Consider the following 70,993-nt stretch of genomic DNA (forward strand, 5'->3'; position numbering starts at 1 on the left):
TTTGGTGTTCCTGCAGGCAAACTCTTGGGCTTCTTGGTTTCTGACAGAGGCATTGAGGCTAACCCGGAGAAGATCAAGGCCATCACCTCCCTGGCTAAGCCGGCGTGTATAAATGACGTTCAGCGTCTGGCGGGTCGCATCGCTGCTTTAAGCCGGTTTATAAGCCGTTTGGGTGAGAAGGCCATGCCCTTATATCAGTTGATGAAGAAAACTGATAACTTTGTCTGGAATGATGCAGCTAATACCGCCTTTGAGGATTTGAAGAAGCAGCTGGCAGAGCCTCCAGTCCTTGCTGCTCCGGTTGATAAGGAGCCCTTACTACTGTATGTGGCGGCAAACGCACGAGCCGTCAGTGTGGCTATTGTGGTGGAGCGCAAGGAGGAGGGTAAGGAGCATCCGGTTCAGCGGCCGGTTTATTATGTCAGCGAAGTGCTCATTGAGTCCAAGCAGCGGTACCCGCATTGGCAGAAGTTGGTATATGGTGTGTTCATGGCAAGCCGGAAACTTAAGCATTATTTTCAGGGTCATCCCATCACTGTGGTCAGTTCTGCCCCCCTTGGTGATATCATTCAAAACAGAGAGGCCACAGGGAGAATTGCTAAGTGGGCTATAGAACTTGGACCTCATGGTCTCAAATATGTGCCACGCACTGCTGTTAAATCTCAGGCCTTGGTGGATTTCATCAATGATTGGACAGAGTCACAAGTGCCTGAGCAAAAAGCCGGATAACACATATTGGACTATTCACTTCGATGGGTCCAGGCAGTTGGAGGGCTCGGGGGCTGGCGTTGTATTGGCTTCCCCTAAAGGTGACAAGTTCCATTATGTGCTACAGTTGATGTTTCCTTGCACTAACAATGCGGCTGAATACGAGGCCTTGCTCCACGGTCTTCGGATGGCTAAGGAGATGAGCTTGAGCCGGGTAAGGTGCTTCGGTGACTCAGACTTGGTGGCTCAACAAGTATCAGGCAAGTGGGACTCTAAGGATCCTCTCATGGCGGCTTATCGCCGTGAGGTTGATGCCATTGCTGGGCACTTTCAGGGCTACCAAGTAGAGCACATTGATCGCAGGAGGAACGAGGCGGCTGATGCTCTAAGCCGGCTAGGCTCTCAGCGAAAGCCGGTGCCGCCTAACACTTTCCTGGACGTCCTGTATAACCCTTCGGTCAAGTTGCCTACAGAGGAAGACTTGGCTGTCCCTGACCCGGAGGCACGACTGGTGGCGGCTCTTCATGTCATACCAGACTGGACAATGCCATATCTGGCTTATATGACCCGGGGCGAGTTGCCTGAGGATGAAACTTTGGCCAGGCAAATAACCCGGCGGGCTAAGTCAATGATCGTTATCGATGGCGAGTTGCATCATCGCAGTGTTACAGGGGCATTTCAGCGTTGTGTCTCCCCTGAGGAAGGTCAAGAGATCTTGCGTGAGATCCATGAAGGGGATTGTGGCCATCATGCCGGCTCAAAGTCCCTTGTGGCCAAGGCTTTCCGTCATGGTTTTTATTGGTTGACGGCTCATGCTGATGCAGAGGACTTGGTCAGTAAATGTGATGGTTGCCAGAGGTTTTCACGACGGGCTCACGTGCCGGCTCAGGAGTTGAGGATGATCCCAATCACTTGGCCCTTTGCGGTCTGGGGGCTTGATATGGTTGGACCTTTTAAAAGGTCCAAGGATAAGAAGACCCACCTCTTGGTGGCAGTTGACAAATTCACAAAGTGGGTGGAAGCTGAGCCAGTTAGCAAGTGTGATGCAGCCACGGCGGTTCAATTTATGAAAAAGGTGATCTTTCGCTTTGGTTTTCCACACAGCATTATAACTGACAATGGCACCAATCTCTCCAAAGGCGCCATGGAGGAGTTTTGTCAACGCGAGCATATCCGACTTGATGTTTCCTCAGTGGCTCATCCTCAATCCAATGGTCAAGCTGAGAGAGCTAATCAGGAGATTCTGAAGGGTGTCAAACCCCGGCTTTTGTTCCCTCTGCAACGGACGCCGGGTTGTTGGGTGGAGGAGTTGCCCTCCGTCTTATGGAGCATCAACACTAATCCTAACAGATCTACAGGTTTCACGCCTTTCTTCATGGTTTATGGAGCAGAAGCAGTCCTCCCCAGTGACATCCGTCACGACTCACCTCGCGTGGCGGCTTATGTTGAGACGGACAATGAACAGGCGCGCCAAGATGCTCTTGACTTGTTGGACGAACAGCGTGATGTGGCCGCAGCCCGTTCAGCGATTTACCAACAAGACCTGCGCCGTTATCATAGCCGCCGGGTCAAATCCCGGGTCTTCCAGGAAGGCGACCTTGTGCTCCGGCTCATCCAGGATTAAACAGATGCACACAAGTTATCCCCACCTTGGGAAGGGCCCTTTGTGGTTAGCAAGAACTTGCACAACGGGTCATATTACCTCATTGACATTCGGGAGCACAAAGATTCACGTAAGTCGGAGGAAGAGACCCGTCGGCCGTGGAACATAGCTCAGCTTCGGCCTTACTACACTTGAGCCACCGGCTCTCGTGGTGTATATATTTCTCTCAGCCATGTATATATTATGATAAGCAATAAAGCAGGACCTCTGTCCTTTTTTCTCCTCCAAATATGCACGTGTTGTTTTTATTACAAGATTACATGATGACTTAAAGGAGGATCCGGCTTATGATCGTATTCGAATCTAGCCGTAAGCAGTAAAGTCACTTGGGGGCTTCCTGTTCAAACATGGGTCGTATTCGAACCAAAGAGAACATAGCTGTCGATACCCATTTGATTGGCAAAGTGCCGAGCTCATTGGGAGGTTACCTTTGGTCATATTTGAATCATAGTTGAACCCCTCTGAGAACCGACGTGGATCGTATTCGAATCAGCGTCGTTAAACAATTCTAAAAATCACTTGGGGGCTTCCTGTTCAAACATGGGTCGTATTCGAACCAAAGAGAACATAGCTGTCGGTACCCTCTTGATTGGCATCGCCACACCCACTGGGGGCTATATGATCGTATCCGAATCTTGGCTTAACCCCTTTGGGCCGGGTCTCTGGTCGTATTCGAACCGGAAGCCCCTAAGTTCTTCTACTTTATCACAAGTTTACTCTGATTATGTCAAGGTGTGCACAGCCGGGTCTCACTTTGCCGGCTTAACTTTGGTTTACAGTGTTAGTTGAACATCATGGGTGTCAGCAAGGCAAGTAAATCGGATTTAAGGCACCAACCTTGTTACCCGGGTTGTCTAAACCGGAAGTATGCTTACAGGGCGATAAGTGTGTTATTACGGCTGTATTCAGGATACTGTTGAAGACAAGTCCTTTTTGATTCATATTCCGGGTTATCTAAAATTTATGATTCTCAGGACGGTAAGACGCCCCGAGACTTATGATTTGCCTTTCTATATTTGAGGTTAAGAAAAACGAAGGATTGATTATGACCCGGAGAAGTATCGAAGAGACAACTTCAAAAGACTTTCGCATTCAATACGTGCACGATGGCACGACAGAGATGAACTGTTGCACCTACTCTATTACAAAATTCATCAAGTCTAAAAAGGGTGGAACATTGTTTGCTAAACCGCCAGCCGAGTTATGATGCCCGCTGAGTTGAAGTCTCCGGCTCATTCCTATCCTCTCCTCCGGCTGATCCCAAGACCTGGAAGGTTGATGACTTCCAGTCGATGCCGCTGAGAGCTTCGAATTGGGCTTCCTCGTCAATTAACCCGGCCGGGTCAATCTCCGGGGCGAAGGTGTGCTGACGAGCCGGCGGGATCAAGTTGAGAGCTTCATTGCGAGGGGTTGGAATCCTCTGATTCTCCGCATCATAACCCGGCTGGTACTTGGTCAGATCGGTGTCGTTCCCGATAAGGGTGGCCACCGGGCGTACGGCCTTCACGCAAGCTGCGAAGTCCTTCTGATCGAAAGCTGAGCCGTCTTCCTTCAGGCTTGGATAGCCAAGGGCGATGTCCGCCGGGTCTAACTCCGGCAGGAATGCCTTGGCCCGGCTCAGCGCAGCGATCGCTCCGGCTCTCGCAGAGGCCCGCCGCAGCTCTTGGATCCGCTGAGGTAGAACGGCGAGCCGGCGCAGGACTTCGGCCAGGTGAGTCGGCACCTCGTTGGATAGGGCCACCACAGCTAAGGCACGCTGTGACCCGGTGTAGAGCTGCTCCACCAGGGTATACACGGCCTTTAGCTTGGTGACCATGCTCTGGTTGAGGTTGGTGTTGGGAATCGTATCATAATTTTAAAATTTTCCTACGCTCACCAAGATGCATCTATGGAGTCTACTAGCAACGAGGGGAAGGGAGTGCATCTACATACCGTTGTAGATCGCGAGCGGAAGAGTTCCAATGAACGTGGATGACGGAGTCGTACTCGCCGTGATCCAAATCACCGATGACCGAGTGCCGAACGTACAGCACCTCCGCGTTCAACACACGTACGGTGCAGCGACGTCTCCTCCTTTCTTGATCCAGCAAGGGGGGAGGAGAGGTTGATGGAGATCCAACAGCACGACGGCGTGGTGGTGGATGTAGCGGGTCTCCGGCAGGGCTTCGCCGAGCTTCTGCGAGAGAGAGAGAGGTGTTGCAGGGGAGGAGGGAGGCGCCAAAGGCTGTAGTATGCTGCCCTCCCTCCCCCCCTTTATATAGGCCCCCTGGGGGGGTGCGCAGCCCTAGGAGATGGGATCTCCAAGGGGGGGCGGCGGCCAAGGGGGGAAGGGGTTGCCTTGCCCCCCAAGGCAAGGGGGAACTCCCCCCCCTAGGGTTCCCAACCCTAGGCGCATGGGGGGAGGCCCAAGGAGGCGCCCCAGCCCACTAGGGGATGGTTCCCCTCCACTTTCAGCCCACGGGGCCCTCCGGGGCAGGTGGCCCCACCCGGTGGACCCCCGGGACCCTTCCGGTGGTCCCGGTACAATACCGATAACCCCCGAAACTTTCCCGGTGGCCGAAACAGGACTTCCTATATATAATTCTTCACCTCCGGACCATTCCGGAACCTCTCGTGACGTCCGGGATCTCATCCGGGACTCCGAACAACCTTCGGGTTTCCGCATACATATATCTCTACAACCCTAGCGTCACCGAACCTTAAGTGTGTAGACCCTACGGGTTCGGGAGACATGCAGACATGACCGAGACGCCTCTCCGGTCAATAACCTACAGCGGGATCTGGATACCCATGTTGGCTCCCACATGTTCCACGATGATATCATCGGGTAAACCACGGTGTCGAGGATTCAATCAATCCGTATGCAATTCCCTTTGTCAATCGGTATGTTACTTGCCCGAGATTCGATCGTCGGTATCCCAATACCTAGTTCAATCTCGTTACCGGCAAGTCTCTTTACTCGTACCGCAATGCATGATCCCGTGACTAACGCCTTAGTCACATTGAGCTCATTATGATGATGCATTACCGAGTGGGCCCAGAGATACCTCTCCGTTTACACGGAGTGACAAATCCCAGTCTCGATCCGTGCCAACCCAACAGACACTTTCGGAGATACCCGTAATGCACCTTTATAGTCACCCAGTTACGTTGTGACGTTTGGCACACCCAAAGCACTCCTACGGTATCCGGGAGTTGCACGATCTCATGGTCTAAGGAAAAGATACTTGACATTGGAAAAGCTCTAGCAAACGAAACTACACGATCTTTTATGCTATGCTTAAGTTGGGTCTTGTCCATCACATCATTCTCCCAATGATGTGATCCCGTTATCAATGACATCCTATGTCCATAGTCAGGAAACCATGACTATCTGTTGATCAACGAGCTAGTCAACTAGATGCTTACTAGGGACAGGTTGTGGTCTATGTATTCACACATGTATTACGATTTCCGGACAATACACTTATAGCATGAATAATAGACTATTATCATGAACACAGAAATACAAAAATAACCATTTATTATTGCCTCTAGGGCATATTTCCAACAGTTGGCACTTCTGGGACCTGTTTAACAGCATCAGATAAGCCGGCGGCAAAGGATGAGTCATGAGGTATAAACATTCTAAGCTTGATGAAAGCCGGTGAGGCGACTTACCGAAGATGGCGGCCACCATTTGGGAAACCTGGCGCTTTAGGCCGGAGAGCTCGGTGGTCTTCTTAGAGAGAGCCTTCTCCGCCTGTTCCGCCCGGGTCACCAGTGCGGCCTTCTCTTCGGCCCAGGCTTTTCGCTCAGCATCAAACTCGGTCTTCAACTTTTCTTGAGTAGCGATGCTGGATACAAACTTGGCGTTTGCCTTCCGGGTCTCCATCTCCTGCATCTTCAGCCGGGTCTTGAGATCCGCAAGGTCCGCCTCTAGCTTCTTGCCAACAGCCTGCATATATTTCCGGGTTATTAACAGTTACTATATAAGTCCCAAGCGTTTTCCAAGCAAATACACTTGGCACTTGGGGGCTAATGCATATTGAACGTATCTATCTGCATACTGCCAGCTCAATTGAGTAAGCCGGAACCTAAGTCTACAACATATTCAATCATAAGTCGTCGACTTGGGGGCTAGCATGGCAAAGGTAACTATGCAGTAAGTAAGAAGACAACAGAAGGATACCTTAGATTTTTGTTGGATCTGGTTTACCATGGTGACCTCCGCGTCCCGGCTCTTGTGCACCTGGCTGATGTAGCCAGAGACGAGCTCTCCAATGCTCAAGTTGGTGTAGTCGGAGAGGTCCAGGTTCACCCGGTGGGGCTGCAGCAACTCCCCCTTAGCGGAGCACTTGGCCAGCACGGTCGGTCTCCCCGGCTCAACAAACTCCGTCCGGATGATTACCACGTCCGGGTCGTCTGCTGGCGGAGCTGAGCCGGAGGCCTCCGGGTTAACTGAAGTTTCTGTAGTGGCCTTGGTAGTTGGGGCAGTGGCCTCAGGTGCCGTGTCCTTTGGAGTGGTGGCCTCGGGGGCGGAGGCAGCTGGCGGTTCTTGAGCCGTCACCTCCGGTTCAGGTAAATCCGGCACTCCGGCTGACCTGGTCTTCTTCGCTCTCTTGGTGAGCTTTGCCTGGGCGTTGAAAGGACAGAAACATTCAGCACAAAGAAAGTAAGTACAGACAAATATAATATGAGATGGTTGTCATTACCCGGGCGCGGTCTTGAAAGTCGGAAGACTCGACTGCATAGAGTCGCCCGAAGAAGGGGAGGTCTCCTGATAATTGGAGTCAGAAGAATTGAGTGGCTGACGGATAACACCCGCCAACGGATGAAAAGGGTACAAGTGGGAAAAAACCTCAGTTCGGCGCTTCCTTGTTGCGTCGGGTAACCCGGCGGAGAGGTCGGTGTCCTTGTTGGTCCGGGTGTGACGCCGGCTTTCATGAACCTGTCGCTTCAAAATAAATTGAGGTTCTTGGTAAGCTAAAGGATGTGAAAAGCTTACTTTCCGGGTTACCCTTCGGACTTTCAGCTGTGGCAAGGGCTCCGAGTCGGAGGAAAGTGACATTACCTCTTCAACCACTGGGTTACTGGCGCCGGTGTCATCCTGTCAATGACCAAGTGTTGATAAGGCGGACAGCAACAAACAGCAAATACAGCAAGAACTTAAACGTTTAGGGGTTACCTCTGACTCGGAGCTGTCGCTTAATTGCATCAGCTCCGAAGCAGTAGGCCTGCTTCCTTTTTTACGAGGGGCGGCTTTCTTGGCGGCTTTCTTCGCCTTCCTGGCCTTCTTGGCCGCCTCATGGTCATATTTTACCCGCCAGAACTTATCATCAGCCTGAAAAATACAATGATGAATTCTCAAAACGGTTCAGATGCAGGTTATATGCAGAAGAAGATAAAAAATTAAAGTCAGCGGCTTACCGCTGGGGCTAGGTTGGTCTTGCAGAAGGGGGCTAACCCGATCCTTCCGCAGTCTGCCAGGCTCTCGTTTAAAAGAGCCTTGGTCATCTCCTCTGCAACATCTTCTGGAAGATCATTGCGGCTGTGTCTCTGAGGGTCATCCTTTCGTCCGGTGTATTCACACATTAAGCCGGGGCGGCGGCTCAATGGGATCACCCGCCATGAGATCCAGACCCGGACCAGGTCGATTCCGTTCAGACCATTGCCCAGGAGAGCCTTGATCTTGTTGATAGTTGGGAGCAGAGGCTGGCGCTCCGCTTGAGTCAGCTTGTCCGACAGTGGGTGAGTCGGCTCCAGACGTGTTGGGCGAAAGCCGGGCAGCGGGCTTTCATCAGCCGGGGATGTATCTTGGCAGTAGAACCAAGTCATGTTCCAGTCCTTTGGGTGGCTCGGTGGCTCTGCGTAAGGGAAAAGGCAGTCCCTACGCCGCTGGATGGAGATACCACCTAACTCCAGACTTGGCCCATTGGCACACTCATTCTGACGGTTTAAGTAAAACAACTCTCTAAAGAGCAGCAGACTAGGCTCTTCTCCAAGGTAAACCTCGCAGAAGACTTGGAAATTGCAGATATTGGACACTGAGTTGGGTCCTATATCTTGAGGCCGCAAGTCGAAGAAGTTGAGCACGTCCCTAAAAAACTTTGAGCCGGGCGGTGCGAAGCCCCGGCTCATGTGATCCGCAAAAATCACTACCTCCCCATCCTTTGGCTGTGGCCTTTCTTCTGACGGGTCAGGGGCACGGTAGGACATGATGTCTTTCTTGGGCAGATATCCTGACTTAACAAAATCAGCTAGGGTCTCGTTGGTCACGTTGGACCTCATCCAGTTGCAGGTAATGGGAGCTTTGGGAGGCATGGTGAAAGTCGGCAGTCTATGACAGAAAGGAAAAAATGTCCGGGTTAATTATAAGCCGGAGATCTACAGTTCAAAACTAAGGTGGCGGCTTATGAAGGGGACTAATGGTATATACTCAAGTACAGTGGGTTATTTAAGCCGCAGGGACATTCAGAATAAATTGATTATCTACGGCCTTATCACAGTTAAGCCGGAGGATTCTACGAAGCATGGTTTCCTTTAAGCCGGAAGATTCTATGTCACGTGGTTTCTTTAAACCGGAATTGTAAGCCGCCAAGATTCAATGGTTGCAGTTTTTACTAAGTGTGGTAAAACAGGTTTCACATATTGCAGTAACTTTTTTGGATCAAAATGGTCAGGCAAAACAAAAAATTTCTAGCCCTAGAAACAGAAGTGAGGGAGTTCTTGGGCTCGAACAAAGTTCTTATGCAGTACAAGGAAGGCTACTTGCGTGTGAAATGGATCTTAAACAACTACCGCACTAGTTCTATGCAGGTCTAAGATCAAGCAGGGGCAGTAACTATGAGAACTACCGAAGCTTGCGGGCAATGGTGACGAACACGAAGAACGTGGATGAACCCTACTGCAGATCTGCTCTACGGGGTAGTGAGGACTTACCGGAGCTGAAAAGGTGCGGGGGTCGCCGCCGTTTGTCTGGTCCGAGTCAGGGTGATGCAGCGGCCAAGGTTGACGAAGACCGGAGGCGGAGTGCGAGCTCAGGCAGAGAGGCAGCGGCGTGAGGAGGAAGAAGAGTGGCAGAGAAGCCCGTCGGGCCGGCCTATTTATAAGGCGAGCTCATAAAGCGGGCGCGAGAATCAAGGAGACCGTGGCGTGGTTATCTCCCCCCCACGACGCCTCGATTTTCGGGATGACAGTAAAGGCAAAGATCCGTTGCGGATCTGGTGGAGTAAAAAACGGGCTTAATGGAAGATGACGTCACGGCGGATTATCCGGAGTCCAGAGGATGACGTCACGCCGGGTTATGGCCTTCACACGAATGGTAAGCCGGAGATTTTTTTCTGTCAAAAGGATTGAAGATTGACATGAGCCGGCTCAAATCAATCTGGGGCCTAATGTTGAGGATATAGACCTTAGAGTCACCCGCCATGAGGGGCCGGGTTACTCATATGGTCGTTGCCAGGAGCCCGGAGCCAAGCTTGAAGACGATGGGCCAGAGATGGGCTTAAGACCCGGATATGGCTTAAGGCCGTAGTTACAATCATTATTATGGTAGAACTTGTAGTGTAAGGCAAGTATAGTTGAGAGTCCGAGCCGGACACTCTTATGAGCCGACCGGGACTCTGAGGGCTACTGGGCGTCAGCCTCCCTATATAAAGGGACGATCCGGCAGCGATTTAGGGACAAGAACAATCTCATCGAGAGCCGGGATAGCAGTTTAGCTCCCTGGTGATCGTAACCCTAATCAATACCACCTCAAACTGGACGTAGGCTTTTACCTTCACCGTAAGGGGCCGAACCAGTATAAACCCTCGTGTTCCTTGTCCCGCATTAACCCCTTCAAGCTTCCTAGCTGTGATGGCTCCACGACTAAGTCCTAGCTCGAGGACATCTGCCGTGACAATTCCACGACAAGTTCCCACAATCTGGGAGTTTTCCCTTTTTCGTAGATCCGTTTATTCAAAATGTTTTATCTCTTAAACCGTGCGTCCAAATCTCGAACCGTTTTCACCATTGGATTCCATGTTGATAGGTTTTGACAAACTTTTTTTTACAAAAAACCGGACGAAAAAAACCGGGCGAAAAAACCAAACCGGGAGCACGGTTTTTTTCCCTTTTCGAAAGAGGCACGCCCGTGCCTCTCGCGAAATCACAACCGTGCCTCTCGTGGAAGCAAAACCGTGACTCTCGTGCAAGGAAAAAAAACAAAAAACGCGTTTTTTTTTCGTTTCCGAGAGGCACGGCCGTGACTCTCGCGAAAGCAAAAACCATGACTCTCGCGAAAAAAAAACAGAAAACGCATAACTTTTTCCCTTTCCGAGAGGCACGGCCGTGACTCTCGCGAAAACACAATCGTGCCTCTCGCGGAAGCAAAACCGTGACTCTCGGAAAAAAAACAGAAAACGCGTTTTGTTTTCCCCTTTCCGAGAGGCACGGCCGTGACTCTCGCGAAAGCACAACCGTGCCTCTCGCGGAAGCAAAACCGTGACTCTCGCGAAAGAAAAAAAACAGAAAACACGTTTTTTTCGTTTCCGAAAGGCACGGCCGTGACTCTCGCTAAAGCACAACCGTGCCTCTCGCGGAAGAAAAAAACCGTGACTTTCGCGAAAGAAAAAAATAGAAAACACGTTTTTTCGCGCAAAATTGTTTTTTCGAATTTTTTTATTGAAAAGCTAAGAAAGACCGCGGGAAAACCAAAACGTCGAAAAAAACGTTAAAAAAGCCAAAAACGCGTGCGAAAAAAAAATCCAGAGGGAGCATCCAGAGCGCGACACGTGGCGAATGGTTGAGAGCGCGCCAAGTGGCGCTGATCGTTGCGGGGCTCCTGAAGGAGCGCTCGTTAACTAGTTGCTCTCCAGGTGCCAGTTCCTCTAGCTGGCGCTCACAGGCGCCTGCTCGTGGGCCGACCCATGTGGCGAGCGCTCGATCGCCACGCCCTGGTCGCTCGCTCGAGAGTTCTTTCACCTGTTGGTAAAAAAATATTGCGTTGTTTCACCTCCGTTGAATTTCAAAAAACGATAAAATAAAATATGGAAAAATCGCAAAAACAAAAAAAATTCAAAAAAAAAGTGAAATACAATAAAGTTCACAAAAGTGAAAAGGGGTTCATAAATTTGGATAAAAAGTTCACAGTGATCTGAAAAAAATGTGCACACATTTGTAAAAAGTTGATGGATTTTGAAAAATAGTTCACAAACTTGAAAAGAGTTCATCGATTTGAAAACAAAATCATCAAATTTCGAAAAAATGTTCATCAAATTTGAAAAAATAGTTCATCAATTTGAAGAAAAAAACATCGAATTCAAAAAAATAGTTCATCGATTTTACAAAAAAAAAAGCGAAATTGAAAAAATTCGCACATTTATCATTTATCAAAAAGTGTAACGATAAAGAAATAAAGAAGAAGAAACGAACAATTCGAAACAACAGTAAGTAAATCAACTCAGAAGAAGGTAATCCGTCAATCAGAAGCAGGTGGCTGGTTGGTTATCGCGGTGTACTTGAAACCAGCAGGCTGGTTCGGCCGTTTGGCAATACTCCTTCTGTGCTTAGGGAGTTTTATCTTCTGTGCTTTCGTGTGGGAATCGATCAAAATCGGCAAAAAAAAAAAAAGAGGCAGGAGCTTAAAAAGGTTATTTCAGTTGAGAATGTCAATTGGGCAGTAGCGCTGAATCATTGATGCTCCTAGTCCTTGCTAGCTTCGGTTTGACAGGACAAAAAGGAGGCACATGTAATGCAGGCTATGTTCCATTGCTCTCATCTCGTTTCTGGTCACTGTAATGCACCCCGGAGTACACATGATGCATTGATGTTAGGCTGCCACTCCCTCCCTCCCTCCCTCCCTCCCTCCATGTGTAGCACGAGAGCAGAGCATTGAGCAGCTTCTATCTATGCTACTCCAGCATGCTTTGGGACAGGTACAAACATTTTATGATGGTCATCTCAACATCTGAATCTGTGATGTTGGCAAGTTTGACATGTCTAGTGAGTTTGTTTGTGCCCAAAACATGGCTGCCCTGCCCTGCCCATATACTACTTGCATGGAATCTTTATTTCATCAAACACTACTATTATTTTGTCACAAACATGTGCCAGCCTACAAAATGATCAACCACCAAGGTGTCACGCCGGCGACAAAGCTAGCGGTCGGCACATTAACCAGCCTTCAAAATGAACAACCACAAGTTCTCTCGCCGGCTACAAAGCCATCGCCCGGCAGACTTGCCAGCCTTCAAAAAGGCCCTAGTCCATGGCCGAGGCCTCCCCTAGTTCATGTCGCCTTAGTTGAACATCTCCATTGATCAGCTTCTATTATGCTGCTCCAGTATGGAGGTGATATCATCAGGAGTCATAGAACTTGCGCTTAATATTCAGTTTATTACTAGAATTTTGAAAATACGAACTTGCAGTCATTTAACTTGACTCAAGCGTGCACATACGGTCACAAAATGCATATGCGGGCGTATTCGTGTACGTGGCTCCACCTGTTAGTGACTAATGATGATCGGCTGAGGCAATTTTGCACAAAACACACTTGTATTTTTTTATTCACGAAAGAGAGCCGACCACCGTGTTACATTTTTTGCACAAAACCCCTTTGCATTTTTTAATTTGCAGAAAAGTTAACCACTGTACTGCAAAAATTAACGAAATTTAAGCCAAAATCAAATATTCCAGCAGTCGAACACATGACTAGCCACTCTAACCACTCTACCACTAGACTAGACGCGCGATCACTAGAGTAGCCACTCTAACCACTCTACCAATCACGTTTAGATCACAGCTATGAATACCAATCTCACATGTATTGAACGAGAATGCAGTGGAGCTTACATGGGCTGCAGACACTGCGGCCAATTTTGTACATGCTATTTTTTCTTAAGATATTTACAAAACGTAAATAAAAAAGTCATACTCAAATATTTGCATGTTAAAAATACTGTACATTCAGATGATAATTATTAAATAAAAAAAATATAAACCTATGTATTATGTAAGAAAAATTAGTAAGGAATATTCAAGATTATTTTAAGATATTTGTAAAACATAAGAAATAAAATTATGTTCAAATATTTGTTTGTTATTAATATTATACATACAAAAAATAATTAGTAAATAAAAATATTTAACTAAATTTGTCTAATATATAAAACTATTTATTTAAATACGAACATTGAAAATATTTATTAAATACGAACATTGAAAATGTTTATTAAATAAATATGTTTACTGAATCCATACAAAACATACACTCAAGGCTTATTTAAAATACACAAAATGACGAATAAAAACACTTACTAAATATTTATGAATATTCACTTGTGTATAATTTTTACTCATGACTTATATAAAAAAATTATATAATTTAAATATTATATATGATTGAATATTCATATCAACAATTTATATTTTAAAGTATTTTTATTTAAGTATACAAACATTTTATATAATTCATAAATGTTATTTTAAATATATGAATATTTTTAAAATAATTCATGAACAATTTTAAATGTAGTTTATTTCGTCTGTATGTACAATAATTAGAACACACGAATATTTAAATATTATTTTTACTACTTTTTTGACAAGGATTATTTTTACTACTGAAATTATAATTTACATAATATCTACAATTTTCTATAAAAATGGCACTGGCCATAGCTCATTTCAGCTCCACGAGCCGACGAGCGCCTTGGTTATAGTACATTTTTTTTGCGGGGTCTTTGTTATAGTACATTAAGTCTAGTTATCCATGCTAATCTTGTACAGGTGCATGTTGTAGTTGCTAGGGCGGCTTTTGTGCTAACCTTTGGTCGTGAGTTTGGAGACTTGGTGGCTGCATTTTTTTTAGAAAACTTTTGATCTATTCATCTTTAATCATAACAATACAACAAACACCAGAAATAATAAAAATTACATTTAGGTTCATAGACCACCTAGCGACGACTACAGGCACTGAAGTAAGCCGAAGGCGCACCGCCGTCATCGGCACTCCCTCGCCGGAGTCAGGCAAAACTTGTTGTAATAGACAGTCGGGAATTCGTCGTGCTAAGGCTCCATAGGACCAGCGCAGCAGAATAGCAACCGCCGCCGATAAAGAGTAGCATAGATCGAAAGGATCCAACCTGAAGAAACGCAAATGTGGACGAACTACGATCAGATATGAGCAAATCCACCAAGGACGGATCCGCCGGAGACACACCTCCACATGCCCACCGACGATGCTAGACACACCACCGGAACGGGGTCTAGGCAGGAAGAATCTTATTCCATCTTCAGGGAGCCGCCGCCGTCTCGTCTTCCTGAGTAGAACACAAACCCTAACAAAACTTGAAGAAACATCTAAAAACAGAGTACATATCAATTTGCTATCCATGACAGACATGTGAATGTTATTGGTGTGGTGGTTAGACTAGTTAGTGTGTGTCGCGAGTTCGAGAGTGGCGCGCCTCTTTTTTCTTTGAGGGGGGGCGTGCCCCATTTTATGGTGTTAATTTTTTCAATAGAGTGGTTGATTTTTTGGCAAATAAAACAACAAAGGGGGTTTTGTGTAAAAATATGTCAGCCGAGCGCCTTCAATCACTGACAAGTGGGACCACACACATGGATACGCTCGTATACGCATTTTGTGATAGTATATGTACGCTTGAGTCAAAATAAATGACCACAATTATGTATTTTCAAAGTTCTAACACCAAACTAAACATCAAGCGTAAGTTCTATAACTCCATGTGATATTACCTCCCAGTATGCTTTAGGACAGGTACAAAATATTTATGATGGTCATCTCAACATCTGAATCTGTGATGTTAGAGCATCTACAACCGGGCGCCCCAAACCCGCCTCATACATCCGGGCGGGCCGCCCGGTCACGAAATTTCGATGCAGACGAGCGCCTTAAACATACCACAAATGCCCGGGCTGGCCGGCACCCCTCATATTCAGCCCAAATATGGGGCGGATATGGGGGCGTCCGGGCACGCCCGCCACATCGGACCCGACAGCCCGACCTCACTGCAAATTGCACCAAATCCACCAAACCCTTTCTCCTCCACCCGTCGCCCTACAACCTTTCCCGCGCCCGCGAGCCCTCGCCGTCCGTCACCCTTGCTCCTCATCCTCACCGCAGGTCCTGATCCACCGCCATAGATGTCGTCCAGCCTGTCCCCGACCGTCGCGACGGAGACGCAGTCCGCCTCGTCCATCGGCGTCCCTTCCTCGGCTCCGTCTTGCAAGGCAGAGAACGTTGCCCGTAAGATGCAGCGACGCCGGCAGCGAGAGAGGGAGGCGGCGGCGGCATCGCAGGGAGGTTCAGACATGGTCGAGCAGTTGTCTCCCCCGCCGCGCCCGGAACCACGCACCCCTTCCATCCGTGCGCCGACGCAGATTACACCGTCCGACCCCGCTGGGATAGAGGAAGATTCGACGGCCGGTTGGGCCATTCGGGAGAGCTTTCCGCCCACGCAGATGCCGGCGGTCGACGTGTGTGACTCACCGCAACTCGTTCGGACGCGGATGAGCACGGGCACCAGCGGCCCCCGGGCGTCCCTCGACATGTTCGATGGAATGACCGAACAAGAGTCGGTACGTTTTCTTTGCTCCTGCCCGATCAAAGTTTATACGGCATGTTCAATGTTTTGCATAGACCACTAGTTCATTTCACACATGATGAATGCTTGCAAACCATGATCATCTAGGAGGCGTTCTTGTCGAAAATGATCAATGACAATGAAGATCCAACTGAAATGAAATATGAATTGGAGGGCACCACCGCATTTAAAGTCGGGACAACATCCGATCCCAATGCAAGCAAGAAGAAGAAGAAGAAGAGCAAGACGGCGAAGACAAGAGGTCCAGCATTTTCAAGATTTGAGGACATCTAGTTGGTCAAAGCTTGGTTAGCCACAAGAATGGATCCAATATGCAGCACGGAGCAAAAGGGGAACAAGTATTGTGAGAAGATTTGGAACGAGTATCACGAACAAAAGGAGTATGTGGAGCCGCATCCTATCGTGACCACCCGTAATGTGGCATCTCTCCAACATCGATGGGGGATCATTCAAGGGAATGTGAACAAGTACGTCAACTACTACTCACAAGTGACCAAACGCCCTCAAAGTGGGATGGGAGTGGCAACTCGCGTAAGCTCAATTGCTTCATCCCGTCGTCATTTGCATATGCTTGTTGTGTTTGCATTCTCGTGCTCATACATATGTTGTTTGCTAGAAGGAGGTGGCGGCCACTTTGTATCGCAAGGTGGAGAAGAAGTTGTTTGCTTTTACCATTGTTGGATCATATTGAATGGCAAGCCGAAGTGGACGCAACTTGTGGCCGATCTCAAGTCCGACAAGAAGAGGAATGATGGCTCAAGCTCCCACCAATCAATTGGGTTGGACGATGAAGAGGACGATGTTATCATCACAAATGGAAGAGCCATCGTGCCAAAGAATAACCGACAAGTCATGGGAAACAAGTGGCAGAAGGCACAGGCCTCCCGTGACGCCGCGGCTACAAAAATGTCGTCCACATGGACGGGCATTTTTTCGATAAGGGAGAACAAGAAAGAGGAGAGGTACAAGGTCATGTTGGATGCACAAAGGAGAGGATGGAGTGGGACTGGAAGAGGGCGGAGAAGAAGCTAGAAATTGAGAGGGAGAAGCGAAAGGCGGCGATCAAATGGGAACTCGAGAAGGCCAAGACATTTGGAGAGATTGAGCCTGAGAAGGAGAGGTTGCAACTCGCACGGGACGCGGAGGATGCGAAGATCATGTTGGTAGACGAAACCCTCTTGGATGAGCATCAAAGAAGTGGCTTGCAGACAAGAAGGAGATCAACGACCGTAGGGAGTACGAGGCGGCGAGGGCGGCAGCGACAGCGGATCATGTGGCCAGAATGCAGGCGGAGCAGGACACAGTTCACCTGGGCTCGGAGCAGGCGCCATGGATGGCGCCCGCCCAGTGATCCTACAAGCGCGCCACGCTCAGACATTGATTTCATTTGGCATGTCCGATTTGTTGAACTATGTTTCGAACCGTTGAATTCAAACAATTTGTATCATATGATCGATGTGCGTGAATTACATGGATTTGAGGATCGGTATTTGAGGTATGTGGATGTGCGGCGCAACATATGAGAGGTCGGCAGGCGCTGTCCACGAACGCGCCCGCAGGTGTATAGAGGGGGCGGATTTGCCAAGTCCGGTGTAGACGCTCTTAAGGCAAGTTTGACATGTCTGGTGAGTTTGTTTCTGCACAATACATGGCTGCCCTGCCCACATACTACATGCATGGAATCTTCATTTCATCAGACACTAGTTTTATTCTGTTACAAACATGTTAATGGCAATCAGGTAAACCTGTTATGTGGTTCAAGGAGAAAGAGGGGGTGAGTGACAGAATGTCAATTAGGCTGTAGTGCTGAATCATTGATGCTCCTAGCCCTTGCTTGCAGCTGGCTGCTAGGTTTTACAGGACAGAAAGGGTGCACATGTAATGCAGCTCGGCTAGCTGCTAGGTTCAATTGCTCTCAGCTTCTTTCTGATCACTGTACTGGAGTACACATGATGCATTGATTTTTGGGTACCACGAGAGGCTTGACCAGCTTCTCTATGCTGGGAGACAGCTATGAAAAATATTGATGGTCATCTGAATCTGTGATGTTCAGTGCAACTGCAACTGGTTTGGTTGACAAGTTTGACATGTCTGGTGGTGAGTTTGTTTGTGCACATGGCTCTGCCCTGCCCATGCAGCACATGGAATTTATTTCATCAAACAAACAGTAGTACAGTACTTCTTTATTTTGTTACAGGTACAAACTAGGGCAATCCTCCTGGATCAGCACAAAATCCATCCATGGCTTTTTCACTAGTTACTAGTACTAACTGCTGCAGCAGGGAAGGCCAAAGAAGGAAGAAAAAAAAAACTTTGCATGAGAGGAAGAATGGTGGACTGTGAGCTTGTACTACTGCAACTGCAAGCACACAAATGGGGAGGGGGGGAATTGGGGCCTCAACACAAGAGAGAAAGGCCCCCATGAGCTGAGCATGAATGATGATGCAAGAGGAAAGGTGGTCAAGACCTTTCCTTTCCTTTCCTTCACTTGTGGAGTGAGTGAGGAGGAAACAAGAAAGGACCTGCTGCATGCACCACTGACCTGCATCATGCTCTATCATCACCAGTGAGCATGAGTGAGTGAGTGATACAAAAGGTGTCTATGAATTATATGAGAGAAGGAGAGAGAGAGAGGCCCTTGCTGTCTGTGTCTGAACCTGCCTGCCTGATGCTTGCAGCAGGATTGTTTGTTACTTGGAGCCAGTCCGTACATCCGATGGAGTACTATTTGACTACCCCAGGAAGCTCAAGAACTGAATCTGTTGTGGCATTGTTGCCAGCAGTGCCTAGATTTGCTGCCACAACTCTTATCAGTGGTTTGGAAGTTCAGAGTCTGCATATGCATGGTGCAGGAAAGAGATGGCCCTGAGAGATTGCAGGGAACATCTACTAATCTGCAAATAGATGTTGGAACTATGTGGGACTTGAAGATTGCAGAAACAAGAAGAAAATATCTATCTCATTTGCACACCAGCAAAAGCACACCCCCAGCCCTCACAGGAAAATTTGATAAATCCAATGTAAACAACTGTGAGCATCAGCATACACAACACATGGACTCCAGTAACCTGTTGCAGCCTAGAAAATCCAACAACTAAACTAAACTAAACTCTGTTGCAGCCTAGAAAAAAGTCAGCAATGCCAGGATCACATGATGCAAAACAGCAATGCAGCAGGGCTGCTCAACTCCAGCCCTGCAAACAAAACCTGATCCAGTGTTTTTAGATGCATGTCAATGCTGTGTGTGAGCATGCATGCTGGGTAGAGAGCACTTCTCTTGCAAATCCAACAACTAAACTAAACTAAACTCTGTTCCAGCCTAGGAAAAAGTCAGCAGTGCCAAGATCACATGATGCAAAACAACAATGCAACAGGGCTGTGTTCAACTTCAGCCCTGCAAACAAAACTCGGAAAGGGGACAGGAAAACATAGCATAACATCGCGATATAATGGAGGGCATAATATTGTATCAACCAACCACAAGTGACGACGAATCCAGGACAAGAGAAATGGTTCTCTCAAGCGAAAGACTGACTACTAGAGCTAACAAGGAGTTTCAACTGAGACCTAATCGGATTTTCGCGTTCGATTCTTTCCTCCTGACTGATGATCTACATGACTACGGCCCAATGGCCTCTAAGACCCGATGCGACAGACTCAGGAGATGCTCCTGACCACCGGCAGAAGCTCACATATCCGAGTGTGAGTACTCGTGCTCGTGCTCGTTCTCGACACTCTTCCTCATCTGCATCACCTTCTTGTGGGAATTGGAGTGCATGAAGCTCACGAAGGTTGGGCTGTTGGCGGGCCTGTACTCCGGCAGCAGCCTGCCGGACTTGTACCTCACGCCGCACGCGTTGCATAGGGTCTTGGGCCCTAGAGGGCCGCTCCTCCACTGTGGCGTCGTGTGGGACAGGCAATGGGTGCACCGCTTCACTGGCTCCTCCAGTGGGACCTCCTCGTTCACATACGTCTTCTTAGTCCTCCTCTTGCCCTGCTCATCTACAAATGAAGTCTTCTTGATCCTCCTCTTCTCCTGCGGAGGCTCCTCATCATCTCCATAATATGTGGTCTTCTTGATCTTCCTCTTATCCTGCCCCCTTCCATGATCTTGTTCTTCGTCAACTTGTTGGCCGCAGCGCTCCAGTTTGATGAACCCGTTCCCTGCCTTGAGCCTCAGGCTACACGTGTTGCACAATAATGCCCCTGATGGACCGCCCTGCCACTGCTGTGGTGTTTGGTTGGAGTTGGACAAACAAACGCTACACCTCATCACCGCCTGCTCTTGCTTGAACTGCACAGTGTAGGGCTTATATTCTTCCTCGTGTTCCTGCTCCAGTTTTTGGACAAGTTCTTGGTCCTTGTCTTTCTTGGGGAGGATGAGCTCACTCTCTGCTAGCCAATGCTTCTGATCAAGTAGTAGTGGTGGCTCAACAATCAGGAAATATTCTTCATCACTATCTCTTATAACAGAGGCCAGGCTTCTCTTCTTTCTTCTGGGATTGGAAGATGAAGGATGTGGCAGGTTTGGGTTTACAGATGCTTGTTCCTCGGAGACAGGGTAGGATGCAGGGTTAGTCAAGCAGTCCTCTAAATAGATGGAGAGCCACTCTGTGCTGCTGTCTTCACTTTCCTGCAGATCAAAAAAGAGTAGCATGGCACGTTTAGACAAAATGGCCAAACTGATTGTCTAAGAATATATCACTAAATGGAATTACACAACTGCAAGGAAATCTACTTTTCATAGAGGTCCTGTTCTATGTTTTTGCCAAGAAACAAGCATGTGAGGATGAATAAAATGAATGGAATGCATAGGGAAGCCTTAATCGACTAGGGACTGCATTGGCAATATGGTTCCCAAGCAAAGAGTAGAAGTATGGAGTAACAAAATTTCCAAACAGATTACTGAATAAAACTACTATCGAAGAACAAACAGTCCTACAGTCAGCACCCTTTACTTTTTGAACTAATTCAAGTCCACACCATCAATCAATAGAAAAATTGCTTTGGGGGCATTCGCATTGGCAAGTGATACTTGAGTTCAGATTCCAATGGAAAATTAAGTTACTGGAACGAAACTAGAAGTCATGCTTTTACAATGCAATTAAACACCGTGGAGCAGAAACCACCATGGCAGTTTCTCACAACAGGATGCAATTAAACAGTTCAGTAGTCCACGAACTTCAGTCAAAGCTAAATATGAGGAACATAACTGATGCATTTCATAATAAGTGATGAGATGGAAATATGTTTCCTTGAATCCTTCAAGGAGTTACAGACCAAAACTGAAGAACCCTTCAGGCAAAATTGAGATGCCGACTGCCATTGTCACCGTTTCTAGTCCTAAAGTTTTCCACCCAAATTGATAGTACAAAAAAACCACAATATCTCTGTCACAATCTTGCATACGCATCCTCTCACAGCGGCCAAAAGGATATTAACAGTGGATGCGCCTATGCAATGACAATGACAGGAGGGAAGGAACATATGCACATCGACATTGATTCAAGACACGCATTGCTTTTCCTCTTTCTTCCGTGACATCACAACGAAAGGGAAACATAAATACTTTTCCCCAATGGATAATTGAAAGAACGTGATGAACCTGACATGAACCCTAGTAAGGGGATAAAACAATTATTGCACGGTGGCTGAAAAAAAATCCCCCCTCGCCGGGCGGCAGTTACCATTGAATTGCTGAAGAAATTGAAAACCTCTTCCCTCCAACCAAAGCAATATTCTCCTAATAATAGACACAAACGTGAACAGAAGGATTCCTCCACGGGAGAGGACCAAAACAGTAAAAGCAACACAGGAACAGAGCCGCCATTTCTTTTTTCCTCTGTGTTCCAAACATTCAAGAGGAATTTCATCCTAAAGGGAGCAAGAAACCGGCGAAACCACCTAGGGTTCAAGGAATTGCACATGAACCAACCTAAACCCCCATAATTCTTGAACAGGCGGCGGCGGCGCCTAAACCCCGCAAAATATTCCTCTGCAGAAGCGCAACCCAGAAGACATCCAAGAAAGCATTCAAAAACCAAGAACCCCTGGTCCGCCGACGCCTTCCCTCGCAACGAAGCAACCAAAACCCCCGGTTCTTGGCCGGGGGGAACCTGGGGGAACAAGTCCTATTCGCAGGGGAACAAACAATCAACCGGAACAAGCGGGGAAGAGGGGGGTGGTGGGAAAAGAAACCGACCATGGCGGGCTCCTGGGGGAACATGTCGCCGAGGGCGGCGGCCGCCGCCGCCGCCGCCGCATTCGGCGGGTGGTGCACGTCCATGCCCCGCCGCCCCCAAACCGGAGGAGTGGAAAGAGGAGATAGAGAGGGGAAGAGAGCGGAGGGGAGGGAGGCCGGGTAGGGATTCCGCAAGAGCTTTCTTTTGTTTCCCAGCGGAGGTTTTTATGGGGAAGAGGAAGGAAAAGAGAGCGCGTTGGGGTTACGATTGAGGGGGGAAAAGGGCCGGTTTTTACCGTGTTGGGAGGACAAGGCCCAGCAAAAAGTTGCCCTCTTTGCCCCTTTTTGCTTAGCCCTGAGGTTTTAGGGTTTGTTGTTTACAATGGACTCAATGCTTTCGTCGGTTGCCCACAACAGGGTTCAAAAAGGAAAGTTTTTTTGTTTGGGTTTATGTGTGTATGTGTGTGCTTCACATGACAATTGTGTTTGGGTTGTTGTGGGGTTTATCCATCCACATGAGAAGATAGGATGATGATACTGTGAGGTTTATCTTGAGGGAGAAAAGATTTCATGGCAGGTTAAGCAAAGAGAATTTGTTGATTATGCAAATGCATCTAATGGTTATGTTTGGGTAAATTTGACATGATTAAATACTCCAATTGGTTATTGTGCGGTTTTGTATCTCATACGACAAGATAACAACATTGCGAGGTTTAACTCGGGGAAAATCCATGGGAGGTTAGGGCACCTCCAACGTTGTGCATCGAAGCGCCGCTAAACGCCCGTACACTGTGTGTCATCCAACGTCATGCATGGAACGCTTCGCCGACCAGTCGCGCGTGTTTCAAAATTCTACTAACCAGAAGCAAATCTGGGGAAGGTCTGCAAACGTCCGGACAACCGCCACGTAGGCGTCCCGACACTCGCAACCCCCATAAAAACCCCATCCGGAGCGCCTTTTTTCTCACTGCGTCCCTCCGCCCTTGCTTTCTATCCGCGTAGTCCGAGGCTGGCGTCGTCGCTATACCACCCACTCCGCCACCCAGGCCTCGCTGGACCTCCACCGCTCCATACCGGGTGTCAGTCCCGACTTGCTGACGCCTCCCTTCCACCCCTGGTCCGGCCGCCGCCCAGCTACCCTCCGCCCCCTGCACATTGCGGTCCATGGTGGACACCACGCCCGAACAAGTGTTCGGCCAAATGTCGTGGCCCACTTTTATTGACGTTTTTGTTGTTTACTTTCAAGCAAGCAAGATGAACACGGGAACGCTTGAAGAATTTATCAAAATGCATCAACAGATTCGGCATTCAACCAGTGGGCGCTTCGGGATGGGGGGGGTGGGGGTCAACTAAAAACTTTGTTCGAATAAGTTGAATTCATATTTGAAATATTTTATTGGAAAACTTCATGTTTGGGTTGTAATATCAATATTTGAATTATTGTTGCATTGTAATATTTGCACATGATGATCATGGACGAAGGATGATATTTACCTTTAATAATTTTGAGTGCTTCGCATATAAGACATTTGGTGTACCAGGTTAGGTGGGCTACCGCTGTCCGTGGACGTTTGGGGTGTCCGATTTGACGGACGACATTTGAGATGCCCTTTAGCAAAAGGATTTTGCTAGATATGGTTGTGCATCCAATGATCTCTGAATAAATGTGCATGATAAATGCATTTTTAATTAGCAGCAAAATTGTTTAGTAGTACTATCAAAATTCCTTTTTTTATTTCAGATAAATCAGCACGATATAGCAATTTTTTCGATTATTACTTCGCCGAAAAGTTTCTTCTATAACGAGTAGACCATTATTTTTATTTTTACTATTATTAATGAATACCGGATTGGGATTCGAATTAAAATCCTGCAAGAATATATATATATATACAGTGGTATCTTGTCATGAATGAATTGAGGTTAATGGAGAAATCTGCAGCGCATCTTTGGTTCGATCTGTTGCTCCTTTGCCCTGTTTTGCATTACATTTATTCTTGTGTCGGCCGTATGAGCTAGGACAGAAACAGACCCCGCGAGACCTTTCAATTTTTTGTACTGGTTTCCCTCCCTCCCTTTCATGACACGCAACGCAACGCAAGCAGAGAGAGAGAGAGAGAGAGAGAGAGAGAGGGGCCACGCTTGTGTGAATTGCTCTTCATGCTGTCATGCATTTTTGTGAGCATGTGCAGCTCTTCTTGCTTTTGTGGGTTTTATAGCTTTACCATTGTTTTCAATTCTGATGATTCTGGTTGAAAGGGAGAAAAAGGCAAACATTACAGAATTTTTCAACAAATGTTAAATGGCCGATTTAAGACGTTATGTCCTTACAGGAATGCGACGACCAAGACGACACAAAGGGAAAGAAATAACACAAATTTTCCTCTTGCTATTTGGCTCAACATAAAGCCCTCCTTTTAACAGGGCGCAAACGCGTCTACAAGTACATATACATCAGCTGCCCTTTTCATCATCGGGAGAAAAAGGCTCTAGAATCCAGGAGCAAAATTTGCTTGGGTTTTACTCAACTTCCACAAGAGTGTTTCGAGTGAGGAACGATGACAGAATAGGCCTGCGACGATCAACCATGATCCATCACAAAAAGAAGACCCTAGTCGATTACGACAACAGGTACACTAAATCTGATGGACAGTATATGTATATAGGTTTTTCCACCAGAAGACAGGCTATGCCTAGACTTTGTGAGGTTGGAGCTGGCAGCAAGCAACAATATCTCCAATTCTGCTTACTTCCAAAGTCACCTGCACGCATAATACACGGCGTCCGCACTATTAGTTTCTGAAAGTAGCCACTCATCGCAGTCCAGCAAACACCGCAAACAAAATTAGAACAAGCACCAGAGGCACTGAGCAGCAAAAAGGGACAAAAACACCTTTAGTGGCCCAACTTGTCAATGGAACATGGCATTTCCTATCCTATTCCCAACATAGCAATGTCCATTAAACATGCACTCTCAGGAATTATACCATCATTGCTGCACTTTTCTGAACTCTGTCAGGACAGGATATATGTTCTCGAAGGCAGTGTATGTCTCTTCTCTCACCTACAAAGCAAATAGTTTAGACATACCATCATTACCGGGTAATAGAGAAACCCACAGGGCCACAGGAAAGGACTACCAACCTTTGCTCCAGTCAGAACAATCTTGCCAGAAACAAAAATTAGGAGAACAATCTTCGGCTGCCTCATCCGGTAAATCAGACCAGGAAATAGCTCTGGCTCATACTGTCAAGCAACCGTGTAAAATATCAGTTACAAAACAAGGAGATAGAGAAGTTCCAGGAAAGAAAGAAAAATACTTCACATGATAAAATAGTGCTAACAGAAACCACAGAATTCAACTTGGCAACTTACACTTGAGAAAGCGCCATGGGAATATGCGAGGCCCTCAAGCCTGATAGGGAATTTGACATCACAAGAGGCAACGATATTCTGGATCTTGAAGTCCTGACATTACAGAATTAACAAACGTTCAGCAAACAAACAATTATCAAGGGATGTGCATGAAAACTTTACACAAGAATGGGATAGGTACCTTGAATTTTGCAGGAAAGCCAAGCTTCTGGATTATACGAGCATACTGAAAACAGGAAAACATTTACAATTTGAGAACCTTTTCCCTCTGATATGTATGGAAGGAAAGAAAGCTAGACAATACCTTTCTAGCTGCGAGTTTAGATTGCTGTTCACTTTTTGCTCCAGTGCAAACCTGATAACACAGCAACAGTGTACTTTGCATCAGTGCGTAATTAGGAGGATAAGACCACTACCATATCTCCCTGGTATAACTATCAAATTCACTTTCCAAGAAAATGTTAACAGAGGCCACTGAATCAAAACAATTTTGCAGGTTTCCATTTAAGTGAATGTGATCAACTAGTGCCCAAGGAATTTTAATTGAACTAAAGTATCAATCCAATCTCAACAAATCTTTGCTTTATCTCAATGGCTGAAGATGATATTCAGAGGGTCTTTACTGATAAAAAACATTTATTTCTGACATATAGCTAATGAGAAAAATATGTATCGAACCCTAACCGCTAGTGTCCATGAGAAATTTGCATTGAATTCAGCAGTCGGATGACTACTGCAGTCGTACAATACCAGCTCCAACGTCATTAAATAATCAAACTAAGAACATATTCTGCATCAGATGTACATGAACTTGGCCTTACCATTTTTCCTGAAGCAAATATCAATGCAGTAGTTTTTGGTTCTCTTATCCGCATGATAACTGCAGCAAAACGCTGTTCACAATAGAAAATCAGCAAAGAGAAGCATAACATATATGCTGCTGAAATGCACCAAATGTTCATGGTCAAATGATTTGTTTTTACCAAATAAATTTTACACAACAGAAGAGATCATACTAACCTAGAAATGCTATTGATTATCACATACAAGTGCATGTTTTAAACAGCATTAACTTTATTTAGTAAATCTCTCTCAAACAAAAAACTTTATTTAGTAAAACGCAGAATAGAGCAGAGCAGCCATGTATCATCAATTCATAACCTTACCCTCATGCTAAAGCCTAAAGGTAGTAAAGTAGACAGTCTCAACTCACCATCGGATCAAAACTTATTTAGTAAGTTATTGTTCTCTAGTTTATCAGCAAATGAGCACAAAATCAGAAAGGTCCACAAAAGAACCTATGTACAGAGTCTCAAATCTTTTACCAGGCTATCCACTGTCTACACAGCAGGAACCACAAAGACATTCCTGTTATCAGAGAAAACAAAAACATCATGAAGAATGTGTTAGGATAATGATTTCACCTTGGGGTTATACTCTGCATTGCGTGCCTGGAGAGCTATTGCTTTCAGGTCCAATTTACAGTCCAGGTTGACCGTCGACACGATATTCCTGTTATCAAATCAAAACACAGGAAAGCAGAGTACACCCATCAGCGTTAAAATTTGGTACTTGGTGTAGGAAAAAGAGCCACATCACAGGACCAAGTTGGCACAAAGTGGATGACTTGGCATGCTAGACTAACTGCAGAGCAAGTAAACGTGGTCATTTTAATTTTAAAAGCTGGCAATGAACAGCGCAGAAAGCTGCACATCATTCACATTCAACTATCCATATGCAGCACTTGGTTTCCTGTCCAAACTGTTATTCGCACATCTCAGTGGCCTTTAACCCCACTCAATCCTCTAAAGCTCCATGCATATCCATTCCAGAGCATTTAAGCCACACCGTGGCACGAATTTCAAACCCGGTGACCCCCGACACGAGTTATGAACCCGCTGTCGTTTAGCATTCAGAAGTTCCATGCATATGCATTCCAGAGCATTTAAACCGCACCGTGGCATGAATTTCAAATCCGGTGACAAATTATGACCCGGCTAACCTTTATATTGACTACTACTACTTTTTATCTGAACCCAACCTCTCTACATTGGTTTATTAATGTATAAGTTTCCGGCAACCAAGCATCAAATTTACGATTTTCATTTAATCGGTCTCTAAAAACTCCTATACCCGTCCCTCTTTGGAATCCAAAAGCCCCAAACCAGATCGAACCGAGCTGCGCTCGTCCACCAAATCGACCGCGCCCAATTCAGAAACAGCTCGCTCTACCAAAGTCAACCCTGTCAAAGGGAGGAGGGACCAAGGGGCAAGGGGCGGCGCCGACCGACGAACCCAGCCCCGGGCGGGAATCCTGAGAGACGGGGACGGGGGGCGGGACTTACTGGAGCGTGGGGATGATGCCGGAGGGGTGCTTGGTGAGATCCACTGGCTCGCTCCCCTCCAGCGCCGCCTCCGCCATCCACCGGCCCCCGGAACCGCCCTCGCCCCCGCCGCCGTCCCTGGTCCCAGCCCCGGCCCCGCGGGAGGAGCCCGGTCCGGGCGCGCCGAGGGAGGAGGCGCTGGCGCCGGTGGGATTCTCCCGCGGAGAAGACAGAATTCGAAATCCGCGGTGGTTTTATAGAGATCGGGGAGAGGGGATCGGAGGAGGCTGGATCGTCTAGGGTTTGGTCGTCGGCCTTCCGCGAGGTTCGTGCGGGTTGGGGTTGGGGGTGGGGGTATGCGTTGGGGCTACGGGGAACAGGCGGTTGTTGCGGGGGGTTGAGTATTTATAGGCCCAGCGAGGGTGACCGGCTGTGGCCCGTCCGGAGGGCGAGGTTGTGTTCGATTTCGACTCGTATATGCAGCTCTCACCCGGAGACACAATTCGCAAGCATAGTACTTCTAGGTCGACGATTTAACTATCTAAATATGTAAATATGTAAATATGTATCATACGTAATAAAAAACATATATTTAAAAACTGCATCGATGTAGGAATTTAGTGATATATTTTTCATGATATATAACACATATTTAATTCTTCAAATCAATGACCTAGAACTACGTGAATGACTTATTCACCTAGACGGAGGTAGTAGTAACATATTTTTCCTGCGGGGCAATTTGCAGGGCACTCTTTTGAACTCACTTTCATCGACAGACGAAAACATATTGTTAAAAGGAGAGCGAGAACTAACACTCTCACCCACGAATTTGCCACTAGGATGTCAGGATGAGAAACAAAAGACCCGGAGGTTACCTGGAAGGATTATTCTTGCCGAGGTAGCTCGTCTTTTTTCTCAAAAGGTTGAAGGTTTGGTTTTGCTTTTTACCGATGCTTGAGCAAGTTACCATCATTCATATTTTGATAGAGCATTGCAATTCTCTTTTACTCCGGCATGTGGTTCTCTAATGATGCCTCAGCAAGTAACCCTCGCTTGCCTTTTCATGCATGCACGCACGCGGCCGCCTCCATTTTCTAGCGCTTTTAATTTTAAGTGGATTAATGGGTTCTTTGCAAACATGTATATAGGCTTGCTAAAGTACGCCTGCGCGCATTGTGGTCTATTGTACGCTCCGGCCACTTCGAGCCAACCGGCGCGCTAAGTAGCTAGACACGCTAACCAGGTGCAAGGCACGGGCGCGCGCATGTGTTACTTTTTCTTCCATATGCCGTTACCCTTAAACAATCCGGCTTCTCCGCGCGGGGTGACGCGACCCGTGCCTAATTAGGATGTAGCTTAAGGGCCTGTTGTGAACTTCTCTAGCTTCTCAAAACTCCACAATTTCAGCTTCTCATCTTGGCTTCTAGCTTCACACAGCGACTTCCATCCGTTCGGGAGCAAAATTAACTTCTCCATCGCCACCTTGGGCTGGCAGCAGCTACTGGCCTGCCTAGCGCCATATTGGCCTAGGCTGGCCTGCCTACCTCCGGCTGGGCACCTAGCCCACATTCGCTACAGGTCATTTTCAACATTCAGCTCGCCCAAACAACAAACTGGACAGATAGAGCATCTCCAATAGCCGCCCAAAACGCCGCGCGAAAAAGCAGTTTGCAGCGCGCCCATCGCCTGGAAAAGCGCGGCGGGCAGCGCTGGCTCCAGCTGCCGCGCTAAAATTTAGCGCGCGCGTAGCTTCAGCAGCCGCGCGCTATCGCACGAACATTGCGTACATATTTTTAAATAAAAATGGTACTAATAAAATTCATAGATAAAAATGATACATAGATATTTTACATAGTTCCACAGCATAGATAGATAAAACTACGGTGCAACGTCATAAAAAAAACTACTAGATAGTGCAACTAGATAATGCAACTACAACCTACTCCCAGTCGTCATCATCATCATCATCGTCCTCCTCGCTGGTCTGGTCCGAGGTATCGAGCCACATGCCGTTCCAACGAGGATCATTAGCCGAAAAGATCGACTGCCCACCATTTTCAACGATATCGCACTGCGGTAACGCCAAGGCCTTCCGCCGACGCCTGTCCAACCGTTCCGCGCGGCGCTTTGCCGTCTGCTCCGCCCAGTAGGCTTGCTCGTGGGCGACGTCCTCTGGGTGGCGCCGGCGCCACTCCGCCATGGCCCGCTCGTCCTCCTCAGCGATGAGGAGGCCGCGCTGCCGCCGAGCGTGCTCCGCACGGTCTTGGTCCGTGATAAGACGAGGCGGAGGGGCGACGTCCTGCACCTGCTAGCGCGTGTAGACGTCCTGGAAGTTCATTTGCGGGCGTGGCCTGCCTAGGCGCCACGCAGCCGCGCCGTACGCGCGGGCGGCCTCGTGCGCAGTCTCGAAGGTGCCGAGGCCGAGCCGGACGTCGCCGGACCGGATCTCGGCGTAGTACCAGCCGTTGGGGCGCTGGCGGACGCCGTAGTAGCCCGACGCTCCTCGGCGGCGCGGCGGCATGGTGGCGCGTCGGTGGCGGGGTGCTGGAGCGGCGAGGAAGCAACGAGGAAGCGGGGGAGGCGCGCGTGGCAGCGGAAGAGGAAGAGAGAGTGTGAGAATAGCCGCGTGGCGAGCGCCGCAATTTATAGGCGCGCCGGAAGCGGTGCGCCAAAAGTAGCGCGCGAGCTGCCGCCTTTTCCCGCACGCGCGCAAACGATTCCCGCGGTGCGCTAGTTTCCCGCCACCGCTGGAGCGCGCGAAAACGTCCCGCGCGCGCTAAAAACTCAGTTTACCCCGCGCGCGCGCCTTTTGGCGCGGCTGTTGGAGATGCTCTAACTAATGCCAATTACCCATCAAATCTGGTGATTTATACCCCGAATCACATCAACTTGAACATCAAATTTGCCGCCCTATTGGTCGCGAATCCATTCCATCAAAGGGCATAACCTATTGTTCATTAATAAAGGAGATCGAAAATGCATATGCCATGGCCGAACCAGAGCCCTCTGCCTTGCGTTAGAGCATCAGGGGCTTGGGGCACGCTGCTGGGGTGGAACTCGGAGGAGAGGAGGCAGCGGGGATAGTTGCAGTGGCGCCGGCATCGCAGCTCCGTGCAGACACGGGGTGGCGGCGGCGCGTAACCCTAGCGCTCGGCCAGGAGGAAGGACGAGAGGAAGAAGTCGTGGGTGAGCGAAGTACCGAACCGTGCAGTTTTCACTTGGCGGTGGCAAGGGGTGTAATTTACACGAACTCCACGAAAATTGAGAAGTCGTGGAGCTGGGAATATCCAGCTTCTCCAACTCCGCGAAAAATGCACTGAGGCCCAATATAGCTTCTGGAATTTAACTTCACGGAGCTCACGCGTTCGGCCCAGCTTCACGTGCGGGGTTGGCGGAGCGTGGAGCTGGAGAGGTTCAGAACAGGCCCATATATACTTCTTCTAAGGGAGTTAGCATCCTTTTGAAGCAAAACTATTGATATGATGAAAGCATATGATAGGGTCGAGTGGGCATACCTACATGCGATCATGCTGAAGTTAGGTTTCTCTCCACCTTGGACTGATATTGTTATGGGAATGGTAAAATCAGTGTCCTTCTCCGTACTGTTCAATGGAGAAAAGTTGGAGCAATTTAAACTATTGTGGGAAAAATAGAGTGTGGGAAAAATAAAGAATGGCACATTCCGTTATCTGAGGGATAGAGTGTGGGAAAAAGTGAAGGGTTGGATGCAGAAACTATTGTCAACAGCTGGCAAGGAGGTGTTGATAAAATCAGTTGCACAGGCCATACTGGTTTTCTCTATGTCTTGCTTCCGACTCCCGAGGGGTCTATGTGATAGTGTAACTTCAATCATACGGCAATTTTGGTGGGGATCTAAACGTGGGAGGAGGAAACCTGCTTGGGTATCTTGGGACGTCACGACAAATCCCAAAAACTTGGGTGGTCTTGGCTTTAAGGATATGGAAGTTTTCAATCTGGCTCTACTCTCTAGACAGGCTTGGAGGCAGAGCCGCTTTTCTTGAGCTCACGCATCCTAAAGGCAGCTTATTATCCAACTTCGTCCATCTTCGAGGCAGAGTTGGGCTCAAACCCATCTCAGATATGGAGAGCAATTGTCGATGGGAGAGACATGTTGAAACTTGGTGCGATTATGCGAATAGGAGATGGGCGCTCGACCAACATCTGGCAACACAATTGGATACCCAGAGCGGGTATGATGAGGCCGATTTCCTCTTTGGTCCATGACCCTCCAGAACTAGTAGTAGACTTAATTGATGTTTCATCCGCTTCTTGGAGGGAAGAGCTGATTAGGCAAGTCTTTGTTCCAATGGATGCCGAGGCCATTCTGAGGATTCCTGTATGCACCCGTCAAGTTGATGATTTTTGGGCGTGGTCCGAGGATCCGAGAGGCCTTTTCTCTGTCAGGACAGCATACAACATGATATATCGTATAAAGAGTGGAAGAGAAGCATGGTTAGAGGAAGGAGAGCATACTTCCAATCTCCAGGGACTGATGAAGAGTTGGTCGGCCTTATGGAAGCTAAAGGTGCCGTCGAAGTTGAAAGTATTGACTTGGACACTTGCCCAGCACTCGCTACCAACAGGAGATCTATTGCAGCACCGAAACATGTCCACTACGGATGTCTGCGGAGTGTGTGGGGCGCAGGACAGTTGGCGTCATTCCCTACTGGACTGCGCCCTGTCCAGGAGCACATGGGCTCTGTCGAAGGAAGAAATGGTGCAACATATGGCGATGAACCGAAGTGACAATGCAAAGGAGTGGTTATTTTCCATGTTTGATTCGCTGCCCGGCGACGAGCTTGTAACCATGATCGTCACCCTTTGGGCGATTTGGTCTGCACGGAGGAAGGTAATACATGAGGGAATTTTCCAGACACCTTTTGCAACCCATTGCTTCATATCGAATTACCTGTCAGAGCTTCAGTTTTTGGAGAAGCCAGAGAAGGAGAAGAAGGCACCGGCTCCTAGATCGGCGGAGTGGATCCCTCCTCCAGAAAATCACATGAAAGACAATGTCGATGCGGCGGTTGCGAGACATGGTGGGTTTGGGACAGTAGCGGCCATTTGTAGAGATGGCAGCGGGGAGTACCAAGGAGCGTCAGTGATCCGGTTCAACAACATTGATGATCCAGAGACGTTGGAGACCTTGGCAATTGGTGAAGCTTTGGCCCTCGCTGATGACCTGCTCTTCCACAGTATTTCAGTGGTGTCGGATTGTAAGGTGGCCGTCGAAGCGATCAAGAGAAGGTACATGTGCACAATATGGGGCCGTGATACATGAAATCATAGACCGCTCTAGAGTTTTTTCTTCTTGTTTGATTAATCATGAATTTAGGACCTCGAATGTTGAGGCTCACAAACTTGCAAAGCATGCGTTATCCCTGGGTTTTGGCCGCCATGTCTGGTTAGGTCACCCAGGAAATTTGGATTTCGTCCCTGTAAACATTGTGACGGGTGAATAAAAGCTTTGCGAGTTTGTCTAAAAAAAAGCAAAAAAATTTCCTTCTGTTTTTCTTAGTGGTAGGCAATATGTCGTCATGTGTTTGTGGTGCCTTACCTAAGACCTTAGTTTCTTGGAGATGTTTATATGAATATGGTATGTATGCGCATGTTTCTAGTGCGCATCTGTTTTTTGAAAAATAAATAAAAAGAAAATATAATGTATTCGGCGGGTATCATCCTATGTGGATATCTTTTTTGTTGTTGCAAAATATCCTATGTGGGTATCGTGCTCCAACTTCATTGTGCATCTTATAACAACTTTGGGGAAACTTCTGTTTACAATAACAAACTTCTGTGAATATGTGGTGCCCTTCAACCAGATCCAATCATAGCTGTCTAGCGAGGTGCAGGAGAAAAACCATTGACTTCTCATGAATTTGGATGCATCGGGATAATAGGCTGCTCAAGCATCAGGAGACAAACTAACTCTCGTAAAATGGGTGGTTGTGGCCCCTCCACCTCGGTCCGCTTTTGCTACTCAAGCTATAGCAACGAACTATGTGGGAGCTTATTCAAAATCCGAACCACATATAATAACATGGTACAGAGCAGAGACCACCCAGACTTTCATATAAGCTGAACATCGATGCATCTTTTATTGAAAAATGGAACAGGTGGAGCAGGTGCAGTGCTATGTAATACAATTGGCGAAGCTATTGCAGGAGCTTGCTGGCCTCTAGATCGACTACTTGATGCAGCAATAGCGGAGGCAACAACGCTTCAGTAGGGCATGTACATGATGGAAAAGTTGGGCTGTGTTCCAGCAATATTCAAGATATTTCAGGACCAAGTGCTTCGGACCCTCAACTATGACACATTCCTTTATGATGATAGTGATACAGAGCAGAAGGTTTATACAGTAAAGTTTGAGACCTTTTTACGGTACATCAAATCATTCTGAGCCGTTTATTTTTGCGAATGAACGGTCCAGATGGGGCTATATACTACACCAAAATTAGTGGAGTATATTGAGGCATCAAGGGTATTTTAGGCAATTCAATTCCTTAGACTGAATTTAAGTTTCCCCGATGGAATTTGTATGCGTAAGCGTCCACCAGTCAAGCGCGAACTCCGACGTGTGTGCAGCGTTCCGTCCACCAGCTCTCCCGCACCAGGTTACAGGGGTCCGCCCGTCCAAGAATACTGGCAACGTCAGTGAGCTCCTTTTGCATGCATCGATCGTGAGTAGATGCAAGCGCTACAGGATAGTATGATTTTCCGTTGAATTCGTGCAGTACGTATAGAGTGGAGGCTAGCTACATGTGTGTATACCTTCAAACTCGATGAACACGACGATGTCGTGGCATGCTTAGCGGCCGCCGACGCGTACGGCAGCGCAGTACGGGTGAGCGAAGACCAATCGACGGCCGTTTATGCAGCAGGAGGAGGCAAGGTCGTGGGGCAGTCTAATAGGAAACTAGCTTCGCGGCAGGGTCGTGGCAATTATAGCAGTAGCGTGGCTTACAGCAGGCGCGCTACTGCTATACTTATTTCAAAAGCGCGTTTTATGGGCGCGCGCTACTGCTACGTAGCAGCAGCGCCGTATTTTAAAGCGCGTTGCTGGTAAGATTCTGTGTATAGGCTTTTCCTTAGTAGTGAGATGATGCAGAAATTGGGGTTCCCTCTGAGTGGGTGGAGCTGATCATGGAATATGTGTGTCCTCAGTAAGCTACAGAGTGAGATTCAACGATACAGAGACCGAAGATAAACTATATAATATGTGCCAAAATTTCATGATTTATATGAGTATTTTTGCATATTATGATAAAGTGCAATTTCGATGCAAAGTTGTGCACCGTTTTTTAGTTTTCTTTCTTCTTAAAGGAAAATACATTATTTGAGTTACACTATGTGTAGATTATAGTAGAATGCGAAAAATTACACTCTTATGTGCTTATTCTTTGCACATTTCAAAAAGTGCAATGTCAGTGCAAATTGTGTGCAAGTTTTGTCTTTTTCATTTTCTTTCTTCTTAAAGGGTTTCATTCTTTCTTAGAAAACCTCATTATTTTGATTTTGTTTGAGTGTTTTTTCTGAAAGTATAATACCAATGCCACAAATTCATTCTTTCATAACAAACATCATTTTTTAATTTTGTTTTAGTTTTTATTTCATTATAAATTTTGCATTAGTTTTCATTTCTTTTGTTTTGTAGGGGTAATACTGATGTCACTAATCTATTACTTTTTAAAAAAGACCTTTTGTTTCGGAAATCTCACTATAATATTCTCTGTTTTCCTTTATTTTTTTAATTTATGTTTTCTCTTTCTATGCATTTTTGTTTTTTCTTTTTCTTTGCTTTATTGGTTATTTTTTGTTTTATTTCTGGATTTTTGGCTGAGTGTAACTATAGACAAACAAATACTATATAATATGTGGCAAAATTTCATAATTTCATAATTATTTTTGCATATTACGATAAAGAGCAGTTTCAGCGGAAAGTTGTGTGCAAGTTGTTTTTAATCTTTGTTTATTTTAAGGGAAATACATTATTTCAGTTACACTATGTTTAAATTATAGTAGATTGCAAAAATTGCACTATTATATGCTTATTCTTTTCATATTTCAAAAAGTGCAACTTCCATTCAAATTGTGTGCAAGTTTTGGATATTTTTCTATTTCATTTTCTTCCTTCTGAAAGGGTTTCATTTCCTTTTAGAAAACTTCATTATTGTGATATAGTTTTATTTTCTTTGATCTGAAAAGGTAATACCAATGCCACGAATTCAATCTTCCATATTAAACTTCATTTTTTTAGTTTTTATTTCATATTTTGATTTTGTTTTAGTTTTCATTTTCTTTTCGTTTGTAAGGATAACACCGATGTCACTAATCCATTACCTTTTAGAAAACACTTTCTTTTTTGCAAATCTCACTATTATTTGCTAATTTTTGCATAGTAATAATACTAATGTAGAAAAAGAAAAAGAGACTGGCTTGGCAGTACTGGACTGCAGCTTGCACCTGTGCGCGATGCTGCGTTGGGTTTCTACTGTTGCAGCTACCGATCAGAACCACAAGCTTCGCGAGTTCATTGAGCTGCCGTAACTGGGCTGCCTAATTAGGCTTGACTGAAACAGAGTTTGGGGTCAATCGACTGATCCAAAAATTATTTTCAGTCGATTGACCAGTAGCCAGTCTCAACCTTGTTTGCTGAGTGGCTATCATAAGACGCTCGACATAGGTAGTCTTTGCCACGTACCTTGGCTTTGCCGAATGTTTTTTTCTTCACATCCAGTTTAAGTCGGCTTTGCCAAGTGTTTTTCGTTGACACCCGGTTTAGGGAGATATGCTAGACTCACGGGCCCTTTACGGGGGATTAACGGGGTGGTTAGGACTTGATTGGCTAGAATTGAATTAGGTGACCCATCAATATTCAGGGAGGCAATTAGATGAGGGCACGCAAGGGGGGTCCGGGGGGTCCGTAGAGTCCGTTGTTTGTTGTCCGTGAATGTTGTATTATCGCGGCTTAGGTGGCTGTTTCGGCAAAATGTGGACTTCTTCAAAATCAGTCTTCATCTTCTCGATATCCTGAATAATTGGACTGCACGTGCCTTTGTAACTTTCTGTCAGGTTTTTTTTAGAGGAAAGGCATACGCCCGACTTTATAGATAAAGCCATGAGGCAGGTAGCAAGAACAACACCGAAACGTATCAAACACACCCAAACCCCAACGTTGGGCAGGACAACGCGAATAAAGTCATGGTACATGGCTCCCACGCCAGTACACGGCACGCAGGCCGGAATAGAAGGAACCAACTAAGCTAAAGACTCAGGCCCAAAAGAATCCCTCAATCAACGTGCTCTTGTCTGCATAACTGAGACGCCGTGGTCCGGATTTTGTCGATCAGCATAGATAGCGCCTCTTGGTCGTCGGCTTTAGTCAATGATTTCCACTGCTGCAGGAAAGCACACGATTTAAATAAGCAGTCAGCCGGTTTAGCCGGAAACACGTGCTCGATAGTAAATTTGTTCCTAGTAGTCCACAGAGACCAGCATAAAGCCCCCAAGCCCACCCAAAAGATCCGTCTAGAAACACCGGAAAGGTTGGATGCCAGGCTGCGCAACTCAGCAAAGGAGGCAGGGGCCCAAGACACATGAAGCCAGTCCCGCACACAACTCCAAATAAGCTTAGCCAGGTGACAGTGAAAAAAGATATGATCCGAGTCCTCCACCTCACCACAAAGAGCACAAAACTGGGAACCCGGCCTGTTTCTCTTACGAATCTGGTCAGCCGAGGGCAGCCGGCCCCGAAAGGCTTGCCACAAGAAATTTTTTATCTTATGGGGAATACGGGCCTTCCAAACTTGGAAAAACGACTGGTAGGTGTGCCACCAACTAGCTTAGAATAAAGCGACTTAACAGAGAACCGCCCAGAGGCAGAAAGCGGCCAAAGCACCGAGTCCCTGACCGTCGAGAGCGTAGGGAAGAGGGCAGTAAGACGTTGCCAATCTTCAAACTCTACAGGCGACAGAGAACGGCGGAAGGCCAGGTTCCACCCCTGGGAAGCAAGCTTCGCAATAGAAATATTAGGGTCAGAGCAGTAAGAGAAAAGGGTAGGGAAGGTCACCGAGAGAGGTGAATCTCCACACCACCAATCAAGCCAAAACCGAATAGAGGAACCATCCCCAACAACAAACTTAGCAAAAGATTGAAAAACAGGTCTAACTTTGACCAGAGACTTCCAAAACTGAGAGCCACCACGCGGCAGAGCGAACATCGGGCTTGAGGATGGGAAATATTTAGCCTTAAGGATCAACAGCCAAAGGGGTTGATCCTCAGCGCTCATAATCTTCCACCACCATTTAATCATCAAGCATTGGTTCATGATGGAAGTATTGAGAATCCCTAACCCCCCAAGGTTTTTGGGCCTGCACATCAATTTCCATTTGACGAAGCGATATTTGCGACGGTTGTCCGCAGCATTCCAGTAAAACGCCCCACGGTGTTTGTCAAAACCAGCATGAATCCCAGCCGACAAGAGAAAGAAGCCCATAAGGAACATGGGGAGGGAGGAGAGACAAGCATTAATTAGGGCCACTTTACCAGCGTTCGTATTATATCTACCCCGCCAGGGAAGGACCCTGTTTCCCACCTTAGTGACTATCGGGGCAAAATCTTTGGCATGTAGCACATCCGGGGAAATAGGCAACCCCAAGTATTTGAACGGATAGGAGCCCTGCTTACAGTTAAGAAGGTGGGCCACTCGCGCGGCTTCCGACTCGTCCACACCAGTCACAACTACTTCGCTCTTGGCAAAGTTAATCTTAAGCCCCGACATAGCCTCGAAGCAAAGTAAAATAAATTTGAGGTGGGCAAGGCAGGCCTCATTCATCTCGACCAGAATAATAGTGTCGTCCGCATATTGGAGATGGGTGAGACCATGGGGAATGAGATTAGAGCAAACCGGAGTAATGTGCCCAGTGGCAGCCGCCCTAGAAAGGAGGCGAGATAAAGCATCTGCAACGAAATTGAATAGGATGGGAGAGGCAGGATCGCCTTGCCTCAGGCCCCTACCATTGGCAAAGAATTTGCTAACCTGACCATTAACATTGATGGCAGTGTGGCCTCCCGAGACCAACTGCATAATCCTATGGACGAGGGGCCCCTCGAACCCTTTGGCCAATAAAACTCTACGCAGAAAATGCCAACTCACCGAGTCATAGGCCTTCTCAAAGTCTAATTTTAGAATCACCGCTTTCGACTTACGAATCTTAAGATCATGAACGATTTCATGCAAACAGAGGACCCCGTCCAGAATGAAACGACCCTTGATGAAAGCCGACTGGAAAGGGCTAATGGTACGGTGGGCAATGGGGGAGAGACGAGTGGCTAACCCTTTAGCCGGAAACTTGGCGAAGTTATTAATAAGGGCGATCGGCCTAAATTGCGAGATCAAATCCGCGCCCTTGACTTTAGGAATAAGGGTAATGACAGCGTAGTTAAGGCGAGAAATGTCCACCGTACCCAACCAGAACCCTTGGATGATCGAACAAATGAGAGGCCGCAACTGCGGCCAGAATTTTTTGAAGAAGGGGATCGAGAAACCATCAGGGCCGGAAGCAGCCTGCGGGTTAGCCGAGCTAATCACCTGCCAAATCTCATCATCAGATAAGGGAACCATCAGGTCCGAATTTTCGTCCGGAGAGATCTTAGACCCCTCACCCCAAAAGTCAGGACAAAGGCCAAGCCCAGGGTCCGGCTTAGAACCGAGTAGAGTAGAATAGAAACTAACAATGTGATTCATAATGAGGGACTGGTCAGAAACTCTAACACCGTCAATCAACAGAGTGTCAATGAAACACCTGCGGCGTCTGCCATTCGCGATCGCAAAAAAATAGGCCGTCATAGCATCCCCTTTTAAGGTCCAGTTAAGGGCACCTCGTTGGCGCCAGTAAATCTCTGACTGTTGGTGGAGCAGCAGCAAAGCGTCTTCCAGGGAGTAGCGAGAGGCCCACTGAGAAGGTGAAAGCCCAGATGTGTCAGCAGATAATCCAAACTCCCGGATTTGAGATTCGAGGGACTCCTTGTCTCTACGCAACTCGGCCGCCCTATTCCGAGACCACCCCCTTAAGAATTTACGCAACTCATAAGATAGATTGTGCCAATCATCCAAGGGGCCAAAGGAGCGGTGAGTAGAGGAGAGAAAATTAGTGATCTTAGAAGCCACCATGTCACAAAAACCCTCCACAACAAGCCAGGAAGCATCAAACTGGAAACGGGAGGCAGAAACAAGAGAAAGGATACCCGCATCCAGGATCAGGGGAACATGATCAGAGCCCACCGCAGGCCTAGCCTTAAGCAGCGCGCGAGGAAATAGCGAGTCCCACTGAACAGAAACGAAAACCCTGTCCAGCACCGACCGGACAGGCGAGGATTGATGGTTAGACCAGGTGAAACGCGCCCCCACCCTAGGGAGCTCACGCAGCGCGCAATTACTGATGAAATCATTAAAAGCATTGGCGAGAGGCCAGGAGAAATTAGGATTGTTCTTGTCAGCCGGAGAACGTAACAAATTGAAATTGCCCCCAATTAGAAGAGGAATAGAACAAGTTTCAATCTTAGTCGATAGTTCGTCCAAAAAGAGAGGAGCAAGCGTGTGATCCGCAGGGCCATATACCACCATAAATTCCCACAGCGTGTTGAGCTGACGATGATGAACCACACAGCTAGCCCAAAAGATGCCATGATCAAAAGTAATGAAATAAAAAACGTCCCGCTTGGACCCAATCAAGATTCCCCCAGAGTGGCCCGAGGCGGGGAGAAGGTGCCAATCAAACCTATCCATCCCAGCTATCGCAGATAGTTCAGAAGGGGAAAAGGATTCCTTGAACGTTTTGACCAGCCCTAAAATGTCAATATGTTCACCACAAACCAAGTCATGAATCTGGTCACGGCGCCCCCTAGCACCGAAACCACGAATATTCCAGAATAGAGCTTTCATTTGTAGGAAAGGTTTTTAATACGGAGACTCGATCTGCACGGAGCCCCACAAGGCTTAGATCGCTTGGGACGCCCCACCTTAGAAAGGACCGGGGGGGGCCGACGACTGGCCACAACCATTTGTCGCCTCCAGCCCCCCGGCTTGGCCCTGAGCATCAACAGGACCAGCACCTTTCGCAGCCTCAACGGCCTTAGCAATGGTAGCCTGGGCTGCCTCATTGGCCCTAATGATAGAAAGCAGGTGAGAAGGGGAGCTCATCCCCGGTATCGCAGCCACCCCAATATCAGACATGATATGCAGCAAATGGTCATCTGACAGAGCTGGTAAAACAAGGCGAACAGGAGAGGCAGGGAGAGATGGTTGGGCAGCCGAACCTGAAAGAGGGAGGTCCTTGGCCGCGGCACGCCGCTCCGCCCGCACCGCCATCGAGACGCCAGAGTCGCGCACACGCCGGCCCTTCCGCGCCGTGGATGCCGGAGAGCGCAGCACAGGGGAGCACCGAATCGGCGACGTCGGCCCAGGGCCAGACCCCGAGACGGAGCCCAGGTCCTTGTCCAGACGCCGCGCCAGACCCGTCGCCGACAGCTTGGAGGTGGAGGAGGCCCGACTCTTAGCCGAAAACTTCCGGACCGAAGACTTCTTCTTCTGCTTAGATGAGGGCTCGGAGGTGCGCAAGGGGGAAGCTGGAAGGTCCTCGATCCCAGAGAAAGAAGGAGACTGCGGGCGAGTAGGCACATTGGAACAGACTCCAGAGATGGGGGTCCCCTTACCAGCACCAGTGGCACGAGAGGCCAGGTCCTCCTTCTGAGGGTTAGGGGCAGGGGCATTGTCCTTGAGCAGCTCGCGCTCATCCGAATCCAGCTTATCCCATTCAGACTGAGTGAAGCGCGGCTCAGTTCCTCCACTTGGGTTCTGCCCCCCAGCCGACCCATCCCCCTGCGTGTCATCCTTGTCCTGGTCCGAAGGCTTGGAAGGAGGAGGCGGGGGTGGAGGAGGAACACGATCTGCCCCCTCCACCCGAACCCGAAGGCGCACACCCTCAGGAGAAGGGAAGACATCCACAGAGCCATGAACACAAGCGGGATCGATGCACCAGACACTGAGAAGAACCGGGCCAACCTTGCCCAGGGATTCCGAATCCACCTCCACGGGCTTGCCAATGAGCTTACCAAACGCCATCATGAACTCCACAGATCGAAGCCCCACGGGCACGTCGTCAACTAGCACCCAGATCTTGCTAAGCGGGCCCACCGCCTTGGCACCACAAGTAGCTGCTTTGACAGAAACCACAAGCTGGTTGAGGGGTAGGGTAAAACTGGTGCACGAGGAGATCATCCGTAGATAGTCCTTAGAAGGAAAAACCACTGCAAACTCATACTCAGAAAGCTGGCGCACCTGCCAATCCCAACCACCATCGTCCCAAATTTTCAAGCCGTCCAAGAGGGTCTGCGGAGAGATCAGCTGCCCACACACCGTGACGATGGCCGCGTTAGAGAGGGACGGCGCAGCCATCACCACAGGAACCTCAGCATCGAGAGCGAAGAAAGAACACCCGGGAATACCCAAGCCAAACTGGATGAAAGAGGGAATCTGGGCACGGTTACGGCAGTCGACAGTGAGATGGCCGTCCGAGCGGCAGATGAGGCAGAAGGGTGGATTAGTACATCTAGACTGGAAGTGATTCGGGCGGTGGCATGCAAAGCAGGTCAGGGTCGGTGAAGGGCGCAAAGAGGCAGGATGCTGGCGAGGAGGGGGAGGCGGCGGCGGCGGCAGGATGCCATCGCCACGGAGCGCAGCAGGGGGACCCGAAGCAGGGGAGGGGGGCGCCGATCCCCGGCGAGCGAAGAGGAGGAGCCAGGCCCGAAGCGCGGCCCAGAGCGAGAGGCACCGCCCGCCGCAAACAAGCGGGGAGGGGGCCGAGGCAGAGGGACCGGGCCCCTGGCCGGAATGGGGCGCGGCGTCGACGAGGAAGAACCACCGCCAGCCGAAGCAGCTGCGGCCTACCACGGATCCAGCCCCGCGCCAGGGACCGTCGACGCAAATCTGGCCACGGAGCGCTCCGCCCCTGCCTCCCGCTCCTCCTGCTTAGAAGGCAGCACGCGCGCCGCCCGCTCCGAGGCGAGCTTGGATCGCAGCTCCGCCTCATAAGCCAGATCGACCCCATCGCCCGGCGACACTTCACGGGCACGCTTGCTACCCGAAAGGGCCTCGGAGGAGGAACCCCGAGATTTGTCCATGGCGGCCACCTCAGCGAAGGAGAGAAGCAGTGGGGGTGGGGAGGGAGCGGATCTGGAGAACTGGCGAATAGGACGACGCACCCTGCGGATATCAGTAGCGGACGCCGGAAACCCTGGGAAGGGGGGGGAAGCGCCGCGACGCACCCATAAATATCCACCGCAAGCCAGGCCAGAGAGGGCCGAGTGGGCCGTAACGGAATCGCAGGCTCGGGAAGGGGGCGGACGCGGAGCAGTGGCCACAACCATCTGCCCCGGGCCCATAGACGAGAGGGGGGGAAAGACACGAGGGACGACAGAGCCGGGGGCCCGGGCGGCCCAGCACAAGACGAACCAGGCACCGCCCGGCCCACGAGCGCACCAAGGCCCATATCGACCAAAGAACAGACCGGATCTAGGGTTAGGCCATCGCCCGCCCCCGCACACACCGGCGAAGCCGCCGCCGCCGTCACCAGCCCAGGCCGGCGAGGAGGAGGGTGAATAGGGCAGGCGACCGGAGAAGCACCAACATCCAAATCCAACAGGCCAGCGGATGGGGAGGAACCGAGGATACCACACTCAAGAGAGGCTGCCGGGCCCCGTCCCGCACGCCGCCGACGCCGGCCAACGCGCCACCACCCAGACGACCCAGAGGGAAACGACACCGGCCGGCCCCTGCCCCCCGGAGCAAATTTTCGGACGCGGCCCGGCGCCAGCACGGATGGCATCACCGAGACCGCACCCGACGAGGCCTCCTCCGCCGAGTCAGAATCCGACTCCACTGAGTCGCCCAGCGCCCAGAAACGCTATCCGGGGACGGACGCCGCCGAAGAGGAGCAGGGCGAGCCATCCCGACTCGCAGTAGAGGGGGGGGGGAGCGGGAGGGAAGGGAGGGGAGGAGGGGGGAGCCATGGGACACGGCGAGGGCAGGGAGGGGGGGGGGGAGGAGGGGAGCGGCGCGCGGGGGGGGGGGGGGGGGGGGGCGAAGGGGGAGAAGGAAGAGCAGCCATCTCCGCCAATCTGAATCTCTTTTCAATTCTGTTGGGCTTTGCTTCCTGTCAGGTTGCTAATCAATGCCGCACAATCAGATGCGATGTGTAAACGAGTTACCTGTAGATCATACTAGCCATGCCCACGCGGCGGCACGCCGCGCCCCGTCGATACATCGTGTCTACACATGTTGTTTTTATTGTTTACAGTGAAACTCAATTTAAAGCATGAGAGCTACGTAGGTGCGATTGCAATCGCAAAAAGAGAAGCTAAAAAAGTTGTATATCAGGAAACAGGGAGTATATGCTGGTACTTTTCTAATAAGTTCAAACAAACACGGTACGCTCACTTCTATCTTAGATCATTCTAGTGCGGCCTCCGGCGGGATTGGTGCCTTTTTTTTTTGGCGATCTCGGGATTGGTGCTTGTGATGAAGTGGTGTAGAGTCTTTGCAAATTCTTGCATATGATCTGGTTTGAGGGCATGCATACGCAATGGTATAATGTTTGAAAAATCATCGCATATGTCTTCCAAGATCTTAGTTTGTATTGTGAACCTATTTTCTTGAGCGTTTATTTGCACAGTCGACGGTAGCAGGGCTTCAGTTTGAGAGCTTCTTCAGAAACCATCGAAGGAAAGCTCTATTTCAGTACGGCCTCTTGGCGCTCCTGGCCGTGGTGGTCACCTATGCAAGTATTGTTGAGAGACGTGTCCAGCAACGGTGTTATGCCATCTGAAATAGAGTAATTTGCTTAATTCTGTAGCAAGGGAGACATCTAATTACCTTTTTCCTGGTAACACAATCTTTATCCAGGTTTAAGAAAGAGAGAACATCCAATAACTAATCTTGATTGCAATTTATGTTTAGATGTACTGCATTGACATTAGAATCTAGAAGTGCAATTGTTAACCAAAGATGAAAATTATAGCTTTATCAAGTTGCCCATGATCGGCACTAAGACATGCAGCAAGGGCAGATTATATAACACGCTGCCGGCAAGCCAGTACGCCAACGACACTGGCCTATGCGGCATGCCGCTGCTGCCATGCAGCAAGCCAGCGACCGGCTGCCGAGAGCAAGCATGTCCGGCCTCTTGGCCACTGCTCCTCGCCGTGTTGGTCCCCCCAGGCTGGCGTCCGTCGATCTGGGCGGATGCAGTGCGGAAGGCGCTGAAACTGAACAACCTGCAGGACGATACCGCGGAGGCCTGCTGCCACCCTCTCTCTCCCACGGCTGGTGTACCTTCGATGAGGAAACGACGCGAGGCAACAACGACAACAGGCGGCGTGGATATTGCAAGCAGAGAAGCAGTGGAGAACCAGCCGCCGCGGCCGGATGGAGCGACCGAAGTGGCGGTGGCACCCGTGCCTAGGATGGCGAGCTTCCGCAGGGGTGATCGTGAGGTGACATAGCCTGTGGCGCCAGCCCCGGCAAGCAACAACGACAGCGTGGCGGCGGCGAGTCGGCGCCGTGCGATGGCCGGTGGTTCCCGCGCCCGAGATGGTTGCATACAGGCGGGCGCTAGCGGTCGCGGCTTTGGCGCCGTGGAAGCACTGGGACGGTGAGGCGGCGCATGGACGTGCAGTGAGCCAGTGACACTGTCGCCTCACGGATGACGACGTCTGCGGTGTCACCTCTAGTCCTGCTCTATGAGGTCTTCACATGATCACTAAGGCACTAGTGAGTACAAAGGTGCTCCTCGAGCTATATGCTAGAGGTGGAAGAAGGCCAGGCTCGCCCTCTCCTCCCTCTATATATGAGGCTAGTTCTAACAGGTTGGGAACCCTTTTGCATGGGTGCCCTGGGGGGTTTATATAGGCCTACCCCAGGGGTACAATGGTAATCCGGCCGTGTGTAGGACCCGACTGTCAGTGTCTCTGGTCGCCGGCTTCTCCGCCGGCTGCTGGGGCCCGCCGCTTGGTGGGCCCCGCCGACCGGTCTGGTACGGAGCCGACAGGCCGCCTCTGCCGCTTGCGGGTCTGGTCGGCGGATAATTACTGTTGCCGCAATGTTGCTGACACGTGCTTGGTCAGGGGGCGTGGCTACAGTCCCGCCGCCTGGTGGGAGATCACTGTAGCCACACCGTGTCTCATCTGGTTAATGGCGCGCAGACCCCAAGGGAGGGGAGGGCCGCCTGCTAGAGGCCGGCCTTCCTCAGGTCCGACTGGTCAGGCTCCCGCCGTCCTCCGGGCTCTCGCTGCCTGGTAGGGCCCGCCGCCTGCAGGCCGTACCGACAGGCCGTCGTGGGAACAGGGCTCCGCCTGTCAGGAGTGACGTCAAGGGCGGAGTGGCAACAGTGCCGTGCCGTGCGGAGATCTCCGCCGGTACGGGGCACTGTGGCCAGTCCTGGCCCTGGATATGGGGGTGATGGGCTACACTGTAGCCACACCTTGTCTTGTCCTCTTTAACGGGGGCGCAGACTCTGAGGGCGCCGCGGGCCGACTGTTAGGAGTCGGCCTCTATGGAGGCCGCCTGCAAGGAGTCGGCCTGCCTGGCAGCCGGCCGTTCGGGCCAGCCGGGCATCAGAAGGCGGTGCCTCATCTTGATGTCTTGAGGGGCGCAGTCGGTCCTGATGTTTTGAAAGGTTCTCGGACTCGGGTTAGGCTACCCATGGCCCATTACTCCGACAGTAGTCCCCAAAGCTGGTGAGGCGTCGCGGCTGATAAGTCGAGGAGCCTCAGCAGTTTCCTTTTACGAGTGCTTTTGCCGAATGCCTCTTCCGACTCCTGGCATGCCGCCTGGCGGGAGTCGGACACGACCAGGCGGCCTCGTGTGACAATTTCGTAACACCGAGGCGGGAACCAGGTGGCGTGCTTGCTAAGCCTCTAGGCCTGCCGCCCGCTGCAAGCACACCACGCGGCACCAGCAAACCGGGCCTGCCTGCCAGCCCACGCTTACGATGGGACGTGACAGCTGGCCAGGCCCGCCACCACCGGGCCTCGACGCGCGGGCGGATCCGCTGCGGCCGAGGCGAGCGGTTGCGATTCCAAAGGGAGTTACCCCGCAGTAACTTGCAAAATAACCGTGGGGTCGTGGGGTCGAGGGTGCAGTTAATCCCACGATCCCACGCCCCGCCCCTCGGCTTCGTAGCCCGGGGGCTATAAGTAGGGGGAGGAGAGGGAGCGGCGGAGCACGCGCGCCCTTCTCCCCTCCTTTTCATCTTCTTCCTCCTTTGTTGCTGCCGCACCTCCACGCTCAGCCGAGGCGCCGCCGCAACTTGCCACCGTCGGGCTCGCGCTCTTCGTCAACTTCTCGCCTCCATGGCGCACCACGGAGCCTGGGACGGCTCCAACGTGCATGAAGACCACATCGATTTCCTTCGCAAGACGCGGCGACTGACCGACGAGGACTACGTGAGGGTCCACCTCGCGCCGGAGCGGGAGATTTCGCCGGCGCCGGAGGAGGGCGAGCGGGTCATCTTTCGCTCGCACTGCCTGTGCGGCCTCGGCCTGCCGGCGAGCGGCTTCTTCCGGGACTTCCTCGAGTTCTACAACCTCCAGCCGCACCACCTCACCCCGAACACGGTGGTGCTATTGTCCACCTTCGTCACTCTGTGCGAAGGCTTCCTTGGCGTCCTCCCCACCATCGAGCTCTGGGGGAGTTCTTCTACTCCAAGCTCGGCACCATTAGGAAGGGCGTGCCGGCTCAATGCGGCGCCTTCGTCGCAGTGCGGAGGCCGGCGACCGACAATCCATTCCCCTCCATCGCGCTGATTCAGTCGGTGAAGATGTGGCAGTAGTCGTACTTCTACGTGAAGAGCATATTCGCGGAGGGCGACTGGGTCAACTTGCTGGCTTACGTAGCCGGCCCGCCGGTTGGGAAGTGGCCCAAATGGTCGTACCGGGCCAAGACGCTGTCGCCTTCTGGAGCCGCCGCCATCGCGCGGCTCCGGGTGTTGATACAATCGGAGGGCCTGACCGGGCCCGACCTGCTGACAGCCTTCGTGGCGCGCCGGGTGCTCCCGCTCCAGGGCCGCCCTCACATGATCTGTCAGATGAGCGGGCATCGGGACCCAAGTCGGCTGTGCACCAAGGAGATGCCTCACGCAGAGGTAGCTCATATGGTGAACTATCTTTCGAACTGCAAGCTCTCAGAGGAGTGGCAGTTCGGCAAGGAGCCGTATTCACGCGCCGACCCCCTGCCCATGGTAAGTTTCCTTTCCTTCCTCTCTCTCTTTTTTTTGTTGCCGAGTTCTGCTTGGCTGACTCGACCACTCGGCTTTTTGAACAGAGCCCCCTCATCCAGCCAACATCCGGCGCCGTGGGGCCGGAGCGTCAATTTCTTCTCGACCGGGCGGTGAGCGATGTGGACGACCCTGACTTGGGGGCGGCCGCCCTGGACGACGACGCCGTGGGAGGAGGCGGCGAGGCAGGCGGCTCAGGGCTCGGGGCCGGCCTCGAGGACTGGCCAGACGACGACGCCGGAGAAGTCGCCCCACGCCGCCAGCCGGGGTCCGACCAGCAGGGCGCGAGCTCGTCCGCCCCGCCGGCTGCCCGAGGCGGCGCGCAGAAACGCCGAACCGCGCCGCCCCTGTTCGGCAGCCGACCGAAGAAACCCAAGGGCTCGGCTGCGGCGACCAAGCGGGATGAAGCGGCCGCGAAGGCCATCCGCTTCCGCAAGGTGGTGAAGGAGCCGCAGATGGTTTCCGCGTAAGTACCGACTCCCTCACATGTTTTTCTTCATTTATGCCAATGTTCCTCTGATTTTCTTTGTCTTGTGTAATGCAGATCTCCGCTCTCTCTCGAGCGGTCTGTTGCCGCGTCCGTTATTGGGTCGGCGGAGACTTCCAACACCACCCGGCGAATCGATCCGACCGCCGACCTCTGGGAGGCGCAGGAGCGAAACGCTCGGGAGGCGCGCGAGGAGCAGGAAGCCGCCCGCAAGGAGAAGGCGGAGGCGGACAAGACGGAGGCCGCCGCGTTGGAGAAGCTAGCGGAGGCCGAGGCTGCCGCCGCGGCGAAGGAGCGGGCCGAAGAAGCCACGCGCCGCCAGTCGGCGTTATTCGTCGTCCCTCTAAACTCCGCGCCACCACCGCCAGAGTTTGTGGCGCCGACAGGGGATGCCGGCGACGAGCACCCGATCGTGGAGGAGGAAGGCGGCGACGTCGTCATGCCGGACGTAGTCATGCCTCCATCGCCGCTGTCAGGGGGAGCGCGGGACAAGCAGCCGGCTGACCCGCCAGCGCCACCAGCCGAAGGCGAGATGGTGACGGGCCCGACTCCCAAGGTTCGCACACCATTGCGCCGCTGGCTTGCGAAGGCGGCCTCGGTGCCTCGCCCACTGGAAGTTGGCGCCGCAAGCTCTTTGATCCCGGACGCCGAGGTGACCAGCGCTGCGCCCGCTGACTGGGTGCAGGGAGGCGGAACGGGCCCTTTGAACCGGGCGATCCTAGACGTCCAGGCCAAGCTTCGTGCTGAGGCTGACGCACTCAAGCACTGCAACAACGCATTCTTGGATACGCGAGCGGCCGTTCGGGTAAGCTTCTTGCTTCTTCATCTTTGACTTTTACACTTCTCTGTGGGGGCGCGCCAGCGCACCCACTGGGTGTAGTTCCCGAGTTCCGGGCCGGCTGCTGAGCAGGCGGCTCGGAACTTTTATTTGCAAGCTCCGAGTGGTAACTTAGTCCGATATCTTCATTGTAGGATTATCATAACTTACGTGCGGCCGCCTTCAACTCCAAAGTCCAGGAGTTGAACCAACGGACCGCTGACTTGTCGAAAAGTCAGAGTAAGTCTTTGTTTTCTTTCTCTGCCGGGGCGCGTTAGCGCACCCGCGGGCTGTAGTCCCCGAGATTCGGGCCGACTGCTGAGCAGTCGGGCCGGATCTCCCCGGCAATTGTACTTCTTCCTTGTTGATTGTTGATGTTTTTTCCCTTTACTTTTGCAGAGGCCAACGCCGTCCTGCAGCAGCAGCTGGGTGAAACCAACACCGCCTTGCACGCCAAGGAGGCGGAGTGCAGCAAGCTGGCCGAGGAGCGTGACCGGCTGGTCACGCAATTGGCGGAGCAGGCGGAGCTTCTTCAGAAGGCTCAGAAGGAGGCGGAGGTGAAGGAGTCCAATCTCCTTGCCGAGTTCGAGACCGAACGCTCCGCCTGAGCCGACAAAGAGATGCTGCTGACTGCCGGCTTCGGTAGTGTTGAAGACATGGTTGATGGTAAGCTTCTTCTTCTTTTTCTTTCTTCGAGCCGCCGACTGCCGATCAGGCTGGCTTCTAGCTTCCGACTTCTGGCTCTTTTGTTTTCTTTTTGAGCAGACTTCTTCCCTGATCACTCTGGCGCTGCCAATCAGGCCATTGAGGCTTATCGCGAGGAACAGAGGGCGGAGGGCGCGCAGATCGCTGCCAACGCCCCTCGGACCCTTAGCGAGCAGCTTCTTAGTATCCAGGCCCGCCTTCGGCCGGCTCATCGGATGCTCCGTCGTCTTCAGCGCGTCGGGGTGCAAGCCATCTCCGCCCTGTGGCCTGACATGCCGGCTCCGCGCACCCCCAGCCGGACTGCCGACTGGCTGAAGGTGGCGGCCGGTCATCTTGAAGCCTGGAAGGGCTCCTCGGCCCGGGCCGGAGCATGCCGGGCCTTGGAGTTCGTCAAGGCGTGGTACCCTGGGCTAAATCTAGCCCAGTTGACCATATTTCGACAGGAGGCCCAGGAGGAGTTGGTGGCAGTGGAGGGTGATCTTGTCAAGCGTGCGGCGGCGATCGCCGAGTACACCGACACCAGCGTCTTCGTCCCGGAGCTGGCTGAAAATGGTGCCGAGGCGCCACCAGAGTGGTTCGGGCTGAACCCGGAGGATGACGAGGACTCGGCCGAAGTGATCGACTCCAGCGACGAGGGAGAAGGCGAGGAGGACGAGGAAAGTGAAGAGGAAACGCCAGAGGTCGGAGCGGACGGCCAGCCTCACCCTGACCGCGCCTCCAACAATGAGCCACGCCCCAGAAGTGAGTCGACTGCTGCTGAGGGCGACCAGGCGGAGACCGACCAGCCGGCCGCTCCACCCACCGGCGCCGCCGACTCCACCGTTCCACCGGACCCGTCTGCTGCTCCCTAGGCCGCCAATTTTTCTTTCGTTTTTTCCTGCTTATTAGTCTCGACAACCTTATATTAACTTCGCACAATTCCACTCGCGGGGTGTATTTCGAACTTCTGTTGAATGCTGGATGTGGGCCTTTCGGTATGTAAATATTTTTGCCGATTTCTGGCCTTCCTTGCTTTCTGCTCCTTGGCTTTTTCCTTTGCCGCCCTCCCTTGGTTGCCGCCTTGCCAGTCAAACAGCCGCTCTGCGGACTGTGGCTGGGTCAAGTACTTGCCACTTTGGGAGGACAAGTACTTAGCCGACTAGAGCGTTTTAGCAAGTTAAGTAGAAGCCGGCCGGCCGGCTGCTCAGCAACCGGTCGGTGAGGTGGGAAGCCGGCTTGCACGATGTGCATGCTTTTTGGTCCTTAGCCATTTTTCATGTGGGCACCCTTTTCTGCCTTTGTCCCCTGCCTGCCGAACAGTCGCTCCGCGAGCTGCGGCCTTGGCAGGAGAAGGTTTAAGTGTCGACACACTACTTGTCCGGCTGCAGGAAGCATTACATAGTGCAAGGTGGCGAGCCCCTCGGGCCGACTGATCGAACCCGGTGCCAGGAGGAAGAAATGAAGTAACACATTCATAGGCATAATACCTGTCATGTAGATAAAAGAGGGCAGTCCCCGAGCTCTTCTCGGGGGACCCGGAGTCTTCATATTTAATACAAAGGGTAGCGTGGTACATACTGTCGTGGTTCTATGACTGACACTAGAATGGGGGGTAGGTATGAGGAGGCAAGATCCTAGCTATGGCGAAGTTGTACACACGAGTTTTACGAGTTCAGGCCCTTCGCGGAGGAAGTAATAGCCATACGTCTCGGAGCCCGGAGGCGGTCGAGTGGATTATAAGTGTGAATGTTACAGGGGGTGCGAACCCTTGTCCCAGAGGAGGGGGTGGCTTATATAGAGTGCGCCAAGACCCCATCTCACCTCCGTTACAGGGGTTCAATGTACATAAAGATAGGGCGTTACTGGTAACGCCAGCCATAAGTGCTATAAATGACCTTAAAGACTACGGAGTGAACGCATGACCATTGCAGTGCTGGGCGACTCCTGATCTTCAGTAGGTCGAGTGATTCCTTGTATGGTCGAGTGATATCAGGTAGGGGAGTATCCGAGTGATATGATGTGTCGAGTGGATTGCACTCGACGTCTCTGACTGAGAGTTCTTTGTTGTCCCTTGGACTTCTTGCTTCTAGGGTAGTGACATTGGGTAGGGCGTATAGGTCAGGTCTATGACCCTACCCTGGGTCTGTATCCTCATCAGTAGCCCCCGAATGGATTAAGGTTCGAGTGAAAAGTATGTTGAAGTTGAACTTGCTCCAAGCTTTGCGTCTCGCAAGTGTTCTGCGCAGGACGGAAGGTTCATGTTGGAACTTCAGCTTCGATTCGGTCGCCTTAATCGATTCAGAATCATCTGCGGAGTGTTGTTTTGGTGCGCGGAACCTTTGGCGCGATCGATTGCAGAGTATCCCGGATTTCACGGGATTCGAAATTTCGGGGAAGCGCGCGGGACGGGGCGTGCCGAAGTAAGCGGGGTGGATAAATAGGAGCGTCTCGATCCCCACGCCACCTTTTTCCGCCACGTACATCGCGCGCGACTGTTGCGGGATTTGATGGGATCGCCTGGACCCACGCGTCAGCCACTCGGAAGCGGCCCTTTATAAAGCGACGGAGCCGAGGCGTTCGTACTGTGCGCGTCTGTTTTCTCCCTTCCTCCTCTGCTGCACCACGGCATCCGGCTCCTCTGATCTCGACACCGCCGCTCTGCCACCATGGTGAAGGACAAGACGGCGGCGCTGGAATGCGCGAAGAAGGCGACGGGGGCGGCGAAGGGCAAGAAGCAGAATCGCGGGTCGTCGTCGCGCTCGGCGCTGCCGCCAGGTTGGATCCAAGGCGATTGGATCTGGTCTTCGCTTCGGCAGGAAGATTTGGATGAGCTGGTAGAGTTCGGGCTGATCGCCAAGGGTGCAGCGAGGCTGCCGGAGGGGGAGTCGGAGCCGCAGCCTCGACCTGGTGAGTGTGTATTACTCGCCACCCATGTCGACCGGGGATTCTCGCTTCCTCCGCACCCCTTCTTCAGGGGCTTCTTGAACTTCTTCGGTGCCCAACTCCACCATTTTTCTCCAATACCATTACGTACCTCGCTGCATTCGTATCCATGTGTGAGAACTTTCTGGGGTGTGGACCGCACTGGGGTCTTTTCAAGCATATTTTCACCATCCGTTCCCAGTCGGTGAAGAAAGCGAACACGAGTGATGAGAAAACACATGTCATTCAGATGTGCGGGGGTTTGGGCATCCAGAATAGGCAGAGGAGCTCTTTCCCTTCCATGACCCTTCCTGAATTGGTTAGGGGCTGGCAGTCGACCTGGTTCTATTGCCAGGACCTCGCAACTCCAGGTCAATCGACCGGACTTCCCCACTTCACCTTTGACCGTGTTCAGACTCCTTCTTCGTTGAAAGTGGCTGCTGCTGAGAGCGTGGAGACGAATATGCTAGTTGAGAGGGTAGTTCAGCTGATCAATCAGGGCGTCACTGGCATGGACCTGCTGGAAGTATTCCTCAGTCGACGCATCCAACCGCTTCAGTACCATGACCATCCCATGTGGATGTACACTGGGCCTGGCGACACTGCTCGGGTTCATCCCGAAGAAGTACCGGCCAAGACAGTGGCCATGTGGTTGAAGAGCATTACAGGCAACAAGGACAACCCCAGAGGAGCTAGGAGAGTCGTCCCCTTCAGTGATGACAATCAGCCTGATAAGGTATGGCCTTCGTTCCGACCGTTTTTGAGTACACACTCCGACTGCGCTTGAGCCCGACTGACTTTCACTCGACTCCTTGTTTTGTAGGTTTTTACTGACATGTATTCGATGCCCAATGGCGAGAAAGTCCCGGAGCAAGGCCAGGAGGGGGAGGCCAGTGTGGAGGAGAGTGGCGAATGGGAATCTCTGGACGATGATGATGACGATGATGAGAGCGAGGAGTCAGACGATGAGGAGGAGGTCGACTCGCCGCCCCGCTCTGAACGCCGATCCAAGCAACACCATGATCCGGCGGGCGAGCGTGGAAAGAACATGGCTCCAAGCACACAAGCGCAGAAGCGCACCCGGACGTCGACTCCTGAGCCAACAGAGAAAACCGCCAAGCAGCCCAAGGTTGCTCCTCCAAAGACTCGGAAGACTCTGCCGAGGATCAAGATGGACATCCCTGTTGCTTCAGGGTGAGTATTTTTCCTGTGCCTTTCTGTGCCGACTGATTCTTCTGTTCTGACCGAATGGATCGTGTACCTTTCTAGCCCAACCTCAGCTGTGACTGACATGGATATTGACAAGGCTCCAGGGGATGAAGAAACGGATGACGCGGCCACCTCCCGAGCTGGTAAGTCCGCTCGACCAAAACTTGTTTTCTCGATTGAGTCGTCGGTCGGTTGAATTGTTTTTTTTCTTTTCTCTGCAGCTCCACGAGACATCGTCGTGCTTCCTGATGATGAAGAAGAAGAAATGCCTACGAAGGAGAGGAGGAGGAGAGGCAAAGGCTCGAGCAGGAGAGGGCTTGAATTTCAAGTCCCTCAGTCGACGCCGGTGCTTGAGGCGGTGGTCGAGCGAACCGGAGATCTGGTTCGGACCAACGTCACATTCGCCGTCCGCTGACGACTGATCGCCCGTCGGGGTTGACTGATCCAGCTCCCGCTACTCCCGTGCAACTCCCTGCATCCGACCCGGTGGCTGCTTCGGCCGCCTTGGGGTCATCACTCTTTACTGCATACCAAACTCCAGATGACTCGCCAAGTGCTGCCAGGGAGGCTCTTCGCCAGGTGAACCTTGTTATAGAGCAGGTGAAGGTGATACACAAGGGCAGTCAGGTGGCCTACAATGCTAGCACCGCTCTACAGACCAATGTTTAGGTCAGTTATCTCCTGACTGATCTTATTTCTCGTCCGACGTCCGATCACCCACTGGGGTGTGTCTGTCTTAAAGTTGTATAGGTCCACTTGAGTCGACTAGGATTGAGTCGATTGAATCGTTGAAAAACTGCTGCTTTATTATTCGTAAGATGTCCGTGGACGAACGTTTTGGAACTTTATGTGCATCTATCATGAGTTTGCACCTTGCATCTGTTCACCTATCGGGTTGTAGCTCTTGCACTCGGAATCGAGCGAACTTTTGAACCAGTGGGGGCACGTTGAGTGCACCCACTGGGTGTAGTCCCCGAGACCATAGTTGACTGCGGGCAGTCGAGTATGGTCTGAGAATTTGAATTTTCTCACTCGACCTGGATGGACCAAGTCGAGTGGAACCTAAACCAGTGGGGGCACGCTAAGTGCACCCACTGGGTGTAGTCCCCGAGACCGTGGTCGGCTGCGGGTAGTCGACTATGGTCTGAGAACAACTTTCTTCTCTTCTTTTTTACACTCGTGCTGGGCAGACCATTCCGAGTGTTGAATCAAACCAGTGGGGGCACGCTGACAGTAGAATGGGGGTAGGTATGAGGAGGCAAGATCCTAGCTATGGCGAAGTTATACACACGAGTTTTACAAGTTCAGGCCCTTCGCGGAGGAAGTAATAGCCCTACGTCTCGGAGCCCGGAGGCGGTCGAGTGGATTATGGGTGTGAATGTTACAGGGGGTGCGAACCCTTGTCCCAGAGGAGGGGGGTGGCTTATATAGAGTGCGCCAGGACCCCAGCTCACCTCCGTTACAGGGGTTCAATGTACATAAAGATAGGGCGTTACTGGTAACACCAACCATAAGTGCTATAAATGACCTTAAAGACTACGGAGTGAACGCCTGACCGTTGCAGTGCTGGGCGACTCCTGATCTTCAGTAGGTCGAGTGATTCCTTGTATGGTCGAGTGATATCAGGTAGGGGAGTATCCGAGTGATATGATGTGTCGAGTGGATTGCACTCGATGTCTCTGACTGAGAGTTCTTTGTTGTCCCTTGGACTTCTTGCTTCTAGGGTAGTGACCTTGGGTAGGGCGTATAGGTCAGGCTATGACCCTACCCTGGGTCTGTATCCTCATCACATACTGCATCAACTGTAAAATCTCCGAAGGAGATTTGCATTCCATGGCCGATCTGTCTCCTTGCCGGAGTCGTCTCTTTTGCGTGCTCTGGGCTTCTGAGCGTCGATTAGGTAGTAGGAGTTGTTGCCCAGAACTTTGCTGATGATGAAGGGGCCTTCCCAAGGTGCCAAGAGCTTGTGCTGGCCGGCTGTTCGCTGGATCAGCCGGAGCACAAGGTCTCCCTCTTGAAAAGATCTTGGCTTGACCTTCCGATTGTAGTATCGGCGTAGACTCTACTGGTAGATGGCGGGCCGGCTGAGTGCTAACAGCCGGCCCTCTTCCAGCAGATCGACGCCGTCTTCTCGTGCTTCTTGTGCCTCCTCTTCGGTGTACATGGTGACTCGAGGGGAGTCGAATTCTATGTCCGTCGGGATGACGACTTTGGCACCGTAGACGAGGAAGAAAGGAGTGAAGCCGGTTGACTTGTTTGGAGTTGTTCACAAGCTCCAGAGGACGGCCGGCAGCTCATCGAGCCAACAGCCGGCCGAACGCTCCAGAGGCTCGACCAGTCGGGGCTTGATGCCGGACAAAATGAGGCCGTTTGCTCGCTCGACTTGGCCGTTTGACTATGGATGGGCAACAGATGCTAAGTCCAGTCGGATGCCCTGCGTCGCGCAGAAACGAGCCAAAGCGCCTTTGGCGAAATTTGTGCCGTTGTCGGTGATGATGCTGTGTGGTATGCTGTACCGGATGGTGATGTCGGAGATGAAAGTCACAGCAGTCAGATCATTCAACTTCTTAATTGGCTTTGCCTCTATCCACTTGGTGAACTTGTCCACCGCGACAAGCAGATGAGTCATGCCGCCGCGTGCTGTCTTGAATGGTCCCACCATATCCAGCCCCAGACGGCAAAGGGCCAGGCAATGGGGATAGTCTTGACTGTAGAAGCCGACAAATGTGGCTTGAGCGGAACTTCTGGCACCCTTTGCATTTCTGGACCAAGTCTTTGGCATCTTCTAGAGCAGTCGGCCAGAAAAACCCATGGCGGAAAGCTTTGGCAACAAGCGCTCTTGAAGCCGCGTGGTGACTGCACTCGCCTTGGTGGATGTCTTTGAGGATTTCTTGGCCTTGCTCCGGCTCCACGCAACGCTGGTACACACCAGTGACGCTGCGCCTCACAAGTTCTCTGTTGACGGTGGTGTACGCTGCTGCCCGGCGTTGCACTTGTCGGGCCGAGATCTCATCAGCCGGCAGCTCCTTGTTTACTAGAAAGTTGAGGATGGGCTGCGCCCATGAAGGTGTCGCTATTTCTTCTACTGCTAGGACTGCTACTTGCACGAGGGCGGTTGGGCCGGGAGGCGGCGGGTTGGAGTCGGCAGCCGCCTGCTGCGTTGATGAAGTCCCCGGGCCGACTGCTGCAGTCCCCGGGCCGACTGCTGCAGTCCCCGGGCCGGGTTCTGAAGTCCCCGGGCCGGGTGCGACTGCTGCAGTCCCTGGGCCGCCTGTCGAAGTCCCCGCGCCGGCTGCTGGGGTCCTCAAGTCGGATCCGACTGCTCCAGGAGAGGCCGGCACGAAGATGGATTCTGATTCTGGCGACAGCTTGACAGACGGCTTGAGGAGGCGTTGCAGTGCGACGCCGGCTGGTATCGCTTGCCGGGTGGAGCCGATCCGTGCCAAAGCATCTGCTTGCTCATTGTCATTCCTTGGCACATGGAGGAACTCGCACCCTTCGAAGTATCCACTGAGTTGCTGGACGAGGAAGCGGTAGCTGGCCATATTTGCGTCCTTGGTGTCCCAGTCGCCAGACGACTGCTGGACCACCAAGTCGAAGTCTCCATAGCACAGGATCCGGCTAATGCCGAGTTCCTTGGCAAGCCGGAGCCCGTGTATAAGTGCTTCGTACTCAGCTACGTTGTTGGAGGCAGCAAAGTGGATTTGCAACACATATCTGAGCTTGTCGCCTTTGGGAGAGGTGAGGACGATGCCGGCTCCCAAACTGGTGCGCATCTTGGAACCATCAAAGTGCATTCGCCAATAGGTGAAGTCCGGTGCTGGTGGCAGGTACTGGGTCTCGGCCCAGTCGACGAGGAAGTCGGCCAGCGCTTGGGACTTGATGGCGGTGCGGGGCTAGTAGTGGATGGTGTAGGGGGCCAAATCTATGGCCCATTTGGCCACTCGGCCCGAAGCATCTTGGCTTCCAATGATCTCAGCAAGCAGAGCAGTGCATACAACAGTGATTGGTTGCTCTTGAAAGTACGGCTTCAGCTTCTTAGCGGCAAAATGCACGCCGTAACACATATTCTGATAGTGGGGGTAGTTCTGCTTGGAGGCGGACAACACTTCACTCAGGTAATACACCGGCCTCTGGACTGGTAGTGCCTTGCCTTCTTCCTTGCGCTCTACCACTATGACTGTGCTGACCACCCGGCTGGTGGCGGCGATGTAGAGAAGCATGGGCTCCTTGTCAGTTGGGGCCGCCAGGACAGGCGGAGTGGTCAACATTTTCTTGAGTTGGAGAAAAGCTTCGTCCGCCTTGTCGTTCCACTTGAAAAAAGTGGTCTTCTTTATGAGCTGGTACAGGGGAAGAGCCTTCTCGCCCAGCCGACCGATGAAACAGCTGATGGATGCCAAGCAGCCGGTGAATTTTTGCACGCCCAGCAATTGGGTGGGCACCTCCATCCTCTCGATGGCCTTGATCTTCACAGGGTTGCACTCTATGCCGCGCTCTGAGACCAGGAAGCCAAGAAGCTGTCCGGCTGGTACTCCAAAGACACATTTCTCCGGGTTGAGCTTGATCTGAAATCGGCGCAAGTTTTCAAAGGTTTCCTTGAAGTCTTCTAGCAGCGTGCCGCGCTTTTCCGTCTTCACCACAACGTTGTCCACATAGACATGGGCGTTTCTGCCGAGCTTCTTGAGGAGACACTTCTGCATGCGACGTTGAAATGTGGCGCCAGCATTCCTTAAGCCGAACGTCATGGTCAAGTAGCAGAAGGCTCCGAACGGTGTGATGAAGGCGGTCTTCAGCCTGTCGGCCGGGTTCAGCTTGATCTGATGGTACCCTGAATATGCATCCAAAAAACTCAGCAGCTCGCATCCGGCTATGGAGTCTATCACTTGGTCAATTCTCGGCAAGGCAAATGGATCCTTTGGGCAGGCTTTGTTGAGGCTGGTATAATCGATACACATGCGCCACTACTTATTCTTCTTCAGTACAAGGACTGGGTTGGCTAACCATTCTGGAAAGAATACTTCCATGATGAAGCCGGCTGCTAGAAGCCGGGCTATCTCGTCTCCAAGGACTCTTCTCTTTTCTTCTAACAGGCGGCGCAAGGGCTGCCTGACTGGCTTGGCATCAGGTCGGACGTGTAGCTTGTGCTCGGCGAAATCCGTCGGAACACCCGACATGTGTTTGGGAGACCATGCAAAGATGTCCCGATTCTCATGGAGGAAATCGACGAGCTCGCGTTCCTATTTGCTGTCAAGGTCAGCACCTATGACAGCGTGCCTCTCCGGGTGCTCCGGGTCCAAGGGTATATTCTTTGTTTCTTTCGCCGGCTTGAACGAGCCCTCAGCTTCCGACTCCTTGGGGTTGGGTGACATTTCCGGCTGCTTGCCTGCCATGGCCACAACCCGGTCAAGGAGCCGTTTCTCTGCCGCGATCACGAGGGACTCGACCAGCCGGCTGCTGTCTGCTGCACAGGCGGACGACTTCTTGTAGTCTCCGACTATGGTCAGGATTCCCTTGGTGCTCGGCATCTTCATCTTGAGGTAAGCATAGTGGGGGACCGCCATGAACTTGGCCAGAGCAGGTCGGCCAAGTAGCGCATGGTAGGGGCTCTCAAGGTCCACCACTTCAAACCAGACTGGCTCTCGGCGGAAGTGATCTTTGTCCCCGAAGAGGACATCTACCTGTGTCTTACCGATTGGTGAGCAGGAAAGGCCAGAAACTATGCCATGGAATACAGTCCGACTGGGCTGAAGCTGCCTCTGTTTGATTCCTAGTTTCTCCATAGTATCTCGGTACAGGATGTTGATGCTGTTGCCGCCATCTATCAGAACTCGGAAGAAGCGAGCAGCCCGCCTCTCGGTTGCAAAGGTGGCGTCCAAGACCAAAGCATAAGATCCAGGAGAGGGCATCACCTCCGGGTGGTCAGCTCTGCTCCAACTGATAGGCTTCTCAGACCAATGCATGAATTCGGGAGTCTCTGATGCTACTGCGTTTACTTCTTGTTGCCGTTGTCGTCTGCTGTGCCTGTCGTCGGCCACGCTGGTGAACACGACATAGGCTCCATGCTCTTCAGGATACTCATCTTGTACTGCGCCTACAGGCCGAGCCGCCGGCTGCTGGGGGGGGGGGAGGAGGCGGCGGGCCGACAGGCGGAGGAGGCAGGAGTCCATCACCCTTGGCGATCCTGGTGAGCCAGTGGCATTTCCGAGTGGTGTGGTTGGATGGCTTTGCGCCGCTATGGAACTTGCAGGGTGCATCGAGAGTCTGCTCGTATGAGAAAGCCGGCAGCCAGTTGGGCTTGCCGCCCTTCTGACGCTTGGGTGGAGGCTGCCCTTCTGGCTGTTGATCTTCAACTGTCGCCACCTGCCGGCTTGTGGAAGCCGGCCGTGGCCTTGCGCTTGTTGTCATTCGACTGCTGATGCCGACTGGTGTCGCCAGCCGGTGTTCGAGGAGCTTGAGGAGCCACCTTGCCTGATGCATCAACTTGGATCTCCGCCTTCATGGAGGAGTCGGCTGTGGCGTACTTGTCTGCTATGCTCAGCAGTTCATCGAGAGTCGCCGGTTCATCGCAGAGAAGCCGGTGCTTGAGGAGGGTGCCCTCTCGGCACCCGGCAGTGAAGTACTCGATGGCCTGCACCTCGTGCACGCCCTCGCAGGAGTTGCGCAACTCGGTCTAGCGCGTGAGGTAGTCGCGAGTCGACTCGTTGGGGCCTTGGACGCACATGGAGAGCTGGCGAGGCTTGGGCGGCCGCTTGTACGTGCTGGTGAAGTTGCGGACGAAGGCTTCGGTGAAATCTACCTAGCTGTTGATGCCGCGGGGCTTCAGGCTATTCAGCCATGTCCGGGCAGTGCCCTGGAGCATGAGTGGAACGTACTTCACGACGACACGTTTGTTGCCGTTTGCGATGCTGACGGCCGTGGAGTAGTCGACCAGCCAATCCTCCGGCTTCACGGAACCGGTATACTTGGGCGTATCTCTTGGGAGCGTGAACCCTTTGGGGAAGGGCTCATCTCGGATGCGGGGGCCAAAACAAGGCGGACCCAGCTCGTCTTCTTCTTCTTCTAGCACCAGGGATCGGTTGAGGCGGTCGATCCGGTGGCGGGCGTCGTTCTCTCCGACTCCTTCCCGACGGCCAAGGCGTCCGCCGAGTGTCGGGTGGTCAACAGGCGGCGGGGAAGCGCGCCTCTCTCTGCGCGCGGGGGGGGGGGGGGGGGGGGAGGCGGGCAGTCATCCTGCCATTCCACTGCTCTTGGGCGGCCGTCTTGGTCGCGCTCGATGGTGATGCGAGTCCGGCTGCGGCTGGTGGTCGGCTCCTTGTCTCTTCTACCGCGGACGCCACCGGTCGGTGTCCGGGATGTCGTGCCTTGATCTCGGCGAGGAGGCGGGTCGCCGTTTCGCCGGCTGGGCACTTCAGCGCGGCAGCCGGCCTCTTGCTGCTCAGCAGCCGCGTCTAGGAGCTGCTGAACGCGCTCCTTCATGTGGCGATGCTCATCGCCCTCGAGCTTGTATAGCTCATCTGCTGCCGCCTGGGCAGCTCGTATGTTCTTCGTGGGCGTGGCGTAGACGGGACGATCCGTCCCAAACATGCTGGCGATGGTCGCGCCACGCTGCCGAATTGGGCCAATGCGGCTAGGGCCACCAGGAGCCGGCGTGCCGCCGACGGCTCGGTGCATCTCTCGCTGGTAGGCCTTCGAAAGGCGTCTCATGCTGGCCAACCGGTTGGCGCTCTCGACGAGCTGGACACGGCGTGCTTCCAGTGTCTCAGCGTCGGCGTCTTCCGGGATGGGCGCAGTCAGGTCTTGCAGCGCCGCCTGCAACGGATCCTGGCCACCCCGCCAGAGTGCTCGCCGTGGCTGATGACGAGCACTTCCGTGACGGTGCTGCCACCGCTGTCCGCGCGTGGAAGCGGTTCGTCGTAAACCACCACATTGGTGGGAATGCGTCAAGCGACGCCGTGTCGGAGTCGACGAGCATCGGGTTGGTGGAGCCAACTGACTCCAAGTCCCCAGCAGGCTCACTGGCGACGTGGAGCTGATCGAACAGGTCTCCGGGAGACGGTGCACCTCGCCCCATGGTGGGCGCCAAATGTCGGGGGTTGGGTGCGACATATGCAAATAGATGGCTTATCATGGTGGGAGCGAGTAGAACGTCGCCGGTGCCTGGAAGCAGGATAAGGCGTAGACACGTACGCCGGCGCACTTTACCCAGGTTCGGGGCTCTCCTAAGAGATAACACCCCAAGTCCTGCTCTGCGGGGTCTCCGCATGATCACTAAGGCACTAATGAGTACAAAGGTGCTCCTCAAGCTGTATGCTAGAGGTGGAAGAAGGCAAGGCTCGCCCTCTCCTCCCTCTATGTATGAGGCTAGTTCTAACAGGTTGGGAACCCTTTGCATGGGTGCCCTGAGGGGTTTATATAGGCCTACCCCAGGGATACAATGGTAATCCGGTCGGGTGTAGGACCCGGCTGGCAGTGTCTCTGGTCATCGGCTTCTCTGCCGGCTGCTGGGGCCCGCCGCTTGGTGGGCCCCGCCGACCGGTTTGGTACGGAGCTGACAGGCCACCTCCGCCGCTTGCGGGTCTGGTCGGCAGCTGATTACTGTTGCCGCAATGTTGCTGACGTGTGCTTGGTCGGGGGCGTGGCTACATTCCCGCCGTCTGGTGGAAGATCACTGTAGCCACACCGTGTCTCATCTGGTTAATTGCACGCGGACCCTAAAGAAGGGGAGGGCCACCTGCTAGAGGCTGGCCTCCCTCAGGTCCGACTGGTCAGGCTCCCGCCGTCCTCCGGGCTCTCCCTGCCTGGTAGGGCCCGCCGCCTGGAGGCCGTACCGACAGGCCGTCATGGGAATAGGGCTCCGCCTATCAAGAGTGACGTCAAAGGGCGGAGTGGCAACAGTGCTGCGCCGTGCGGAGATCTTCGCCGGTACGGGGCACTGTGGCCATGCGTGGCCCTGGATATGGGGATGATGGGCTACACTATAGACATACCTTGTCTTGTCCTCTTTAATAAGGGCGCAGACTCTGAGGGCGCAGCGGGCCGACTGTTAGGAGTCGACCTCTATGGAGGCCGCCTGCAAAGAGTCGGCCCGCCTGGCAGCCGGCCATCAGAAGGCGGTGCCTCATCTTGATGTCTTGAGGGGCGCAGTCGGCCCCGATGTTTTGAAAGGTTCTGAGACTCGGGTTAGGCTACCCGTGGCCCATTACTCCGACAGTATCCCGAGCAGCACCGGAAGCTCGGTTTTAATCTTCATCGTGCCGGACTGCCGGTCATCTCGCACGCCGGCGGTGACTCCATACTGGGCGTCGGCACCATCGCGTTCAACCTGAACTTCTGGACAACGGCTGCTGCGACCGTGTTCATCTGCACGTAGGCCTTGCGTGGAACACCGGGTAGTGCGCCGCGTCCCCTGCCGCGAACTCGCCGCCGTTACCGAGCCAGTGCTCCGGCACGAGCTTCTCCATCCGCGTGTACGCCGAGTAGTTGCCGACCCTCCCGTTGAAGGTAACCGGCGGGTACAGGCGCGTCGCCTCGATGATCGCGGCGTGCAGGTAGTGCATGCTTTACACGTTGCCGTCCGGCGACCGCGAGACCTCATAGTGGACAGGCTGCTCGCACCGCGGGTTCGCGGCGAGGATCCAGAAGAACCATGTCAGGCCGGAGGTCGTCGTATACTCACCGGCCAAAATGAAGCTGACAACCACGTCCCGCGGGAACCGGCGCTTGGCTTCCGGCATGTGGAACACGGTGGGGAGCTTGCCGCCGCCGTCATCCTCGCCCATGGCCGCCGTGAACCGGGAGAGCAAGTCCGGGTCCCCATCGCCGGGGCTGTTTCTCTGGCTTACCTCCTTGGCTTCGATGACGTTGGCGACGGACAGTTTGGCCGGCGTACGTTGGGAAAGAAACGGGAGAGAGGAGGAAGAAGAAAGGGGAGCCGCGTGGGAGGTGCCTCGCTTGGTCGTTAAACGGGAACAAATCTTACTCCTATTTATACACGCACGATTCGTCTAGAAAGCACGCACATGCTCTGATCGAGAAAGTACGGATTAAGCGGCAATGCCGTAAATCACGCACGTAATCCCATGATGTGTCGACGCCAACAGTTGCCAACCCATGCACGCAATAAAAAAGAAATCAAACTGTCTAAGTACGTGTCAACACCAATAATGGCTTGCACATGCAAAGGTAAAAGAAAATGAAATCACCTAGCTTAAGCGCCCGGAGAGAATCCTGGAAGATTCGTGCATGTGGTCACTTCATCCCCGAAAACTGCGCCTTGCATGCACCCATCAACGGCAAAAGCGAAACAGCCAATCCAGCCCTGCCGCCCGACAGACAGTTGGTTGATCAAAAAACAAACAAAAACAAATCACAGAGCAAACTGCAGAGGGCCCATGCATATGGGTCAACGGGACAACGACAGCCCACGCGCCCCGCAATAAGTACGCAAAATAGCTACATGCACGCACGGGATAACAAATTACGTTCAAAAAATTTGCAAACCGACGCCAGAGTCACACAAAATTTTACCCAGTGATCTCCCAAAATAATGCACGTGTCGATCAAACACAGGCCCGTCAATACCTTCTGACCAAGTGGTGAAACGTCATTGCTTAAACTTGGTTAGATATAGTGGTTTCGGTATTACTAAGCTGTCCTCGAGTTAAACTCCAAATTGAATCATATTGGCCGTTGGATCAACTTAATAGTAGTGCTTGAATTGGGTACTATGATGTACCGTAAAAAATCGCGCAAGTTTCATGGCACACAACATGAGCATGTTGTCAAATTTTCTCCAAAGGAACAAAAGGTGATTTGCGGTTGCAAGAAGTTTGAATTTGCTGGATTCCTCTGCTCACGTTGCTTAAAATACTTGATATCAATAATATGAAGCATATCTCTAAACAATATATTTTGAAAAGATGGACAATTGATGCCAAAGTTCTAGAGATAACAAGCGATCGCAATCCGTGTACAAATCAAATGGGTGCTGAGGGAGTCCTGGATTAATGGGTTCTCGGACATCCGGACTATGGTATGTGGGCCGAACTGATGGGCTGTGAAGATACAAGACCGAAGACTCTCTCCCGTGTCCGGATAGGACTCTCCTTGGCGTGGAAGACAAGCTTGACGTCCTGATATGAAGATTCCTTTCTCTGTAACCGACTTTGTACAACCCTAGTCCCCTCCGGTGTCTATATAAACCGGAGGGCTTAGTCCGTAGAGAAAAGGAGAATAATCATAGTCATACAGGCTAGACTTTTAGGGTTTTAGCCATTACGATCTCGTGGTAGATCTACTCTTGTAATACTCATATTCATCAAGATCAATCAAGCAGGAAGTAGGGTATTACCTCCATAGAGAGGGCCCGAACCTGGGTAAACATCGTGTCCCCTGTCTCCTGTAACCATCAACCTTAGACGCACAGTTCGGGACCCCCTACCCGAGATCCGCCGGTTTTGACACCGACATTGGTGCTTTCATTGAGAGTTCCGCTGTGTCGTCGTCAAGAGGTTCGATGGCCCCGTTGAAAGCACAAGTGCTCCCTGGGTGATTTTGGTAATTAATGTCAATATATCTCTTGTTGGACTAATGTTCACCTAGTATACTTCAGATAAGTTCAACAATGGAGTGGCGTGGACAAGAAGATGTGGAAACCCTTCAAGATGACAAGGACAAAGGATTGGCTCAAGCTCAAAGCTCAAGACTCTGCATTTTCAATTTAGTGATCCAAGATCACATTGAGTCCATAGGAAGGCCAATACTATTAAGAGGGGGTGAGGTGTTGCTTAATGGCTTGCTTTCTCAAAGTGCTTAGTGATATGCTCTAAAGCCCTCAACTACTTTCTCACATCCACATATGTCCCAAACCGAAAGTCAAACTCGGCCCCACCGAACCTTTCTATCCGGCGCCACCGAGTTCTCTTGACATAGCCACTGCCAGAAATCCTAATCAATTCGGTCTCACCAATGGGATCTCGGTATCACCGAGATGGGCTTGCAAACTCTCTGTTGCCTATTGCAATAATTTCGGTCTCACCGAGATATGCAATCGGTCCCACCGAGTTTGCTTGGCCAACTCTCTGTTTTGCTTATTACCCAAATCGGTCCCACCAAGTTTGTGTAATCGGTCAAACCGAGATGAGGTTTTACCCTAACCCTAGCACATCGGTCCCACCGAGTTGATCTATTCGGTCCCACCGAAATGCCTAACGGTCACATTATGAACCAAATCGGTCTGACCGAGTTCTCTGAATCGGTCCCACTGAGTTTGGTAAATTGTGTGTAACGGTTAGATTTTGTGTGGAGGCTATATATACCCCTCCACCCACTCTTCATTCGTGGAGAGAGCCATCAGAACATGCCTACACTTCCAACATACATTTTCTGAGAGAGAACCACCTACACTTGTGTTGAGGTCAAGATATTCCATTCCAACCACATAAATCTTGATCGCTAGCCTTCCCCAAGTTGCTTTCCACTCAAATCATCTTCCCACCAAATCCAATCCTATGAGAGAGAGTTGAGTGTTGGGGAGACTATCATTTGAAGCACAAGAGCAAGGAGTTCATCATCAACACACCATTTATTACCTTTTGGAGAGTGGTGTCTCCTAGATTGGTTAGGTGTTACTTGGGAGCCTCCGCCAAGATTGTGGAGTTGAACCAAGGAGTTTGTAAGGGTAAGGAGATCGCCTACTTCGTGAAGATCTACCCGAGTGAGGCAAGTCCTTCTGGGCGACGGCCATGGTGGGATAGACAAGGTTGCTTCTTCGTGGACCCTTCGTGGGTGGAGCCCTCCGTGGACTCACGCAACCGTTACCCTTCGTGGGTTGAAGCCTCCATCAACGTGGATGTACGATAGCACCACCTATCGGAACCACGGATAAAAATCTCCCTGTCTCCAATTGCGTTTGCACACTCCAATCCCTTCCATTTACATTCTTGCAACTTGCATGCTTTACTTTCCGCTGCTCATATACTCTTGTCATACTTGCTTGATATGTATAGTGAATGTTTAAACTTGTGCCAAAACTCTACTTCAACCTAAAGAAATTAAAAACTGCAACTTTTCTTGATTAGAGTCTATTCACCCCCCCTCTAGACACCTCTTCTCGATCCTTTCACCCGTCAATCATCTACAACAATGTTGTCCAGGGAGAAGTCTTCCTCCCCGGACATATCTTCGTATTCGGCGGCTTCGCACTGCGGGCCAACTCGCTTGGTCATCTAGAGCAGATCGATAGCTATGCCCCTGGCCATCAGGTCAGATTTGGAAGCTTGAACTATGTCGCGGATATCCGCGGAGACTTGATCTTCGACGGATTCGAGACCACGGCAGCCGCTCCCTGTCACCACGATGAACATGACTTAAATCTGTCATCGGACCATGCCTAGGAGATAGCGCCTGTAACTGCTCTGGCCCTAGATCTGGAGCAGATTGCGCCATCCGAGGACGGGAGGCTCAACCCCGCCACGGAGGCCGCAGACTCAGTGCCGTCGGAGCCGCACATAGACCCAACCTCGAGTGGGATCTGTGTCACCGGAACCTCGGACTCGTTTCCGGCTACAGGTTCCGAACCATGTGCATCCGCGCACACCGAGCCTGATCAGGCATCAATCGTCGAATTCAGCTCCGTGGACATCTTCCGGCACTCGCCTTTAGGCGACGCGCTAAACTCACTAAAAACACTCTCCTTAGCGGGGGACTCACAGCCGAATTATATCTGGTTCGAACTGGAGGCTGATGACGGAGAATTTCACTTCCCACCCCCACCCACTTCATAGCCACTGTCGAGGACCTAACCGACATGCTCGATTACGGCTCCGAAGACATCGACGGTATGGACGTCGATGCCAGAGAAGAGGAGGCCTAAAACCCGCCGTTTACCAGACGTTGGACGGCCACTTCCTCGTATGACGTATACATGGTGGACACACCTAAAGAGAACAATGTCAAGAACGAGAAGGATCCAGTCGAGGATAAACCTCCTGAGATACAGCCAAAACGCCGACGTCAGCGGCGCCGCTCTAAATCACGCCATGTAAAAGACAGCGATACCGGCACAAGAGAAAATAACACTCCGGACGGTGCCGAAGACAATGAAGACCCCGTTGAGGCAACTTCCGAACAAGATGAACGGGAAGACGGGCAAGTTAGCCCTGATGAACAGGCCACACACGAAGACTCGGAGGACAGTAGTTATCTTCCGCTCTCCGAGGATGAGGTGAGCCTCGGCAACAAGGATTTTATCGTGCCTGAGGAACCTCTCGAGCAGGAGCGCTTTAAGCGCCAGCTAGTAGCCACTCCAAGGAGCCTGAAAAAGAAGCAGCAACAGCTTCAAGCTGATCAAGATCTGCTCAACGATAGATGGACTGATGTGCTGGCAGCCGAGGAATACGGCCTCAAGCGCCCTGCTACCTCTTGAGCACTGCGTTGGTTTTCCCTTGAAGAGGAAAGGGTGATGCAGCAAAGTAGCGTAAGTATTACCCTCAGTTTTTGAGAACCAAGGTATCAATCTAGGAGGAGGACACACACAAGTCCCTCGTACCTACACAAACAAATAAGAACCTTGCAACCAACGCGATAAAGGGGTTGTCAATCCCTTCACGGCCACTTGCAAAAGTGAGATCTGATAGAGATAATAAGATAAATATTTTTGGTATTTTTGTTGTATAGATTGAAAAGTAAAGATTGCAAAATAAAATAGATCGGAAACTTATATGATGGAAAATAGACCCGGGGGCCATAGGTTTCACTAGTGGCTTCTCTCAAGATAGCATAAGTATTACGGTGGGTGAACAAATTACTGTCGAGCAATTGATAGAAAATTGCATAATTATGAGAATATCTAGGCATGATCATGTATATAGGCATCACGTCCGCGACAAGTAGACCGAAACGATTCTGCATCTACTACTATTACTCCACACATCGACCGCTATCCAGCATGCATCTAGAGTATTAAGTTCATAAGAATAGAGTAACGCATTAGGCAAGATGACATGATGTAGAGGGATAAACTGAAGAAATATGATATAAACCCCATCTTTTTATCCTCGATGGCAACAATACAATACGTGTCGGTTCCCCTTCTGTCACTGGGGTCGAACACCCCAAGATTGAACCCAAAGCTAAGCACTTCTCCCATTGCAAGAAAGATCAATCTAGTAGGCCAAACCAAACTGATAACTCGAAGAGACTTGCAAAGATAACAAATTATACATAAAAGAATTCAGAGGAGATTCAAATATTGTTCATAGATAATCTTGATCATAAACCCACAATTCATCAGATCTCGACAAACACACCGCAAAAAGAATTACATCGAATAGATCTCGAAGAAGACCGAGGAGAACTTTGTATTGAGATCCAAAGAGAGAGAAGAAGCCATCTAGCTAATAAGTATGGACCCGAAGGTCTGAGGTAAACTACTCACACATCATCGGAGAGGCTATAGTGTTGATGTAGAAGCCCTCCGTGATCGATTCCCCCTCCGGCGGAGCGCCGGAAAAGGCCCCAAGATGGGATCTCATGGGTACATAAGGTTGCGGCGGTGGAAATAGGGTTTCATGGTGCTCTCGGATGTTTTCGGGGTATATGGGTATATATATAGGAGGAAGAAGTAGGTCGGTGGAGCTGCGAGGGGCCCATGAGGGTGGGGGGCGCGCCCAAGGGCAGGCGCGTCTCCCTGCCTCGTGGCCTCCTTGCTTCTTTCTTGACGTCCACTCCAAGTCCCCTGGATTGCGTTTGTTCCAAAAATCACTCTCCCTAAGGTTTCATTCCGTTTGATATTCCTTTTCTGCGAAACACTGAAATAGGAAAAAAAACAACAATTTGGGTTGGGCCTCCGGTTAGTAGGTTAGTCCCAAAAATAATATAAAAGTGTGTAATAAAGCCCATTAAACATCCAAAACAGATAATATAATAGCATGGAACAATCAAAAATTATAGATACATTGGAGACGTATCACGCCCAGCCAAAAGTTACCCGAAGCGCAAATTGCTACCTCAGTTTGATGATGAGGCGCTGGAGCCCATACCATCATCGCACAATGTGGCCGACCAACCACCACGTGGTCGGGACAAAGCGGCAACTCAAGCCAAACACCAACCCGCCCCACCTCACCGTAAAAGCAGAGACAAAACAGCTTGGGGACATACATATGACCTGCGGCAGGACTTGGACAATAGAGCAGGTCAGAACAGATCGATCTATGGATCACGGGGACGTGGCCCGACACACGATAATGGCTATCTAGCCGGACACAATAATCATACTCACGCCCGAGCCGAGAACCGCAGACGGACTCCATCCGAGCTACGTCGTGATGTGGCCCGATATAGAGGCGCCGCACACCCCATTTGCTTCACTGGCGAGGTAATGGAGCATGAATTCCCAGAAGGGTTTAAACCCGTAAACATCGAATCATACAATGGGACAACAGACCCCGCGGTATGGATCGAGGACTTTCTCCTTCACATTCATATGGCCCGCAGCGATGATCTCCATGCCATCAAATACCTCGCATTAAAACTAAAGGGACCAGCGCGACTGGCTAAATAGCCTTCCAGAGAACTCCGTTGGCAGCTGGGACCTAGAAGACGCCTTTCGCGACAACTTCCAAGGTACATATGTCCGGCCACCAGATGCCGATGACTTAAGTCACATCATCC

The 70,993-nt window shown here is 51.2% G+C and overlaps 2 protein-coding genes across 4 annotated transcripts; both read right to left on the bottom strand.

The window, feature by feature from the left end:
- Positions 1 to 19,379: 19,379 nt before the first annotated feature.
- On the bottom strand, positions 19,380 to 22,435 carry LOC123119190 (GATA zinc finger domain-containing protein 10). Its single transcript, XM_044538901.1, has 2 exons — positions 22,166 to 22,435; positions 19,380 to 20,596 (listed from the first exon to the last, which is right to left on the bottom strand). Exons 1-2 carry the CDS (start codon positions 22,247 to 22,249, stop codon positions 19,652 to 19,654), a joined length of 1,029 nt encoding a protein of 342 aa, XP_044394836.1. The 5' UTR covers positions 22,250 to 22,435; the 3' UTR covers positions 19,380 to 19,651.
- A 2,074-nt stretch (positions 22,436 to 24,509) lies between these two features.
- On the bottom strand, positions 24,510 to 28,221 carry LOC123119191 (TATA-box-binding protein 2-like). 3 transcript variants are annotated; one of them, XR_006458509.1, is made up of 9 exons: positions 27,865 to 28,212; positions 26,944 to 27,031; positions 26,341 to 26,412; positions 25,824 to 25,874; positions 25,701 to 25,745; positions 25,520 to 25,612; positions 25,289 to 25,390; positions 25,038 to 25,208; positions 24,510 to 24,906 (listed from the first exon to the last, which is right to left on the bottom strand). XR_006458509.1 is itself a non-coding variant. In XM_044538902.1 (9 exons), exons 1-8 carry the CDS (start codon positions 27,939 to 27,941, stop codon positions 25,134 to 25,136), a joined length of 603 nt encoding a protein of 200 aa, XP_044394837.1. In that variant the 5' UTR covers positions 27,942 to 28,221; the 3' UTR covers positions 24,510 to 24,906; positions 25,132 to 25,133. The 3 variants fall into 3 exon arrangements, 2 of the variants coding, with proteins under 2 accessions (XP_044394837.1, XP_044394838.1); XM_044538902.1 differs by having other exon boundaries at positions 25,132 to 25,208; positions 27,865 to 28,221; XM_044538903.1 differs by lacking the exon at positions 25,038 to 25,208.
- Positions 28,222 to 70,993: the final 42,772 nt, after the last annotated feature.

The sequence above is a fragment of the Triticum aestivum genome, chromosome 5D, assembly GCF_018294505.1.
Source record: "Triticum aestivum cultivar Chinese Spring chromosome 5D, IWGSC CS RefSeq v2.1, whole genome shotgun sequence".
Classification (NCBI taxonomy): Eukaryota; Viridiplantae; Streptophyta; class Magnoliopsida; order Poales; family Poaceae; genus Triticum; species Triticum aestivum.

What these genes read in the sequence shown, in the direction of transcription:
- LOC123119190 (XM_044538901.1), bottom strand. Translation starts at nt 22,249, where the DNA reads ATGGACGTGCACCACCCGCCGAATGCGGCGGCGGCGGCGGCGGCCGCC. An exon ending in TCCCCCAGGAGCCCGCCATG is followed by an intron (nt 20,597 to 22,165) that starts GTCGGTTTCTTT and finishes TTTGATCTGCAG; the next exon opens with GAAAGTGAAGACAGCAGCAC.
- LOC123119191 (XM_044538902.1), bottom strand. Translation starts at nt 27,941, where the DNA reads ATGGCGGAGGCGGCGCTGGAGGGGAGCGAGCCAGTGGATCTCACCAAG. An exon ending in GGCATCATCCCCACGCTCCA is followed by an intron (nt 27,032 to 27,864) that starts GTAAGTCCCGCC and finishes ATTTGATAACAG; the next exon opens with GAATATCGTGTCGACGGTCA. An exon ending in CCCATGGCGCTTTCTCAAGT is followed by an intron (nt 25,391 to 25,519) that starts GTAAGTTGCCAA and finishes GTTGCTTGACAG; the next exon opens with TATGAGCCAGAGCTATTTCC.